Here is a 72,089-nt window from a genome sequence, read left to right on the forward strand (position 1 = left end):
GAAAAGTAGTTTATATACTTGTCAATTAGGGTTGAGAGACTGATTTTTCCGACCTTAGGCCGACATAGGAACATTATTTTTTGAATTGCAAACTTAAAGACCCGATGCCCAACAAGAGACCAGGCCCAAAATAGGGCCAGGGACCAGGGCGCTGGGCGCCATGGTCCTGAAGGACTAGGGCGCTAGGTGCCATGGCCCCACCTCCCGGGACAGCAGGGTGCAAGGAAGGATCAGGCCAAGGTGTAGAAATATGCAGTTTTGATGTTGTAAACAGGTTTCGGGGTCTCCATTCAGGTTCAACGTTGTGCCGCCATCGTGAAGACCCAAATGCAGTCGAAATTGCAAGTGTCGTAATTTTAGGACGCTACAGCCCCCAGTGTGTAGACCTGTATGACATGATGATCTACAAAATGTATGTGGAGACAAATGAATTTTCGACATGACCTATGTGAATTCAATATGCATGATGAAGATGCATTTCTTATTCGAACAAGGTTGACTATGTTTTTTTTCGCATTTGTAATACACCAATTGAAATGGAGGTGCAAAACATTTCATAGATAAGTGGTCAATCGACCTTGAGGTCCCGGGGATCATTCATCTCAACAAACTTAGTGACAAGAATTTACAAATGGAGATGTGGAAAACTTCCCCATTGGTTCTTGAAACTTTGATCTTCATTTGCCCATGTGTGTGTAGATGCGTTAATTCCTGCTCTTGTGTTCACTAAAGATCTTTAGTATCCTATATGACTAGCTACATGATTTTTCTAACTTCAAAAGCATCCTGAATAGAGCCTCGCTACCAGCAAGCCTTGAGAGCTCTGACAAGGTTATAGACTGTAATTTCTCAAATATTGCTCCATTGCTAGTAGGTGTTCATATCCCTGATGGAGTTACTTGCATGTTCCCATAGTCAAGCTTTTTATCGCATTTTGTATACATGATATTTCAGTTATATATCATTGCTCTTTTTGCCTTTAGATGGATATTTGGATTTTTATTTTTATTTTCTTGCCTTGACTTGTAAGTAATGAGACCTACTTGGGTGTGACAATTACAGCGATGCTGAAGTAGAATTTTAGATTTTTCACTAGTCATATGATCAACTAGGTGTCTAGAATGAATTAGAGATCTTATTAATATGTGAGATATAGAAATTGATAGACTTTAGGTTAACAAGTCTCAAATAGTGAAATCACTACCCAACCATAAGTAAAGTGTCATCACAGGGTAATGTTGAGAACGAATGACCTTAGAACCTCAAAGACTTCATGTCCGAATATCTAAGAAAGGAAATGACCCTTGTTTTCCTTAGATGCAAATGAATGATAAACTCGAACAGTTGCCTTGTTTTATTGATGCTTCTATATGAAAATGTGGAAAGTTTAAGAATGTGATGCATCTAAAAAGGAAACTACATGTAATGCTGTGTTTTAAATGATATGATATGCAATGCAGAAAATAAAACCTAAACTAAACAACCCTTAGGTATAGTATCGCTTAAGGTGCATGTTGTTCATAGGGTCAAAGATTGGATCTCCCTCCATGGTAGCCAAATTATAGGGCTCCATTTCCTATGACCCTTATTATAATGAAAGGACCTCACTAGTTAGGTTCGAATTTCCCTGGCCTTTCTCATTCTGCTAGGGTCCTTTTATTCTCTTTAAGTACTAGATCTCCCACTTGAAAAGTTCATGGGCGGACCCGTTTATTATAACTTCGTCTCAGTCTATTTTGATATCCTTGTAAATGGTTAAATGTTGTTTGTCTTTTTTCATCAAGGGTTTCGAGTTCTTGTAACCTTGCTACACTGTAGTCTTCCTCTGATATGATGTTCTGTAAGGAGACTCTTAGAGACGGCATTTCTATTTCAATGGGGAGTATCTCTTATGTCCCATAGACCAAGGAATATGGTGTTGCTCCTGTAGGTGTGCGTACTCCTATTTTGTAGGCCCAAAGAGCGGGATTTAACTAAAGATGTCAATCTTGTCTTGTGTCAGTGACTACTTTGTTAAGAATTTTCAATATTGTTTTATTTGTAGCCTCTACTTGCCCATTACTTTGTGGATACTATGGCATGGAAAATCTTTGTTGTATGTGGAATTTGTCACACAACTCTTTCACTTCCTAGTTTTTTAATGGACGCCCATTATCTATAACAAAGCACATTGGAATTCTGTATCTACATATAATGTAGTTAAGTATGAAGTTTTCTATCTGCTTTCCAGTGGTGTATGTTAAAGGAATCGCCTCAACCCACTTAGTAAAGTATTCATTGGCTGTCAAGATAAAATTGTGCCCATTAGAAGAAGTAGGGTTTATTTTACTCACTAGATCTAATCCCCATTGTGAAAATGGCCACGGTGATGTGATGGGTTGAAGATCTTGTTCTAGTGCATGAATAAGGTCTCCATGCATTTGGCATTGTTTACACTTTTGTACATACTTGTAAGCATCTTTTTCCATTATTGGCTAGTAATACCTTGTTCTCAGCTTTGACAATGGTAGACCACTTTGGTGAGCCCTAGAGATTCCATCATGGACTTCTTTTAAAGCAAGGTGTGCTTCATTCTCATCGAGACATTGGAGAAGAGTTCCATCGAAACCCTTTATATACAAAGTATCAGCTATAATGGTGTATCTAGATGCCTGACGAATAAAGGTCTTCTTTTGATTTCTAGACAGATCCGGTGACATGTATTGGGTGTGTAAATATGTATATATTTCATTGTACCAAGGTGATTCTAGACCCACAATTGCACATACATAGTCTGATAGGGGAGTCTCATATGCAGGTAGCATTAACTGTTCTATGATAAACTCAAACTAAGTTTTGTTAGCAGACATATTTAGAAGAGATCTTATGGTTGCCATTGCATCTGCTGCCTTGTTTTGTATTCTTGGGATTTGTTCGAAGGTAATTTTGCTGAAGTGCTCCTTGTAATCTTCGACCAACTTCTTATAAGGTATGAGTTTTCCATCCTTCGTGTTGTAATCATCATTGACCTGGTTTACAATTAACTGTGAATCACCATAGACCTGTAACTCTTGTATTTTCCATTGTACAGCTATACGAAGCCCTATGAGGAGAGCTTCATATTTAGCCATATTATTGGTGCATGGGAAATTGATCCTAAAGGACTTGGGTATAACATCCCCTTAAGGAGTAATAAAGAGAATGCCTACTCCAGATCCGTGACTTGTATATGACCCATCAAAGTATAACTTCCACATTACTGAGGCAGTTAATATAAACAGATTCATCTGGAAAGTCTACCAGTAATGGATGATTGTCCTATATAGGGGCCTTTGTTAATTGATCTGCTATGATTTGTCCTTTGATGGCTTTTCTGTCTATGTATTCTATATCAAACTCGCTCAAGATCATAACCCACTTAGCCAATCGCCCAGTCAATGTTGCTCTGCTCAATAGATACTTGAGTGGGTCAAAGTGTGCAATGAGTTGTACCTTATGACTCAACATGTAATGTCTGAGCTTTTGTGATGCAAAGATTACTGCTAAGCATGCTCACTCTATGGGGGTATAATTAAGCTCATAGCCGATTAGAGTCCTACTTATATAATAAATGGCTCTCTCTTTTCCATTTTTGTCATGTTGTGCCAATCGAGCTCCTAGAGCTAAGTTCATTGCTGATATGTATAACAATAGAGGTTGTCCTAGAGTAGGAGATATTAACACTAGTGTGTTCAAAAGATAATCTTCCAGAGCTTGGAAAGCTTCCTAGCATTGTTCTGTCCATTTAAAAGTAACTCCTTTCCTGAGTAAATGCTAGAATGGGTGACACTTATCTGCCACTTGTGCTATGAATCTCCTTATGGATTGCAATCTTCCTTGTAACCCTCTGAGCTATTTAAGTGTTGACGAAGGTTGCATATCAATGATTGCCTTGACCTTGGTAGGGTCTATTTCAATTCCTCTGTTTGATACTATAAACCCTAACAGTTTACCTGTTGTTACGCCAAACACACATTTCTTCGGGTTTAATTTGACATTATACTATTCCAACCGATCAAATGTATGTGTAAGTACTACAAGGTGACATTCTCTGGTTTGTGATTTAGCCAATATGTCATCCACGTAATCTTCCATTATGTTATGGATCATGTCATGAAACAACGTTGTCATGGCTCTTTGGTATGTTGCTCTGGCATTTTTAAGACCAAATGGCATCACATTCTAGCAGTACGTTCCCCATGGGCATGTAAAGGCCATCTTATGTTGATCTTCTAGTGCAATTTTAATCTAGTTGTATCTTGAAAAACCATCCATTAAGGATAGCATCTCATTTCCAGCTGTTAGGTCAACTATCATGTCGATATTGGGTAGCGGGAAGTCGTCCTTAGGACAAGCTTTATTTAGATCTTGAAAATCAATACAGATTCTTATGCCTCTCATGGGCTTAGTCACAGGTACTAGGTTGGATATCCAGTTTACGTAGTCACTAGGTCTAATAAAACCTGCATCTAGCAACTTTTGTAGTTCTATTTTAACCAGTAATGTGATACTTGGATGCATTTTTCTCAATTTTTTCTTGTAAGCTTTAACTCCTGGTATCAATGGTAAGTGATGCAACACTAATTCAGAGTCTAAGCCTGGCATGTCTAAATAGGACCAAGCAAATTTGATAGGTCGTTGCTTGAAAAAATGAATGAATCTGTCTTTTTCTTCTTTGCTCAGTGATTTTCCAGATGGATGTTATGTACAACCTCCCCTTCTACTATGTTTACTTCTTTTGTTTCCTCTATAAGTAATGTTGAACTTTCTCTTTCCATAGGAAGATTACCCAAGTCACTTTTGTCATTATGGGTGGTTTGATCCTTATCTTCTGTTGGAGAAGTAATTTCTTCTCCAAAGTATGTCATTCTATTTAGGTCTATAGAAAACCCTACTTTATGATCACCTTGCGAAAATCCCTCTCTAACTCCTAGAAATTTTGAAATTGCTTCGTCATTTTCAAACCAATCCAGCGTTGGTTTTCCTTCTTGCCCCCAATCAATCAAGTGTGAATGTACTAGGGGTAAATCATTACTCCCTTCTTTAGTAGACTCAGATAACATGAAGACTTGATTGTTCGACTAGTTTTGTGTATCTTCATCCTGTATAAGCCTTATTTGATTCCTTAATATTACACTTTCTGGTGGGCTAGAATCATGGAGTGATAAGAATTCATAATCATGAGAGTCTATCTCACTTTCAATATATGTTTCATCATATGAGTTATCATCACTTATTTCTTCTTGTTCCTGTCCCTGATTCCGTTGTAGATTGACTGGTCTTCTTTGCACATTAGTGGCCCTTCTTAAGCCTGGTATAAGCCTTTGCAATATTTCTTCATCTATTTCGTTAGGTTGAGCCTGAGTTGCTTCTCATGGTAGAAGTAGTGACAATAACCACTGGTGGGATTTAGGTGGTGGGGGTAATCTTGCATCTGTTGCCACATTATCTTGTACTGTTGTGTCAATAACTACATCATTTTGTAACTCAGTGGTAGGTTCTTGCAAGAGTTGTCTCATGTCTTCCCCATCTGATTCTGCACTTGGTGATGTAGGTACCTAATTACTCATTTGAGATGAAGATGGAAGCGCCTGTGTGGACAAATTCCTATGTGATATGCAATTTTTTGTTTTGCTTGGTCGATTTAGTATATCAAGAGTACGTCATCTTACTTCGGTAATATGTTGTACATGCTTGTATCCCAATCCTTGATTCCCTGGATTATCATTAGGAACAACAGGTTCTAGTCTTCCTTGTTTATGTAACCCAAGGCCTGTGGTACCATCATATCCATGTGTTTGGAGTATTTTGAATCCATTGCCATACTGATCTGTGTGTATTCTGGATATTGTCATATGATCTTCTTCTCTATATATCCAATGGTTAACATCTTCATTCATGGATTCTTCTTGTAAGTCACCCCATCTAATGAAAGAGCATGAATCTGTGTATTTGACAATTTCCTTTCCTTTGTCTCGCTTTTGCATTGTAGTGTGAGGTTTCCCAAAGGACTTAGGAGAAAGAGACAATTGTTTCCCACTTAAAGTATTTGCAATAGAGTACTCTCCACAACCCATATCCTTTATTTGTAAGCAGGATGTTGTAGGAATATCCTTTTTTGTTTATGTGATCTTTAATGTTTCTAATTGTGTAGTGAGAGGTGTGGCATGATTGATAGGTACCTGATTATCGACACTATCTTTCAGATAATTGCAATGTTGGAACGGAATTGGATCACCCTTTATGGTGATTTTAATACCATTGTATGGGAATTTGACACACTGATGAAATGTGGATGGTACTGCTTGCATGGTGTGAATCAATGGGCGGCCCAATAACATGTTATATCCCAGCTCTCTATCTAAGACTTGAAAAGCGACCTCTGTTGTTACTGGTCCTACTTGTACAAGTAATGTTACAATGCCTTTAGATGGACGTTCTTTGTCATCGTAAGCCTTGATATTTATCCTTTTGGAAGAATCAATGTGAAGTTCAAAATATCCCAGTGCTTTGACCATCTTTAAAGTACAAATGTTGAGACTAGCTCCCCCATCTATGAGTACTCTTTTGATTCTTTTCTTATGGGTGTAAGCTTCTAGATGTAGTGGGTCATTATGAAGCAATTTATCACTAGGAATATCTTGTTCTGTGAATGCAATACGCATGCCTTGTGTCAAATTTCCTACCATAGACTGAAGGCATGTTCATCTATATCTTTGTCCACTACTGAATCTTGAAGTGCTTTGTCCAGTATAGCTCTATGATTGGGTGAAATATGCAATAGTTTGAATAATGATATATGTGTCGGAGTTTTCTTAAGTTGCTCAACTACATTGTAAGTCCCTACTGCTGGTGGTTGATTTTGTGGTATCCCTTGTAAAGTTACCTTTGATCTGTGAGTAACCACTGCACAGTCTCTGTCTCTAGGAGTAATTGTGATTGTAGCAATTGTATCATTTGTATCATAGGTTGTTTTATCAAGATTTATGTTAAATCCCTCTTCATAGTCTTGATGTGTATATTTGACATCCATAATATGTTCTATGAGTTCATCTTCAAACCAACCTGAGTGAGATGATTGATCATGTCCCCAGTCTCTAAGATAAAGATTTGTATCATCATCATACTTTGGTGCTTCAGATATCATGCAAACTTGGTTATCATCTCTATGAGTGTCTTGATATTGGTCCTCTTGATCAGGTGTTTCTTGTGAATCATTGTTTGTTGTATCTTCTGAGCTAATGGCATGAATAGTGTAGTCATATGAGACCTTTGTGTAGTTAGCCGTATTGTCTTGGGTACCTAATGTGGTAGCTTTTCTCTTGTCATGCTTAACAAAAGGATCCTTAAAAATTGTATGATTTGTGTTTGCTGAAGTCTTATCGGTATCAATTGTGATGTCCCCTTGGTCTATCATATCTTGGACCAAGTTTTTCAATTTGTAGCAACTTGCCATTTTGTGACCTTTAGTCCTATGATAATCACAGAAATCATTATCATTCCACCATGTGGGTTTGAAAGGACCTGGTTCATACACTCTTACTTCAAGTAAAGTGATCATGTTTGTCTGTATTAACTTTTTGAGCGTTGACTCAATTGGTTCTCCTAAAGGTGTGTAATTTCTTCTTGGAGCGTTTACCCTGAGGTATCTTGTGTTCATGTTTTGCATAGCATTTACATTTGTTGATGTTGTGTTATTCCCTGTATGTGGATTTGTTGACTGACTCATTCCCAAACATAAAACGGGTTGAGTTATGTTTATCATTCTGGCATCTACAATACCATCATTGGTCACATTTTTGTTTTTCGACCAAAACTTAGATTTGTCATTGTTGTTGGTGTTGCCATACTTAATAAGACTTTGTTCTACTAATTCCTTCTCACATTTGAGAGCCTTTTCTGTGATTTGTTTGAATGTGGTTAGACATTTCATTTGTATCGGATATTTAATCTTAGGAATCAAATTTTCTGTAAACATATGCACTTGCTCTATTTCTGGGATAACTGTCTTGCACCTCCTATAGAGAGCCCTCCATCATTGTATGAAGGATGCAAATGTTTCATTCTCATATTGTTTAGTGGCACATAAGTCCATCAAAGTAACCGGGGTGTCAATGTTGTGCGAGAAGTTTGCAATAAATTGTTCAGCTAATTCTCCCCATGATGTGATGGTTGGTGGTAAATGTGAAAAACACTCTAAAGCCGGACCTCCCAGACTTTTAGGAAATAGTCTCATTAGATAAGTATCTTCTGAGGAAACTTCTATACATGCCATAAAAAAATCTTTGCTATGATCTCTAGGATCACCCTTCCCTCGATATCTATCAAATTTGGGTGTTTCAAAATGTTGTGGGAAAGGTGGCATGTATAATGTGTGATCAAATGGATAAGGACATAGGTCCTGCATTGTGTAGCTCTTTTTATCATTATCAGTTTGCATGGTTGTCATTTGTTGTTGTAAACTCTGTATTTGTTGTGTCAGAATATCTATTTGTGTCAAAGGTATACCTTGTGTTTGTGTATGTCCCACAAAAGGATTTGTGGTTGCATAACTAGGAGGTTGTTGGAAGGTACCAAGATTATAACCTTGTGTGTTGTGCGTTCCACTAGGTACTATGAAATAGGTGATATGTGAACCCATGTTTGGTTGAATTGTACTTGTTGTATTCGCAAGACCTAGATTTGAATTTTGATAACTAGATGTGGATCCCATGGAATAGGAAACTGGAGGTTGGGTTGCACTTGTTTCCTATGTTTGAATAGGTGCTAAGACACTTGATATTATTGGTATGCTCTATGATGGTATACTAGTATTGATCGCTGAGGATGACACACTTGCTTGAAATTTTTTATTTGTGTTGACATTTGTTTGGATAGGTACGTTTTGAGGAAAGCTGGAGGTCATTGCTTTTATTTGTGTCAAGGGTGGTGTTTGACTGTTATCTTGACCTAAAGTTTTTCCTAGTGGTAAAATCTTTGTGACATCATAATCCTCAGGTAGTTTTGCCCCATTTTGTATTAACAGCGAAAGATACTTGTCCCTATCGCTATGTATAAGTGCATCTAGGATCATGAGGACATGTGGGTCTTGTTGTGCAGACTCAATTTCTTCATTTGTCAAATGTTGTTGTAATTCATTTATGGTGGACATTGTTTGTGTACCTAAGTGTTGACCTGCTGACATGTCCATGTTCCAAGTAGGGTTTATAGACTGTGTGTTGTTTGGGTCCATTATTCCTTTCGCTTTCTGGCACCTTGTGATGGGCATCTAAAATTGCTTATATGAGGGTGGTTCTATGCAAGATGATGACCTAACACTAGATAGTAGACGTAAATATGAGGTATGCATGACTATACTAGAGTCTATTGAGGATTTTGATGTGAGACCTTTTTAGCATTTCTATATTTCTCTAATGCAAGTCTTTCCATTTGTTGATGAAGTTGTTCAGCCTCAATCTCTCTATCAATTATACAGGAAATCCTAGACTCAATGTTTATCTTGTGTATGACTCCTATATATTGAGGTGCGCTTCTTCTTAAATCCCAAGCTAAGTTAGCTAGACCATTAATGATTTCTCATTGACCGCCGGTTGGAACTAGATTAGGTTGCTTGAAGGGGAGCAAACCATCACTTGGGAGACCCATGAAGGCACATGCTATGAACCTATAACTGACAATAGACTTAGATGTATATGTGGTCTAGATGAAGACGTATATGATAATGCAGGACTATGCACCTACTATGGATGATAATGAAAAAGACTTAGGATGATAATGAGGACGTAAGTGGGACTATGCAAAAGATGTAGGACGTAATTAGGACTATGCAAAAGACTATGTAAAAGATTGTGTAAAAGACTGCCTAGGGTCACAAGTATGTAAGGACTTTTGAGAATCGGTTTCAAAATGGACTTTGTTTTCTGTAACTTCGTGTGTAGGACAATGTTTTGTAGTTTTCCAAATCTAAGAACAATTGCTAGTAGGTATGTATAGCTGACTGACTCAATTTTCATACAATCTTGGAAAATTTGGAGATACGTTGGATAGGGCCTAAAATAGCCCAAGGGACTGACTCAATGCTGGTCTAGCACAACGATACATAGAAAAGAGTGGAATACAATCTTAGGCTAGATAGTGGACACCATTCAGTGAGGCCCTTATGAAATACCAAGACAATATGAACAAATAGAGACTCTGGCAGCACTGGCTCCACTCCACGGCACACACTTCTCAGGCATGCCAGTCTCTCTTACCCTGAAGATTCGAGGATCTTTTAGCTGAGAGATTCCTATATCATATTGTAAGGTACATGAAGGGTATCTATGGGGCACGATCCGCACTCCCGAAACCACTAAATGTAGGATTTTTGGCAACTAAATTGGTTCTTAGTATTAGGTTTCGAGGGGTCCCGATCCAACAATGGATTCTCAAAGCAAGCCACTTAAGGCTTTAGTTGAGCTTATTGGTGCAAGGAAGGCCCCTACATACATCGAAGTCACTCAACACTCTAGTCGTCTGACCAGTATATTTATATAGCAGCTCGAAAAACTTGCTCGAGAGTACGCTGGGAGAGATGATATCCCCAACGTATCCCAATTTGAAGTACCTTTGTGGGGTGATGAAATACCCAGTCAAAGATACCCCTCACTACGTAGAACAAAAGAAAATTTGGATGTCGTTGTCACCTTCCTTCTTTCTCCCCAAAGCCCGATGGTGGGTAGAAAGTCAGTTAGTGCAATAGTAGGTCCACCCCAGACATAATGAAAAGTTCTTTACCTTAAAAAAATAGAAAATGATTTAATCTAACGCAGCCTGATTCACGTTCGTTTTATAGCCCAAATTTAGGTGTTAGATCTGCATGTGCATGTCAATTTTAAACACCAAATCCAAGTATGAAGGCATACATGTCAATTTTAACTATTTGTTGATTTTTAAGCACCAAAAACCAAGTGTCAGATACACACATGTCAATTTTAGCCCATGTTTATTTTAAACACCAACAACAAAGTGTGAGATTATCCATGCATGTCCTTTTTAACTGTTGTTGATTTTAAGCACTAAAAAATTAAAGTGTGAGATTATCCATGCATGTCCATTTTAATTGTTGTTGATTTTAAGCACTAAAAATTGAAGTGTGAAGTGTGCATGCAAAATTACTAATCTAATCCTCTCTGCAAATCCACCACAGGTTGTAAATAGAAGATTAGTAGTAAAATTAAACCAACAAAAAATAGAAACTCAAAACTTGATAGAGGCGATTGCATAATACTACCTGAGTGATTGTGTGATACTTACAAACCGAATGCGTAAATCTGATAGACTGAATGTGTAAATCTGATAGACCGAATGCGTGACGGTATCTGGTTGATTGCGTAGCACTAATAGGTCTATTGCGTGATAGAATGCAGACAACAAAAAAAGCTAAAAACTAAAAAAAAAATAAGAAAAACTAAACCTGATCAAGAACCTGCGAAACCAATTGTGAAGCCCTAGCCAAATCCCTTATCATCCATTCAATATTGATTAGTTCATATTTAACTAGATAAGAAAGAACTAGGCTATTATATCTGTCTAAGGCCAGTTGTTCTTCCAAATCCTGTATCAATTTTTTTGCCTGGAGAACTTTTTGATATCGTTTGGCTTCTCTCCTTTGTTGTTTCGTCCTTCTTGCATCTGAAATCTTGAACTGAACTTTTCTTGCCATAAACAGTGTTAATCAAATCATGAAATAAAAAGAAATTTGATCCCAGATTAACCAATTTTAAGACAGAATTAAACATAACAGATAACAGACGGAAGAAAAAATTAAACAGCAAAGCTTCCTGCGAATGCGTGATCCAGAAAGGGTGATTGCGTGATCTAGACAGGGCGATTGCGTGACCCTGTCAAAATGAATGCATGACCTTGAAGGGTCGAATGCGTAATTCTGTCTATGTGATTGTGTGATGATGTAAGCTTGATTGTGTGATGAAAATATATTTTCTCAAAATTCGTGCAACCTGCAAAAAAAATGAAAAATCCGCACAATCTGCAAAAATCACACAGAACACAAAAAAGGTTAAATTGTTGTTAGTTCATGTCGGGTTCACCAAAATGTGGGATGCAAAATTCATCTTCTATTAAAAAAGTAATCAATTAGAAACAAGTGAAATCATGAATCCCTATCCTAATCAGAATTTAACAAACAATACAATGAAATAACGCAATTAAAAAATAGGAATTATAAATCATCATATCAAATCAAAAACTCCCTATTCTGTGACTGCGTAGAACTTCCATTGCTCTTCTTCTCTTCATGGTATGATGGCTCTTAGATATTGCGCTGGTAACCTGCAAGTGACACAAAGATTCAAAGTTCATGATTTAGAGAAATTGTGAAGATTGAAAATGAAGATTGAATGCTCAATTTATAGATTTTTGGAGAAGATTGATTGAAAGGTGGAACTCAAGTGAGCTCAAATGAAAATTGATAGTTGAACTGCTGATTGTAGGAGTGAAACAAAATAGATTGAATAGATTAAAGGAGTCAACTGATTGAGAAAATGCTAACTATAGGAAGAAAAAGAATGATTGGAGGAAATAAAGAGGATGACAAAGAAATCTTAATTTAGAAAAAGCTAACTAAAAGATGGAAATAGAGATTGGAGAGATAAATGATTTAATTATTTAATTGATTGAATTAATTAATTGAGCATGTACTTGCACTTTAACTTAGATTATTAATTTAATATTTGCATGAGATATTATTCAAATAATTGAATTTATTAATTCAATTTAGCATTTGAATATATTTAGAACTTGACTTTGATTTTTAATTTGGTTTTTGAAATCATGCACATGTATTTGAATTTGGAAGAAATTAGAAGTATATGAAATTAAATGAAATTAGAATTTGGGGATTTGGAATTGAAGAATTAATTAGCTAATTAAATAATTTAAAGAAACTATTTTATTATTTAGAAATGAAATTTAATTAAATAATAAAGATTATTTAATTTAAAGGATTAAATAATAATTAATTAAATAATAAATATTTAATTAATATTTAGAAGAGGGTTGAATGATTAGATGATTAGAGATAGAATTTGAAAATTAATTTATTTAAATAATAAAGATTATTTAAATTAGAGAATTAACCATAATTAATTAAATAATAAATATTTAATTAATATTTAGAAAATGATTAAAATGATTAAATGATGAAAGAATAAGAAATAGAATAATTAGTAATATTATGAGGAAATATGAAATTAGAAGAATAAGATTAATTAAATTAATTAAATAATAAATATTATTTAATCAATTAGAGGAATGATTAGTACATGATCAATGAGATATTTTTAGGTGTCTATAGGAGGTTTACTGTATTTGACAGAAACAAGACCTGATATTATGAATGAAGTATGTATTGTTTCAAGATTTCAAAGTAATCCTAAAGAAAATCATGAATCAGCAGTAAAAAGGATTTTCCGGTACTTACAAGGCACTACAAATCTTGGTTTATGGTACCCTAGAGATGAAAACTTTGAATTATGTGCATACACAGATGCAAATTGGGTAGGAGATATGGATGACAGAAAAAGTATCACCAACGAAGCATCTTTTCTTGGAAGCAGATTAATTTCTTGGCTGAGTAAGAAACAAAGTTGCAAATCTTTATCAACAACAGAATCAAAATATGTTGCAACAACAACTAACTATACACAGGTATTATGGCTTAAGTAAATGTTGAAGGACATAAAGGTAACATGCAAGGAACCTATAACTATCTATTGTGATAACACTGCAGTAATTGATATATCTAAGAATCCAGTACTACATTTTAAAACTAAACATGTTTCTATCAAATTGAATTTTCTGAAAGAGAATGTTGAAGCAAAAGAAGTAAAACTGGTTTATGTGAATACTAAAGAGTAGATTGCAGATATTTTTACTAAGCCTTTGCCTAAGGAGACTTTTGAATATCCTAGAGATCAGCTTGGGGTCATACCCCCACCGGTAGAGACTTAGACAGTTGATGTTTTTCATCAACCGGCAGAATTAACAGAGAAATCTTTTACTTCGACCTTGATGATGAGAGCTACTTCTCAGGGGGAGTACTTGGCATACTGAATTGGTTGGTATTTTGTATTTGAACCTGACTTTTGTATTGGCTTTGGCATTTGATGTCAAAGGGGGAGAGATTGATATGGAAAAACACAAAGAAAACACATGTTACTCTCAAGGGGAGAGATTGTTATTGATTACTCTTTGTATCTAAATTTTGATTTCTGGTTATAATCTCTTTTGGGAGATTGTTGGTTTTTGGTATTTGGCATTTCTGTTTTGGCACTTTGATGGGTTTTCCATCTTGTGTTGCCATCAATGCCAAAGGGGGAGATTGTTGGTATTTTGGTTATGTTGATATGGTTTTGTCATTGATGTCAACACCTATTAACACTTATCAACTCTGGCACTTTGGAGAATTGGCAATGTTCACTGGCAAGTAAGTGACTTATGTACAGTCACCGATATCTAGTTCACCGGTAGGATATATTGTTCACCCGCACTTGGAATGACATGGAAAACATCTAGTTATGTCGAAGACATCATTTGGACACATTTTCTTGGAGATTTCTTCATTGGTATATTCGTATTTGCATATTTGTTGTTACCGGCAAATAGGTCCAGAATAAGCACTGGCAAGCTTATCTATTCCAGATCAGCACGACATGCTTTGGAGATGATTTTGTTGTTATTGTAAATGCATTAAGCTGACATGTTGAATCAAATATTACATCGGTTATTGATTTACTTGTAATTGTTTTATTGTAATATCTTTTAGAGCCGACCTGCTAAAATTGGTCTTAGGTTATGGTATATATGTAAGATCTTATTTGTAAGATCGGTATGCGATTGGGAAAAGAAATTGTAAGAAGGTATATGCAAGATTAAGCAGAGCTATACACGCAGACATCATCTGAAGGTGAAACAAGGTTTTTGTAAAGGTAATCAGAACTACACCAGTACTGAATCCAGCATATGAAGATGCTATTTTGAGTAGTACATCATTATTTGATTTAATCATCCAATTGTAGTCAGTGTGACTCCTATTTATGTTTGAGTAGTGAGCTCTAGGCGCTTGGCCTTTCTACATGTGTAGACCCCATTTGTATACACATACTATTTGCAGTAGTATCATCTGATTGCGGGTAAGGTTTCCCACCATGGTTTTTCCCCTTATAGGGTTTCCACGTACAAATACTGGTGTTATATGTTGTGGATATTATCATCTTTTTGTTTCATGCATTAATCTTTACCGATACTGCAATTAACTGATAAACTGTCTACCAGCATAAAGTTTGGTTTTCCGGTATTAAGCATTAAGGTTGGTTAAGTTATTTTTGGTTTGAAATTATTAGACAACTGATTCACCCCCCCCTCCCCCCCCTCTTAGTTGTCTTCGGGACCTAACAAGAGCATGATCGAAAAAATATCAACAAGCAATGCGAATTCCTCGACAACAACTCGGATTACTAGAATCATCATCATCTCCCTCCCAGAGCTCAAGAACACCAACATAACTTATGCACAAACTAAAAGATATGCTTGTTAAGTTTCAAATCATGAACCACTCGGACTGAGGACACACATGAACATCCCAAACACTCCAAAATCCACTTAACATAATAAATCAATTCTGAAGTAATACAAACCAGAAATCACAACTTTACAATACAAAACCAATACAAAAACCAGTCATTACACCGGACCTCATAACTTGATCAAATCACCTTTTGTCCAACACTGAAACTCATGCTAAATCAACTGAGGATACTAATCTTTGAATCGTTAAATCTATATCAACATATCTGCAATATAACAACCAAAATAACGCTCTTCAACACCAGAGCACAAAAACATAGGAATATGTTGGCATCAATGACAACAACACATTCCAACAACTCTAATATCCAACATAGGGCCCTATCTAAAAATATCTTTGGTTCCAAATAATGGTGCATACCATGCACCATCAACCTCTAGGATACATACTTATGAATAGGAAGTATATAAAGTGAAAAAAATAATATAATAGATCCAAGACCTCCATCAATGGGCCTAACAAATCAATCTATGCCACTAACAAAAGTACAAAAGAGTTTCATAATCTCCATTGCATGGTACATAACTTTAAGTTTAGTGATAAAATTTGGATGCATCTTTATAAAATACATATGTAGTATAAACCACAAGATTAAGCCATTGTTTTATTGTCTTTATACCATTTTGCATGCAATTAGTAAGAATTCCTTCAATCTCAACATCCTAGAATACTTTGTTCTATATTTCATCTTTGACACAAGTATACTCAAACTATACCTCCCTTCACTTTTGTAGCTTGCCATTGAGACTATTCCTTGTCAAGGAGTAGAAAATAATTCAAGCACAATATGCATATCCTTGGCCTCACACATTTGCACTACCTATACACTCATCTTCTCTTAATGCATACCACATAACCCTAGTATAACTTCCTACATCATTATACTACATAGTGCAACTCCATGCACTGCTTAGAAAAGTTGCATTACCAACATTATTGTATATAATCTATGTATAAATATTTGATGCATGGTTAATTTAATTTTCCAATTTCTTCTACATATCTCTAATATGAATTTACATATTAATCTATGATTTCACAAACATACAATACAAATCTTATAGACTACAAATTATCTTACTTTTTTATCCTCTAATTCACCATGTAGTCAAATCAATTATAAATCTTGAAGCCCTTCCATATGACTACTTCATTATTAAAAAATAAATTAAAAAAATTGTTCAATAAAATGTAATATTTGCAAGAATTCTTTTGAAGAAATTGTGTATGTTTTTGGTGTGAAATATCAACATAATAAAGTCAAATTTGATTGGTAAATATGCTTTACTTTTTTTTAAGTCAAAAACCCTATTATGTTTACATTTTTATAAATTCTAAAAGAGTTATTTTCATGTTGATTGGCGTTTAATTATGCTAAAGGAAGATTCCATTTGTAATATTTTACTATTACTACCATTAAATCATGGATTAACTACTTTGTTAAGCTTTATGTGGAAACTAGGGTTTTTAAAGATCGGATGTATTCTAATTTTTTTATTATATAACATTATATTTAAATAGTATTTGTTTAAGAATTCTTTAATAATCTGTGAATATTTATTTGATTCAAATGATATTATTATCTAAGTATTTCTAAATAATATATCATTTATCTTTTTAACATCATTAACAATTAGATAACAATTTATAAATTGCTGCTAGAAGTCATTTAGTAGAAAATCAAGAGTTTCCATTTAAAATTAACTTAAGAGATTTCAAAATGGATTTCCATAATGAAACCCAATACTTTAACCATTTGATCTTAAGCCCTTGAACATTGTGTGTGTGTGAACATGATCAATGATGCTAGCATGACACACCTTCCAGTATTACATGAAATGTTTTTGACTCAGAGCTATGAACTAGTGATGTCACAAATGAGGGAGGAGGTCTCCATTTAACAATGTTGAGGCTCAAACCTGAGAGCACATTGGGTTAACAAAGACACAAGCCTACGATCACAATCACCAACAAGCATTTAAACCATGGTGGTCACAACATTAAAACCACCACTTAACTGACACATTATGGAAATAACTCCTTTTTATTTTATTTTAATATAATTAATATAATATTTTTTACTATAAATCAATATTTAGAAATACATAGTTTATTATATTTTTTATTTAATAATATTACATAATATAGTATATACATGCATTTCAATGATGTTGATCGTAAGAATATGAATTAACAACATGAACATAATTGACCACAATTGAGATGAATGATCAATCCCTTATCTCTGTTAATCTATTTGAACTTAGATTGACCAAAATTGATTGTATTGAATCGAATCGAATGAACCATCACATAAATCAAGATTCAAAATTTGTAAATCATGATAGTTCATTGTCATTTGAAAATAAGACTTTGTTATTAGAACAATACAAATACAAATCCTTGGAAAAGAGAAAATAAAATTTGAAATCCATTTTCACTAGTGAAGGTACACATGAAAACACAATTAATATAATAATAATAGCATAATAATGTAGCTTTGGAATCATAATCTGATACTGATCTATCCTTAGAAAAGAGGGAAAAAAAATTGAAATCCGTTTACCCTAGTAAAGGTACATATGCAAAAATTATAAATACATAATAATGTAGCTTTGAAATCATAATATGATATTGATCGAGTTGGTGGACTATCTCCATCACCCCAACTCATTCAATTAAAACCTATTTATTCCCATCCTTATTCCCTCATTTGTCATGGAATATGGTGCCACGATGATGATGAAAATAATAATAATATACTTATTATAAACCCTAATAGTCGAAAGCTGCGACCGACGTCGGTGTCGACGTTAACTTTGGTCAACGTTGACGGTAACGAATGAGAAAACGCTTCACAAGCATGGCGACAAATTCTTCCCGTACGGAAAAAGAAATTGAATATGCTTTCCACGTCGACATGATAAAATCAAACATTTAATGCTTCATAAGAAGCCAAATCAAATATTAATAAAATAAAATAAAATATTGATTGTTTATTGAATTGAGCAAGTCTGTAATAAAATCGAGGGTCATGGAGGCGGTGCAATGCTTTTGACGTTTTTTGTTTTACTTGCCTCTTTGTCTTATCGTTGACGGAATGTCAGGCATGAAAATAACAACAAAAATAGCCCATTCTTCTCTCATTTACGTAAAGCTGACAAGGTATGACATCATATATTAAACAAATTAAGATTAAAAAGTATATTTATTTTTTTATAGAAATAATTGGATTGTATAGATATAGACATTTTGGTTGTGGAATAAGTTGATTACAATAATGGTACACCTAAATTAGAAGATAGTTAAGTTGTCACAAGTATGTTTCGTTGTCACAAGTAGAGAGTTCTAATTGATAAAAGTAGCTCAGCTAGAAAGTGGTATGGAATTAGGTATAAAACTACATTGATGAAGTGATAACATAATCTAGACATGATGAGTTGATATCTATAAAAATGTGATGTCTACTAAGTCATAATCAATACATAAATATAAATAAACAAATCAGCTACTACGAGAAAACTATTAGTGAGAGGGGTTCCAAATCATCTAAATTGGAAGTTAGTAGAAGAAAGAACATAAGTACTATCTAATCCACTATCTTATCATATAGTATACATGATTAGTATTGTTTAATTTTATTTTGTTAACGTTGGAAAAGTGGCTTCATATTATCTAACATGCTAGTGAGTAGAAGAAGGAACAAGAATATTATCTAATCCATTGTCTTATCATACAACTTACATAATAAACATACTAAAAGAGGGCTCCTTATCAACTAAATTGAAAATCAGTAAAAGAAACAACAAAAGTATTATCTAAACTATTGTCTTATTGTACAACTCACAATTATTTTTTTTTCTTAACACTAGCAGACACTTCCTATCATCTCAATTAGAAATGGGTAAAAATTATATATTATCTAATCCACTATCTCATCATACAACACTATTAACCTTCTATTGACTTTCTTAAAATAGGTGATACCTAAAATCTCTATAAGTTATTATTAATGAGGAGGAAATATCTAGTCAAAAACCTCAATTTGATGTTTTAACAAAAACTTACATTCTGCATATTCTTTATCTTCAATTCTAATCACACTAACTCTGTAAAGACCACCATAATATCAAATTAACATAATTCACAAATTACACATCAAGAAGCATACTTTAATGCCACGTGTATAAATATATAAGATAAAGACATGAAATTACATTTTGACATATAAAGTTAGAGTACATAGGTTGATAACAAGATATATCATGTGTAAACATATAGCTTTACAATAGACCACATGATCAAATGTAATGAATACATTGTAAACAAAACATGATGACTACCATGACATCTTTCTCCCACAATCACATCAGAGGCAAGAACATTGTCGGAGCGTGTATCCGCCCTACCACGAAGTAGTTACACTTGACCAGAATCTTTCATGTTATCAAAGATACTCGACCCAACATGAGGTAGACTAACAATGCAAATTCAGTAAGAGTAATGGAATAGTGTAATATGTCTTATCTATTTTTAAGATAATTTAACAACATCATGGTTACATAAGAATGCTTATTAAGCATACATAGATTGTAACGTGAGCATTTATGCATGTAATATTATCAATCCATGCACTTGCTAAATTATCAAGGATCTTATTTTCAAACAAACCTCCATTAATTGTAAAATAATTAGAACCGTAATTCAATTTTCTCAACTTTTCAAGAAATATACAAGACTATAATCATAGGTGATACTAAAACACATCTCTGCATACACAAGTTTACAAGAGTATTCAAGAGTATCTATAAGAAAGCATATAAGAGTCTCATAAAAAGCATATAAGGATATCAAAAATGAAGACATAGAATGGTCGATCAAGAAAAGAGCATGTGCTTAATAATGGCTATTTGTGATAATGTCTCATCTTTAACACCCAATAGTTATTTCATTTGAAAGCAATAAAAGACTATCTCTTAACCCCTATAGGAGACACCTCAATATAGTGCCCTTCATGGCATGCTTAATAAGTCATTAAACAGATGCATAAAATATGAAACATGCATAGATGTATATACATGATTCCATCATCTACATACAACCATGTACATGAAGATTACTCACTTACAATCATATTGAAAATACCATTGGAAATAATACAAAAATACAGATTCTAAAGAATAACAATATAGACATCTATCATTATAACCGAGTTAAAGCACTAAATATACCTTGAATGCAATAATTCCACTTTCCTTTCTACAAATAATTTATTTTATGCCTGCAAATATACTGGATTTGTCTTCACAAAGAAAAAGAAGAATATATTTTTCTCATTATTGCTTATATCTTTTACCAACAAAACTAGACTCTAATTACTGATTTCTCTTTCCAAACTATGTTTTATTGTTGTACTTAAAAACAAATATTACATAACCTCAAATGAAAACCAATTCGTTGTTTAAATAGAAAACTTCCAAAGATTAGATTTTATGTTTTTAAGAAATTGTTTTACTGCATCTCCTTTAATTTTTTCAAGAAGACATCTTTTATCCTTAGAAAAACATGTTTCTTTATCTAAACCTATCCTCCCAATAATAATTATCTTAATTACCTATCTAAGCTATCAATATTTGTTGGTATTATATTTCTTTACGGTGGTGGTGGATATAATATAGGTGAGATGAGTGAGTAGGTAGTTGAACAAATATTTGACTTGCGTTGCTGTTTGGTTTTCATATAATGAGAATGTTTGACATTTACTCTACTGTAAATAACAGAAGCATCGAGAATGGAGAGTATCCAAGGATTAAAAGCCTACAGAATGCCAAACATACAAATATATAAAAATGTTAAACCCCCTAGGGCACATAGGTTTGAACTCTTATCAGTACAGAAAAGTATTTACAAAACCATCAAATTAATGAGACCCACGGCAAGAGAAGGTGAAAATAATGCAACGTCCTCAATCCACTTCTGCTGGATTCCATTTCAACTGTATTTTATATATATCTACCTTGATTAAGCTCTATTTGTTTGTATCCATAAAAGTTGAAGTTTTATATTATTGGTATTTATGTCTATCAAATAGACATGTGTATGGTCTTTGTGCATGCATTTATATTATGTAAGATGGATTAAAAAATGAAAAACATATTTTTTTTGAAATAAATGTGAATATAATTATTAAAAGCATTATTGTTTCTGTAGTATAGCTTGTTAATGTACATGCTGATATAATGTAAGTCATAGATTCAAATCATGATGATTTACATAATTTTGTGTTGAAAAATATACTGAATCATCAACAAGTTTGTTGAAAGTCACAAAATTATCCTAGTATTCCTCTAAATGATGAGATAGGCATGCATGTACGAAATGTAAAATGGATTTTTTAAATGGTGAGATGTAAGACATGGAAAATGGGTGTGTGAAATATGATCATAGAATGATGAAAAATCTTTCTCTCAATAAAATGAATTTATCATCAAATATATATGTATGTTCATCATGTATATATTTATATATATGTATATTCGTCAAAAATAAAATAATCATTTACTTTATAATAAATGTGAGTCACTCCATTGAATAGCATTCTTGTCCATATTGGTTGACTTATCAATTCACCTATCACCTCATTCACACATGAAAATGATAAATAGATGCCCTATTTTGAAATAGAAAAATGTTGTCTTTGAATAAACTAGTACACAATAAGAGGGTCTCATGTAGCTACCTAGCTTATTTTGTTTAGCAACTGCTTGAATATTTTAGGAACATTTTGTGGATGAAGTGTTCTCATGCATTTGAAATCGATAAATTGTTAATCGAATAGAAAATGTGTGTACTTAATTTTTTAGCAAGGAAAATGTTGGAGAAAAAAGATCTTGTGTAGTTAAAAATATATATAGGTCTAAAGGGATATTGGGACCACTTATGAACTACTTGATGTATGACCTATATATTTACAACAAATTGAACATCATATAGAGTGGGGCTAATAAAATATTGAAAAAATAAATAAAAAATCCCTGATGTTAGTTTATGAAAATAAAATTATTTCAAAACATATATTTGCATTTATCTAGATTAAATAAAATGATAATATATAAGATTTTTTGTCTAAGATTTTACACACTTTATATGTATTTACCAAAACTAATTTCATAGTTGTTGTTTCAACCTTACAAAGAACAAAAATAAAACTAAAAATAGTATTGTTAAGAGTTTAAAAAAATTTAAAATTCAATATTATGTTTTCTCAAAGCATTTGGTAGAGAAATCCAATAAAATCATTCCATGCATACTTTTTAATTGTTGCATTCTATGATTCATAGGAATGTTCAATGTTCCACATGGATCCTTCACACGTGTACTCTTCTAAATTGCCTATGGATACCACCATCCATCATAGAATAATCACTTGCTTAGTGATTTTACATTCTTTGATGCCAAATTGACAGAAATATTACTCAATGTGTGTTATTCAATCATGCACAAAATAAGTATATACAAATGTTTAATGTTTCACATGGATCCTTCACACATCTACTCTTTTAAATTTCTTATGGATACCAAGTTATCCATCACAAAACTATCACATGCTTAATGATTTTACATTCTTTGATACCAAATTGATAGAAATATTTCTCAATGTGTGTCATTCAATCGTGCACAAAAGAAGTATATATATATATATACACACACACAAATATACATGTATATACATACATATGTGTGTGTGTATATACATATATGTATATGTATGTATGTATGTATGTACACACACACATATATATATACACACACATACATATGTGTGTGTATATGTATATATGCATACATATATATACATATATACACACATATACATACATAAATACATACATAAATACATACATAAACACATACATACATACATACATACATACATACATACATACATACATGCATGCATGCATATACATACATATACATACAAACATATATATACATATACATATGTATATACATATATGTATACACACACACAAGGAGAGTTAGGAGAGTTAGTTTAACCAATCATCAACTGCTCAACATACTTATCCTTACAATGTAATATGCTAACAAGAAATCTATTTAAATTATATTCATCTCAAGTGGATTGTATTGAATTAGGAAGGTGACAAGTGAAAAGATACTTTAAAATAGCCACCAAAAAATTCACACTAACATCTAAACATTTTGTCTCTAAAATGATAAGACACTAAGAAATCACAAAGCTAGCATAAAAGGTGATATAAAATTGGACAAAAAGAGACCATAGAAAGAAATAATTAAGCATCTTGGGAGGGGAAACACCTAATATAAGGGTTAAAATGAACCTATAGAAACAATAAGTAATGGTCATGAAAGAAAGAGAAAAAAAAGCATAAAATTATAAAGATAGGAATTTTTTTATGTTACACAAACTTTATTTTGATGAGAAGAGGAATCAATTGACTTACTTGAGTCCTTGTTTTCACATGTAGATTGTGATTCTACCATAATATCAATTACATCTTGTACTTTAAGACTAAGATTTAACTTACAATTTATTCTATAATAAATCCTTCTTCTATCCATTTTATATTTGGATAATAGATTATATTGGTCATAGGTTCAACACAATAATGTAAATAAACTTCACCAAGAAGATAATTTAAATAATATCTTCACAAAGTATTTGGAAAATACTAATTATTTGAAAAATACTAATTATCTATACGAGTATCATGATCATATCCCTACTTGAGAGTATAATAATTAAAAATAATTTTAATGTGACTTAGAGAGGGATCCAAGTACACCCTCTCCATGGATTTTAAAGGTGACTAAAACTTAATCCTAACATGTATATATGTGTGTGTGTGTGTGTGTGTGTGTGTCTAGTATATATATATACATACATATGTATATATACATATATACATACATATATATATATATACATACATATATATATATATATATATATATATACATATACATATATATATATACATATACATATACATATACATATATATACATATATATATATATATATATATATACATACATACATATATATATATATATACATACATACATATATACATATATACATATATACATGTATATATACATATATGTATATATATACATGTATATATACATATATGTATATATACATGTATATATATACATATATGTATATATACATGTATATATATACATATATGTATATATACATGTATATATGTATATATGTATATATGTATGTATGTATATATATATATATATATACATACATATATATGTATGTATGTATGTATGTATGTATGTACATATATACATATATACATATACCTTTGCTAGGTTGCCATACGAATGAGTTGCAAGGGCACTATAACTTTATCAATTCTTTGAAACTGAAAATAATTGGAAATAATAGACAAATGCCTGAGATGTAGATTTTTAATTCTATTTGTTTCACCTAATTAAAGAGTTTTCTATCAATTCGTTTATAGAATGCTCATTTTATGTGAAATATTGATGGATATGAGAGATATTATTAGAATGAATGCATTGAATGTATTTGATCTATCTCATAACATCAAGTCACACCAAAAGTTTGTGTAGTTGCTCTATGATAGAAGGGTAAAGGGGGCTTGAATTTTGGATTTTAAATTAGAAAGCAACAATTGTGTGACTACATACTTGTTCCATTATGGAATACAAATTAGATCTCAGCATAGTAAATGGCTAAATGGAAGTAGATAAATAATTAAGTGTGTTAATCAAGCTATTAAGATGAATGTATTGAACTTTGTATGTTAATGAATACAGTAAGATTAATATATAGATATATGTGTAAATAGATAAAGAGACAAGGAGAATGAGTCCAACTTCACATTAAAATGAATGCTAATTATCATTACCTCAAAATAATACAGAAATGAAACCTCTCTATTATTGAAATCACATAGAAATATATTATGGATCCATAGTTTACCATATGAGAAGTTTTTAGGTGTAAGACAAATTCATATCACAAATCTATATACATGCTTTGGATTTGACCTAGCAATCTATAAGGTTATGTCTAGCAACTTTGTCTGATGCTCACTGTTATACTTTAGCTCTTCTAAAATTATGGTAAAGTTGAATTAATGAATACCTTTGTTAGGTTGCCATACGAATGAGTTGCAAGGGCACTATAACTTTATCAATTTTTTGAAATTGAAAAATATTGGAAATAATAGACAAAAGCCTAAGATGTAGATTTTTTACTCTATTTGTTTCACCTAATTAAAGAGTTTTTCTATCGATTCCTTTATAGAATGCTCATTTTATTTGAAATATTGATGGATATGAGAGATATTATTAGAATGAATGCGTTGAGTGTATTTGATACTATCTCAAACATCAAGTCACACAAAATTTTTTGTGTAGTTGCTCCATGATAGAAGGGTAAAGGGGGCTTGAATTTTGGATTTTAAATTAGAAAGGAACAATTGTGTGACTACATACTTGTTCCATTATGGAATATAGCTTAGATCTTGACACAATAAATGGCTAAATGGAAGTAGATAAATAATTAAGCGTGTTAATCAAGCTATTAAGATGAATGTATAGAACTTCGTATGTTAATGAATAGAGTAAGATTAATATATAGATATATGTGTAAATAGATAAAGAGACAAGGAGAATGAGTCCAACTTCACATAAAAATCATGCTAATTATCACTATATATAAATATTACCTCAAAATAACACAAAAAACAAACAAACATGAACACATAAATTTTCCTATTATATTAATTTAGTCTTCTCTATTTTTTTCATAATTTAGTTTATCTTACTTTTCTTTTAATTTTCCATTATAAATAATAAGATGCAAGCAAATATTCTAGATAAGCAGTCACAAAGCTTTGAATAAAAATAACCAAGTCAGGATGTTAGATAAACAATCCCAAAGCTCTTATTCAAAATAGGTTGTAATATGTTCAAATCCAGCTTTGCTATTGCTTTGTTGGTTGCCTTATTTCATTATTTTCATGAATGGTTTTGTTCCAATTCTATTTTTTTATGATTATTGTTTCAAATTTATAATAAGTTGAGACCCTTTCCCACTTATTTTAATCAAAAATAATATTCTCAATAATCATGAAGTACTTCACTCTCGAAGACAGGTATAAGGTCCTCTACTACTACCATTTGCCCCTCCTCAATCACTTTTGTAACAATGATTTTCTTTGTCTGTCATTTTATTTACTGCACTCTATAAAGAGCTCTGTTAAAGACACCATGGACCCCAAGCATGGGGATAAGCCTCCCTACCTCCTCCACCAGGGCCTCATTTACAGGTTGTATAAATTCCATGAGTCTCTCTCCCCCCCCCTCCCAAAAATCTTTCTCTCTCTCTCAGCCCCCCATGCCAACTCCCCAGCAGCTCATGGCCCTATCTATGGCTTTCCCTATATTCTTCCAATATCCCCATGAGGGCTTTTCTAAGGCCACTATGCCCCCGCCTTCTTATGCCTCGGCTACTTCCTTATCGACGGTCTCCCCTAGTTTAACTCTATCTGCCTCTCCCAATGCTTCCCCCTCCCTGTCCAAGGGCAAAGGCAAAACCCCCGCTAAACGCAAACTCATTGTCTTTGATGTCAGTTCTTCCTTTGAGGATGCTGAGAATGACAATCCTTCCCTGGATTCCGAGGTTAAAAGGTGATCCTCCAGACTTGCTTCCAAAAGCCGCAAAAAGAAGACCCCAGTGATCGAGAATTTGGACTCTGAGGAAGACCCCATTGGGGACAAGAAGGAGAAGGGCCCTAATACCACTATGGGGGTCCTTGATGGGGATGTTGTGGATGTGAATGTGACTAGGGACCCCATGGTTCCGACCACTGTTGGTGCCGTTGACATGAGTATCTCTGAAATAAAAACCCAGGACCTCATTGATGTTAAGGATACAACCCCTAGGAACACGAACGTTGAGGGTCTTATGGGTGTGGAAATATTTGATAGCAAAGCCCTGAAATCTTGTAATTTGGATCCGAATTTAAAAATGACTGAACAAGTGATGCATTCTATCCCTCTGATGGGTCTGGTTAATGATAGTGATAACTCCCTTGCTGGTGGTGTGTCCAAAGAGACCAAAGAAACTACGGATGACATGGCTGCTGAGAACCCTCAGGAGGTCCCTACTCTCCAACAAATGGAAAAGCCGAGCATGGATGTGTTGGACATCACGTGGAGAATTGAAAACCTCGGCCTTGTGCTTGATCTGCAGACTATCAAGGAGGATGCCAACCGACTCAAGAACAAGATGGAGGCTTGGGAAGCCCAAATGGCAGACCTTAACAAATTCCATGTGCAGGTTTTACATAACTCTGCGCTCACCCTCTCTCTGTTGAGGGAACGCTATGCAAACACTGAGGAGGACAAGCAGGAGGCTAGGGACCTCTACAAGTTCCTGTCAAATGAATGGAACAATGCTATGGATGTCACTGGAGTGCACAAGGCACCCCTGTAGTTTGTTTTTTGTTTTTTGCTGTTGTTTCTAATTTCTAAAGACTTGGTTCCTTTTTGTTGATAATTGTTGTTAATTGTTGTTATAATATTGTTTCCGCGCTATAATTTTTAATAGTTTTGCTATATAAAGAACCAGTGCCCTTGTTCTCACTGCTTTATTAATCAAAAACATCAACATATATTACCACATAACTTAAAAAACAATAATACTATAACAAGTATCTCTCCTCCACACAAATATAATTTGTTAAATACTAAAATCAAATTTCTTAAAAAGTTAGACCTACATGTATTTACAATACAAAATTGTAATTGCTAGTTCAAAACTTAAAATGCCCATCTATCAATTTAGTCACCTCGTTTTCTTAAAGATTTAAGTTTTGTCGATTTAAGGAAAAGAGATACCCAAAATATATTTTAGTATAGTGCTAAGCCCACAATCAGAGCTCATGCCTCCCTCGATAAACTTGTAGTCAGACAATACCACTCATTCTCTTTCTTATACCAAGCGATGTGATATCTATCCAATAACTTGGATAGTTTCCCATTGCTGCAACTGCATAGTTAGTGCGTGCATGTTACCGATCACAAAACATATATTGTTTAACATATAAATATCTTATCTATTAGTCAGCCAATACGTTGTGATCAGCATACCCACTATATAACCTCTTTCTACCTCATCATTACAAATATAAAGTTTCTCTTCTTTAACAATGAGCTCATTAGATTTCCTTATTCCAGCATTTCATAACCATTTTAGAATTATTCTTTTGTTATGTACATGGTAATACACCTTCAATAACTAAGAAAAGGGGAAGTGATATACACAGAAGTTTTTAATTCTTCTTTTTGATTCAACCACTTTATCTATATATAAAATCAGACTATGAAAAGGAAAATATGTTTTGAAAAGATTCAATGATTTTTTTCCAATATTCTCTTTTGAAATCTTTTAACAGTTTATTACCATATCATATTAATAGATTTATTATGAGCAATCTTATATATATGATATATGAATATTAAAAAATAAATATGTACAAAACATTAAAATTTGAAAAAATAAAAATAACCTCTCCTTTAACTATTAAACATAGAACACTCATCCAACATTATTCACCATCTCCATAACCATCCTAAATGTTGGTTTGTTTCTTTGGTGACCAAGAATTATATGTCTTGTCTACAAAAGATTTCTTTCAGAGCATTCTCTGCGAGATGACAGAGTCATGAACAAATGATTGGAGAGCTGTCGATCCAAAATGGGCCATATCCATAATTGTCTTCGCTATGCTCAGAGAATAAAGCCATTGGTTTTAGTACAGTTCAGTAGATCATTCCAGTACATTGAGACTTCATCGGCTTCCATGTGCAAATTCATATTACTCTGAGCATTTATAGTATTCATACACCCTGACTCATAGTTTACATCAGGAGAGCTTCCACAACTTATAGGAGGAAAAAGTGGTAAATTAACAATCTCAGACAAATCTGCATCCAACACCATTGGACATTCTAATTTAACATGATCTTCAATCCATGTTGTATATTCATGTGCGGTAGCAGCTGCTGTCTGATATGAAATCTGGGCTTCTACTCCCACAGTAGAATCTTGTGTTTGGGAGGCACTGCTATTACTATTACTAATGCAGTTGGATGCTTCCATTTGGGAGGTGCTGCTCATATTCATGTTGTTTGACATGCCAATAAGGGTAGCCTCAAGCCTATCTATGAGCATTCTAACAGAAGTATCTTTATCAAACTGAGACATTTGATCATCAAAGGCTTGCTGAAGATTGAGCTGAAATGTAGCTGATTGTGAAATTGGGCGGGTATCAGAAATTGTGTATGCTCGTGAACAATTGGCTTGTTCAAACAGCTGGGAGACTATTTCAGGGTCGAAATCAACATATGGGCAATTCATTTTTATGTTTGTATGCTCATCTACTTGTGCTGTAGTTTGTGTTTCATACCCATATGGCTCTATGTTGGTCTCTGATAGAACATACCTTCTAAGGTCATTCACTTCCTTTTGTCTTGCTTCTGCTGCTGCTGCTAAATGACGTTTGTGTTGATCCTTGCGTTTTCCAAGCAGTTTCTTTTTGAGTTTTGTGTTCCAGTAGTTCTTTATATCATTATCAGTTCTTCCTGGCAACTGAGCTGCAATGACAGACCATCTACATGAAAGAAAAAGTCTTAGATCTTTTATAATTGCTGTACTACACCACAAATTCAATGAATAATATTGGACTATTTCCAATTTGGTAAGAGTATATCTACCCCATACCTGCTTCCAATACTATTGTAGAGGCTACAAATTATGTCATCTTCTTCTTCAGAGAATTCTCCATGCTTTATATTGGGTCTCAAGTAATTAAGCCATCTAAGTCTGCAGCTCTTTCCACACCTTTTCAAGCCTGAGCCAATGAACATAGACATCACTACAACGAACCCTCCAAAAGTTTTTTACTTTAAGGGAAAAAATGACAGAAACAGAAAATAAAAGATTATATTCTCTCCAATCTAGACCTAGCATAATGGTGAAAAAACACAGGCACACACAACACCATTGAACAGTAGATCTTGAAATTTTATCTAGACCAAGAAATAGAAATCCTAATATAACAGAGATACTGACTAAGCAAAATAAATCAGCAGAAGACCAAACATTGTGATAAACACAAGATTTTCAGTAAAACAACTAAGATCTACTTGACATGATATGAAAACTTAGATCTGATACAAAACGCTTACAAAACCTAAATCCCTAAATCATATATTAGAAAATCCATCATACAATCCTTAAAAACCTGAATTTCCACCTAGCATACTGATGATAATCATGAATTTCACAGTTCATAAAGTGCACAAGATAAACAAAACGATTGAAACCTTAACAGCATCTAAAACCCTAAATAAAAAACAGGTTTTCTCTGTGCACTTTTGAACTAAACTTCTACAAACTTGTAATCCCTGGGAAACAATCTCAGAAAGCAACAAAACTACATGCTGCCTAGTTTGATTTCTTGCATAAACTGCACTACCTACCAACTTTCTGGGGCAGAGCAATCCAATTGCCTCCAGTGCCATTCTGGTCTATATAGGCCTTGAGTTTAGAGTCTTCTTCAGGAGACCATGGCCCTTTCTTCACAGTAGCTTTATCACAGCATGGTGCTCTGCCCATTCTTACAGCAATATCTCACAACTGATCAGTCTGAACAATAAGCTGATAGGAGATCTTACGAGGGTATAAAATGGGCTTCTCTTAAAACCACAAAAAATCTTGGAAAAGACACACCCTGCCCTATTGCAATGATTGTTGTACCATCCTCTCATTACCCACTTCTGTCTATTAGTAGTCTTGTCGACTGACTCTACAATACTGTTCAAGTAGGACCTGGTCCAAATCTTAAACAAATTAGAAAAGAGATTGCATAATCTGAATGGTCCACAAGGCCTCAAATTTCCATAGCTGGAGCAACTTCTAGAAGAATCCAATGAAACGTCTATAATGTGTATGCTCCTCATCTCTCACAGTGTTTATAAGAGACTTGGTTTCTTAAGATCCAGAGACCAAAGTCCCGGTAAAAACTCAATATGATTATGTTTCCATTGAAGTCTTGGAAGATTGAAATGCACACAGTCAACGGTATGAACAATTAAAAAATTGTTGATTAGGAAGAGAATTTGACTTCAGATCTGCATATTACATATATTAAACGAGTAGGAGAAAGAAATAGAGTCTTATTCTCATAGCCTTCTGAATAATTCAAAGCATGGGGAAGAACAAAACGTGGGGTACAGGTGAATGTTGTTCTAGGGCTACAGATTAAATCTTAAAACGACTTTTTCTCCCTTGTACTCTTTTAGGGTAAGTTACCGTAGTGAAGAAATGGCTGAATCCTCCTGTAAACCACAATGTTTATAATATTAAAAAACTGAGCTTTGTGTCAACGAATATTCTTGCGGCTTGTCCTCACACAACTGTCATATCACAACCCTTACACAATTTTTTACGCACAGATTGTTGACACGTTCTGTCCAGTGTGACATCAATTCCAGAAAAATTCAAATTGGTACAGATCAAGCTCCCTCTAGCCTATGCTCTATAACCCCTATGCTGTATAAATTTTAGTAAATTGTTTTTTTTTTAAACTGTTAGCTTTTTTAATAAAAAAATTAAGTTAAAGGTGTATTTTTAAACAATAATTTATTTTTTCAATAATTATTGGTAGGAGCAATCCAGCAACCTAGAGTTTTAACTTAAGATACAAATAGCCCTTTCTTATAACTGCCTCAGGCTGCAAACCTAGTCCAATCAAGCCAATAGCCAAGTAAACCCAGTTAGGGAGAGTTGAACCTTGGACCTGAAGAACCCAAAGCCTTAACACAACTTTATCAATTGTTTGAGCTAGGGTATAATTTATTTTTATTAATATATTAATAAATGTACATTTATTCAAGTCAATTAGAACAACTTATAGTAACAATTTGTGTTGGTTATTTAACTCAACACTAATGCAATAGTGACCATTACTTTTCAAGAAGGGATAATAGTCAAAATACAACCTTAGATGTAGTCTCATTTAAGGGGCATCATTAGATAGGCAATATCATAGCACCATGTCGTTCCAAGTCTATTTACTATGAATGTGTATGAGTTTGACCTAAAATAGCTTACATGATGTTACATCGCTCCTAAGGGGCATCATTAGATAGGCAATATCATAGCACCATGTCGTTCCAAGTCTATTTACTATGAATGTGTATGACTTTGACCTAAAATATCTTACATGATGTTACATCACTCCTAAGGGCCATCATTAGATAGGCAATATCATAGCACCGTGTCGTTCCAAGTCTATTTACTATGAATGTGTATGAGTTTGACCTAAAATAGCTTACATGATGTTACATCACTCCTAAGGGGCATCATTAGATAGGCAATATCATAGCACCATGTCGTTCCAAGTCTATTTACTATGAATGTGTATGAGTTTGACCTAGAATATCTTACATGATGTTACATCACTCCTAAGGGCCATCATTAGATAGGCAATATCATAGCACCATGTCGTTCCAAGTCTATTTACTGTGAATGTGTATGAGTTTGACCTAAAATAGCTTATATGATGTTACATCACTCCTATTCACGTGGAAAAAGCTAATGGAGTGAGGGAATGTTTGAAGGATTGCTCTCTTTGCAAGAAAGGTGAGTCTTGTGAGTGTCAATGATATAGTGCGAGTGATGTCAACTGACCATTGACTTCATGAGGAAGGAGTGTCTTCATGTAAGATAACAATGTTGAGGTATGAAGTTCTCATTGGAATTTCTGGGCATTTCCTAGTAAACCTTTGAAGAAGTAGAACTTATAATAATTTTACTCTGAATGGGTGTATTTTTGGCATGAATTAATTCTAGATTCTATTAATTGTTAGCAAGAAAAGTGTTTATAAAATGGATTTAAATCTCAACTGATTCTTGAAGTAGATCTATTTCTCATGTTCCTCTCTTCTTGTTTTTTTATTGAAACTATTAAAATATAATAGTGTGTTCATGAATGCATTTTGGGTTGAAAGATTATTGGTTTGGTTGAGTGATTGTAAACTCATTTAAAAGACACTTTACCTAATTCTTTATGACCCCAAGATGCATGAGTCAATGATGGAGAGAGAGTGAAGATGTATGTCTTTTTGTTTGTGTTTGTTTTGTTGATTGTCTTGGATAACACTTTAGTAATTCTTTATGACCCCAAGATGCATGAGTCAATGATGGAGAGAGAATGAATATGTATTTCTTTTTCTTTGTGTTTTATGATTGTGTTTGTTTTGTTGATTTTCTTGGATGTGTTAGCAAATACCTTTGATTTCTAGGTGTTTTCCTAAGTGAAAATTTATAGTTTAAGTTCTTTAATCTAAATGCAAGAAATAAATAATTATTTAATATTATTACAATTATTCCAAATGGAAATGTGATTTAATTAACCAATATAATTAAATGGTTCTAAATGCAAATTATTTCAAGTTATTGTTGGTTTTGGTTGATTTGATGTGTGGATTGCCTTTAGCTTATTAGCGACGGATTTTAATCTTGTTGCCTTCTCTTGTTATCGAAGGATTTTTTAAATAATTTGAAGTTACTATGCTAAATTGAAACAAAGTCTACAATATAATTTAAGCTATCTAATGTAAAAAAAATAAATACATTCCATTTAAAGCTATTTCCAATCCTTAATTTAGTGATAGAATCTTATTGATTTTGGCAAGATTGGAACTAATTAATATATTTGCAATTCTAATCTAACACTTTTCAAAGAAATTGAAACTAAAATTTCAAAATAATTAAAAAATTAACACCTCACACCTAGAAGTTAGTAGACATAATGCTTGGTGACGATGTGGCATATTAGTCTTCACAGACTCAATTTGTGTACTCCTATCTAACTTTGGGTGTTCTAATTGTTGGAATAATAATAAAAGTAAGGAACTAAGCTTAAAGAAAAAATGATAGAGTGATGTACTACAACAATGGAAGCTTTGAGTCTTCAATTTAAGAAGAAACCATCAAGGCTTCTCGAGAGTATGTATGCTACTAGAAACTTAGATAAATTGGCCTATATTCCTTTGAATTGACTAGCTATCCTGTTAGGTCCCGGAGACAACTAAGAGGGGGGGTGAATCAGTTGTCTAATAAATTCAAACCAAAAACAACTTAATGATTAATACCGCTAAACCAGTTAAGTATGCCGGTAGACAGTGTTAACCCTTATTTGCTATACTGGTAAATATTAATGCATGAAACATAAACACAAAGTCATCCACAACGCAAGACACCAATATTTGTACGTGGAAACCCTGTAAGGGGAAAAACCATAGTGGGAAACCTTACCCACAATCAGATGATACTACTGCAGATAGTAAGTGTACATAAATGGGGTCTGCACATGCAGAAAGGCCAACAGCCTAGAGCTCACTGCTCAATCACAAAAAGGGAGTCACACTGACTACAGTTGGATGGTTAAATCTAATAAGAATGTACTGCACAAGATAACATCTTCATATGCTGGATTCAGTACCGGTGTAATGCTGATATGCTTTCACAAAAACCTAGCTTCACCTTCAAATGATATCTTCGTGTATAGCTCTGCTTAATCTCACATATACCTTCACACACCTCTTTTTTGCATTCCACATCCGATCTTACAAATAAGATCTTACATTTATACCATAACCTAAGACCAATTTTAGTAGGTCAGCTCTACAAGATATTACAATAAAAATATTTTACAAACAATATAATATCTGATGCAATAACCGATTAAACATGTCAGATTAATACATTTACAACAATAATTAATCATCTCCATAGTGTGTCATGTTGATCTGGAAAAGATAAACCTGTCGGTGTAACCCTAGGTAACCCTGGACCTATTTGTCAGTAAAAGCAAATATGCAAATATGAATATACCAATGAAAATAACTCTAGGACAAGATGTCCAAACGATGTCTTCGACATCACCAAGTGTCTTCCACATAATTCTGAGTGCCAGTGGTCATTATATCCTATCGATGAACCATATACCAGTAACTGTGCAATAGTTACTTGCTTGCCGGTGAATGCTGTTGGATCTCCAAAGTGCTAGTGTTTTAGTAGGTGTTGACATCAATGACAAAACCATACCAAAATACCAACAATCTCCCCCTTTGGTATTGATAGCAACACAAGATGGAAAAACCATCAAAGTGCCAAAATAGAAATGCCAAAAACCAACAATCTCCAAAAAGATCATAACCAGAATACAAAGAGTAATAGTCTCTCTCAAACAACAATCTCTCCCCCTAGGAGCAACATGTGTTATCCAAAGTTCTTTAAAAGATAATGTGTTTTTCCATAGATATCTCTCTCCCTTTGACATCAAATGTCAAAGTTATAATAAAACCAAGGTCATATACAAAATATCAATCAATTCAATATACCAACTACTCCCCCTGAGAAGTAGCTTCCTCATCAAAGACCAGAGTAAAAGATTTGTCTGTTAATTCTACCAATTGATGACAATCATCAACTGTCTAAGTCTCTACCAGTGGTGGTATGACTCCGAGCTGATCTATGAGATATTCAAAAGTCTCTTTAGGCAAAGGTTTTGTGAAAATATCTGCAAGTTGTTCTTTAGTATTCACATAAACCAGTTTTATCTCCTTTTCTTCAACTTTTTCCCTTAGAAAATTCAGTTTGATAGAAACATGTTTTGTTTTAGAATGTAATACCAGATTCTTAGATATATCAATTGCTGCTATGTTATCACAATATATAGTAATAGGTTCCTTGCATTTTACCTTTATGTCTTTCAACATTTGCTTAAGCCATAGTACCTGTGTACAATTAGTTGCTACTGCAACAGATTCTGATTCTGCTATTGATAAAGATGTACAACTCTGTTTCTTACTCAACCAAGAAATTGTTCTGTTTCCAAGAAAGAATGCTCCGCCGGTGGTGCTTTTTATATCATCCACATCTCCTGCCCAATTTGCATCTGTGTATGCACATAGATCAAAATTTTCATCTCTAGGATACCATAATCCAAGATTTGCAGTGCCTTGTGAGTACCAGAAAATCCTTTTTACTGTTGATTCATGATTTTCTCTAGGATTACTTTGAAATCTAGAAACAATACATACTGCATTCATAATATCAGGTCTGGTTTGTGTCAAATACAGTAAACCTCCTATCACAGATTTGTATCTAGTTGGATTAAAAGGTGTAGATTCATCCCTTTGAGATAATTTGTCATTTGTAGTCATAGGTGTGCTTATCGGTTTAGAGTTCTCCATCCCAAATTTCTTTAGCAATTCTTTCAAGTATTTGGATTGACTCAAAAATATACCTTTGACAGTCTGTGAAATCTGCAATCCTAAAAAGAATTTTATTTCTCCAATCATAGACATTTCAAATTCTTGCTGCATTTTAATAGAAAATTCTTTACATAATCCATCTTCTCCTCCAAAGATTATATCATCAACAAATACTTCTATAATCAAGATGTCATCATTAGTTATTTTGTAATATAAATTGTTGTCTGCATTTCCTTTAGTAAAACCAATCTTCAAAAGGTATTTATCCAATCTTGCATACCAAGCTCTTGGAGCTTGTTTTAGTCCATACAGAGCTTTTCTTAACCTACAAACCATATCATTGTCATTTGTCAAACAAAATCCATCAGGTTGTTCAATATAGACTTCCTCTTCAAGATCTCCATTCAAGAATGCACATTTAATATCCATTTGATAAACTTTGTAGTTCTTGTGAGCTACAAAAGCCAAGAATAATTTGACTGCCTCAATTCTAGCTACCGGTGCAAAGGTTTCATTGTAATCAACTTCTTCCTTTTGAGAATATCCCTTACATGCTAGTCTTGCTTTATTTCTGACAACCTTACCATCTTCATTAAGTTTGTTTCTAAATACCCATTTGGTTCCAATTACATATTTATCTTTAGGCCGAGGAACTAATGTCCAAGTGTTATTTTTCTCAATTTGTTCTAATTCTTCTTCCATAGCTTTAATCCAAAATTTATCTTCACATGCCTCATTAACAGATGATGGTTCAATTTGAGAAATAAGACATACCTCTTCATTTGCCAATCTTCCTCTTGTCATAACTCCTTTAAATTTGTTTCCAATTATCTGATCTTCAGAATGATTCAATCTTACATACCAGGGTGTCTTAGTTTGCTATTGTTCTTCAATTACTATGGAATCCTCTGATAGTACCAGGGTAATTGGATCTTCATTTGTCACAATTTCTGTTACCGGTTCAAAGTCTATATACCTTGAAGTTCCTCTGAATTGTTCATCAATCTTTACATTTGTACTCTCAACAATTTTCTGCAATCTCTTGTTAAAACATCTATATGCCTTGCTCTTAGATGAATAACCAAGAAATATTCACTTCTAGGATCAAATTTGCCAATATACTCATCTCTTCTGATATAACATTTACTTCCAAAAGTTCTGAAATACTTAAGAGTAGGAGTATTACCAAACCATAGTTCATGAGGGGTCTTACCAATTTCACCTTTGATGTGGACTTTGTTGAATGTATAGACCATTGTGCTAACTGCTTCTCTCCAATACACATGTGGTAGATTTTCTTCTGATAACATACTTCTTGTTGCATCCAAGATAGTTCTATTTTTCCTTTCAACAACTCCATTCTGCTGTGGTGTCCGAGGTGCTGATAGTTGTCTTCTGATTCTATTCACTTCACAGAATGTATTAAAGTCCTTAGATGTGAATTCTCCTCCTTGATCTGATCTTAAACATTTGATTTTCTTACCGGTTTCATTTTCAACCATTTCTTTGAATAGTTTGAACTTTCCAAGTGCTTATGATTTTTTCTGAAAAAAGTAACCTAACACATTCTAGAATAATCATCAATAATTAGCATGAAATATCTATCACCTTGTAAGCTTTTAGTTCTAGCTGGACCACATAAATTAGTGTGAATCAAATCAAGAGCATTATTGGATTTTTCTAGAATACTTTTGAAACTAGCTCTAACTTGTTTTCCAAATTGACATTCCTTACATATTGTATTCTGAGGTTTCACAATTTTAGATAGATCTCTAACTGCCTTAGAAGTACTGATCTTTACCATGCAATCAAAGTTTACATGACAGAGTCTCTTATGCCATAACCAACTTTCATCTATATGTGCAATCAAGCATGCGTTTTCACTATTATTCAAATGAAAGATATTACCTCTAGTCTAATTACCAGTTGCAATTTCTAAACTAGTTCTATTCATGATTTTGCATTTTCCATTCTTAAATTGTAACTGAAATCCTTTCTCAACCAATTGACCAACACTTAAAAGATTATGCTTTAATCCTTCAAAATAGTAGACATTGTCAGTATTATGCTTACCATCAAGAGATATTGTACCCTTACCTTTGATTGAATAGGCTATGTCATCTCCAAATCTTACTAAACCTCCATTGTATTCTTGAAAGTTCAAGAATTTACCTTTCTCTCCTGTCATATGATGTGAGCATCCTGAGTCAATGATCCATTCATCCTTTACTTCAACTTTAGTTGCTAGGGCTTGTTCTACAGGTTGAACAGTAGGTGTCGGATGATCTTTTGTTATAGCAACAAAAACCCATCCATTGTCTATCCAATCCTCATCAAAATCATTAGTCACACCTTCATCAGCAATGTAACAAGATTTGTCTGTGTTCTTCTTAAATCTGTATCTCTGATATTCAAGATTAGGCTTGTATGTTCTTCTAGCTTCTTCTCTTAGTCTAGCATGTCTATTAGGGCATCTCGAAGCCATATGACCAATCTTATTGTAGTTAAAACATTTAAAGGGTGCTTTACCTTCATACTTACGTCCAACTGGACCTTTAGGCATTTTCCTTGCAAATAGTGCTTCAAGTTCTTCAAGCTCTTCATTCTCCTTCCTAGTTTCTTCAAGTTCTCTTGCATAAAAGGCTTTCCAATCTGATTTGTCAAATGATGGAGCAGATGATGTTGATGCTTTAAAGGCCAAATTTGTCTTTATAGTAGTAACAGGACCAAACTCCTCAATTTCAAAAGCTGAAATTTTTCCAATCAATGTATCCCTAGTTACTGATGTATTAGGCATTGTTCTCAACTCATTTATAGCAGTAACCTTCATTTTATATGCCGGTGGAAATCCTCTTAAAAATTTTGAAACAATTTCATCCTTACTTAAGGTTCCTCCACAACATTTAATACCCAAAACAATTTCATTTACTCTTTCCATAAAAGCATAAATCCTTTCATCTTCTTCCATTTTCAGATGTTCATACCTGAGTCAGAAGCTCTCAAGTTTTGCAATTTTGACTGTGGAATCTCCTTCATTCAGTGTTTCCAAATGATCCCAAATAGCTTTAGCAGTAGACCTGTCTAATAGTCCCATGATTTGTTGATCTGATAATGTGCTCAAAAGTGCTTCTCTTGCTTTGCAAACATTCTCCCCATCTTTACCTAAGGTAATTGGACTAGGCTGACCAGCTACAACATCAGTATAACCTTTCCTTGTAACTTCCCAGATGTCTTTACCAATGCAATTCAGATGTGTCTCCATCCCGATCTTCCATATGCTATAGTTGGTTCCATCAAGTTTAGGACTGTCCTCCTGAAATAATTAGTAGACATTGGATCTCCTCAAGTTGTTAAACTTATGCAAAAAGAGGACTAAGCTCTGATACCAATTGTTAGGTCCCGGAGACAATTGAGAGGGGGGAATGAATTAGTTGTCTAATAAATTCAAACCAAAAACAACTTAATGCTTAATACGGGTAAACTAGTTAAGTATGTCGGTAGATAGTGTTAATAGTTATTTGCTATACCGGTAAAGATTAATGCATGAAACATAAACACAAATTCATCCACAACACATGACACCAATATTTGTACGTGGAAACCCTGTAAGGGGAAAAACCATGGTGGGAAACCTTACCCACAATTAGATGATACGACTGCAGATAGTAAGTGTACATAAATGGGGTCTGCACATGCAGAAAGGCCAATAGCCTAGAGCTCATTGCTCAATCACAAAAAGGGAGTCACACTGACTATAGTTGGATGGTTAAATCTAATAAGAATGTACTGCACAAGATAGCATCTTCATATGCTGGATTCAGTACCGGTGTAATGCTGATATGCTTTCACAAAAACCTAGCTTCACCTTCAAATGATATCTTCGTGTATAGCTCTGGTTAATCTCGCATATACCTTCGCACACTTCTTTTTCGCATTCCACATCTGATCTTACAAATAAGATCTTACATTTATACCACAACCTAAGACCAATTTTAGTAGGTCGGCTCTACAAGATATTACAATAAAAACATTTTACAAGCAATATAATATCTGATGCAATAACTGATTAAACCTGTCGGCTTAATGCATTTACAACAATAATTAATCATCTCCATAGCATGCCATGCTGATCTGGAAAAGATAAACCTGCTAGTGTAACCCTAGGCAACCTTGGACCTATTTGCTGGTAAAAGCAAATATGCAAATATGAATATACCGATGAACATAACTCCAGGACAAGATGTCCAAATGATGTCTTCGACATCACCAAGTGTCTTCCACATAATTCTGAGTGCCGGTGGTCATTATATCCTACCGGTGAACCATATACCAATAACTGTGCAATAGTTACTTGCTTGCTAGTGAATGCTGTTGGATCTCCAAAGTGCTAGTGTTTTAGTAGGTGTTGACATCAATGACAAAACCATACCAAAATACCAACATATCCTACTCAAATAGCTACATGAAGAGTGGCAACATATTCCAAATCTCATGGATGGATTGAACTAAAGACCAAAGTCTATTTGGGAATAAAAATAATGTATTTTAAACAAGTTAGAAATCATAATTAAAATCGTGATTAGGAGGACTCTAAAATCAAAATCATGATTTAGGAGTACTTAAGAGAAATAGTGGATAGGTTAAGAAAGGACTCAACTAATCTTGTATTCAAAATTCAAAATGGTGGGGAAATAATTAGAATTGAGAGTTCTCACGTATCAATCTACAACACCAAGGACACCCATTTTTCTAGGGTGGGTTTCTTATTTTGCTAGTGTAGGTCCCTTGGGTAACCCTAAGAATGCTTAAGTGATCTCAATATTTGAAGGGTCAAAAAGAAGTTTTAAGTGAAGGCATGGGTATCCATATAATGGAAAATGTTAGGGAGGCCAAGAAAAATAGATAGATATATCATTAATATGATATTTATTATAAATCTACTATCACATGTTTTGTCATTTAGATTTGTAGTGGGGATAAATGTTGTCAACAAAAATGCATACTTCATACTTTTATGTTCATGGTTGACACCACTTTGCATGGCTATTATTAAGACACAAGTCTAGGACTCTCTTTTTCTCTTTTGTCATACTCAATAACCTCAAATCTTGAACCTCTCACTTTGTCTTGTTATATTCTCCAATTTGAAACATCACTAGTATGGTTCCCATGACTTTTTTATCTTCTTAGAGTATATCAAACCTACAAATCTACCACCTAGTAACATCATAGATGCAATCTAGCCCTCCATTTTTAAAATTCATCAAGTTTAACAATCTTGGGATACAATTCTTATTATTCATCTGCGGTTGCATAATAAAAAATATTGTCTTAGATCATTATCCTTAAGAAAGTAATCACTTTTTGTAATTAGAAATTTGATCAAACATTATAAAAGTTGATATGTAGCCCAATCTCGACTTATATTATCACATTTTGCTCATCATCCAACAATATTTTTAGTGGAGGTATCTTCATCTACAATGCCATTTTAGCTATCCAATATGGGAGCACAAATCTTAGACTGAAATAACACCACAACATTCTCAAATGTATGCGTACTCAAAAGTAAGTAAAGTTTTATAATCACACCTAAATGACACAATCACATGAGTTGGATAGAAATGCACCTACAAGCCTTCCTAACATCTAAAAACCTGATTATTCAATTGTCACATAGATCTTTGTCTTACCACAGTGTTTACTATTAAAATCAAGACAAGTTGAAATCTATCCCCCCTTGATTCTCATTTTTTTGGCATTCTCATTTACCCAGGCCTGCTATAAAGCATTCACTAAAGTAAATGAATGGCCCACACAAGGCCTCCAAATTCCCTTTGATGAATCAAAATTGCAATCCCGGAACCGTTTTTCTATGCCACGCTAATAAATAATCTCAGTGCTGTGAATTTTATTATTTGAACAACATCAAAAGTAGAATCATAGTTTGACTCGTTACCTCAATTACAGAGAAGCAAAGAATATTTCATAGCCCACTGTCAAATCAATCAACATTATAAACTTTTATACCATTTTTCATGCACAGACTTTTGAGACGTATTAACTTTGGGATATCAATCCAAAACTTTCAAACAATAATTACGACGCCGTCAATCCAAAATGAATATAATTTTCTAGCAGACTTGGACAAAATGATTAAATATTGATGATGGGATTCATGATATCCAACGTACTTTCGCAAGGCAAATCAAACTTTACGCAAAATTCCACTCCACTCATTATGAATTGTCAAACCATATAAAAGCTAGAGAAAGTATGCTGTTTTATTTTAAAATGTATTGTTGATTCAGTCAGTCTGTGAAAAGGACACGAGCTCTGTCTCCACGTTTGAAGGCAAAGTATCCAATGTAATTTGCAGGGCAGTTTTAAAATTTGACGTAAGTGCAGAATTTCTTGGAAGAATAATCTTTACGCGCTTTGTTAAATTATCTTTCTTTTGGGGACGTGAAAGCCATTTTTCTTTCTTTTCTCTTCCTTTTCCTTGATTGTTAATTATTTTAACTTTGGATGTGAAGTTATGATAAAGATGGTGATATTAATGTTTGTGAATGTTGAGAAGTATTGTATTTTAGTAATTGAAAAGAGAATAAACAATAGAAGGATGTATTAAATATAGGGTAAAAAAAAAATGGTAAATTTAAATATTTTTATAGTATGATTGATATTAAAAGTAGTAAAATGAGGGTGCTGTCTTTTTTACAATTATAGTCATAAGGCATCAAGATCTAAACATCAGCATTTCTACAGCAAAAATACCAAAAATAGTAGAAAGAAAGCAGCTAAAAACCACTAGCCTGAAGGAAAACTAGTCCATAAGCGAAACATCAGCTAACTAAAACTAAATTGTACAGGGGAATTAAACCCTATGAAACTACACATGACCAAATTTTTTAACTCCATAGCCCACCTATTTCAACACATTATTCCAATCTTCATTCAGGAACTTGAAGAGCTCCTTGTGGATACCTTCCTCTTCAGCCACGTCGCCCAAAACCGTATCCTACATAAGACAAAGGGAGGTCACAAAACTATGCATCACCCAGACACTAAACTTGGAAATGTTGGTCATATTTTTCTCAAGGTCAGTAACCCTAGCCTTCAGGACTCATAGTTCAATGTCCATCTCCTTCAGCTCCTTGTCAGTAGCTTGTCAACCTATGCAACTTTCACCAGCAATAAGCACCTTGACTTCCTCCTTTTTTTATTTTGACATCACTAGTCAGGTTCGAATGCTCGACCCACATACCATCAGAAGCATGGGTGAAGTTATTATTAATCGATTTCTCAAGGTTAATATCCACATCACCCCCCCATCCACCATAATCTCCTCTTCCTCCTCCTCATTCCCCTTCTCCTCTTCCTCCTTCTCTTCCAAGTCATTGTCAACAAGTTTCAATTTCTTACCTTTTCCAAAACTACGGGAGGCGAGCTTGTTAGACCTTTGTCTACCCTCATTTTTGTTATTGCCCTCTCATATCTCCTCTTCCTCCTTACTAAACTCTTAAAGAATGATAATTATTTTGCGGTGGGTGGTACTTTTGCCCTTCCTCTTGCTAGCCAAGGGCTTTTGGTCCTTTGACACACACAACTCGGTAGTAACCACCGAGACCGAGGGGGTTTTAGGAGAAGCAGTAGTTACAACCTTAGGCTGGCAAAGACGCTATTTTCTACAAGATCCAGAAGTGCCAATTATGGGAGTATAAGGTGGAGGGCTTGAAACTGGGGTTTCAAGCACCATAATGTTCCTAGGAGAACATAAGGCCAAATGGAAGGAATAGAGCCTATAGATTAGGCCCTAGTGCAAATGAATAGGTCTTTTGTCTTAGTCCTTAGAAAGATCAACAACCTAGATATAATAGAATGCTCCAAAAAGTGTAATAGATAAAACGGGAAAGAGATAAGGTCATGGTTTCTAAAGTGATTCAACAACAACATATGATAGAAATAATAGGGTATGTGCACCAAGATGGGGGACCAAAAAGGGGTCTTAAAGTGCCACTTTTTTTTGAAATCAGCAAAGTTTGAACTTCAATGAGGAATTGAAGATAGGTACACTCAAAATTTGAAGATATAACAAGAACAAAAGTTGAAGTGCTCTGAATATACTTTCTAAACTACAAATTTATTTTAAAAATGGTGGAGATTAAGGGTTTCTAAAAGGGGCACCACATTTATTGGTCCTTTTTTTTCAGAAAAAAATATAACATAGCACGAAATGTGGTACCCCTAAAATGCCAACTTTTTAAAAAAAAATTGCAGATCACTCTAGTGAGAAAGTAGTTAAGACTTTGAAGTTTATGTTGGACTCTTCGGCTAATTTTTTTATCAATATTTGAATTTTTACGAATTTTCGAAGTGGACACATCCTGAAAAATAGAAATTTGAGTGTTCTCCCCCAAAACATTTTTGAAAACTAATAAAAAATAAGATTTTTTTTTAAAATTGTGTAGAATGGAGTCTAGTTTCTAAAAAAATTATTTATTTCAAAATTTTATAAACGAGTTAAATTCTATGGTCGAAATGCAACATGTTGGTTTTTGACAAAAAAACAGACACACTAACAAAAGAAATTATGGATCAAGACCTTAACATTATCAAAATTTGAAAAAAATTATATGGTTGGAAAGCTAAGAGAGAGCTTGACGATTGTATGGTGGTTTTTTTTTTGCTTTGAAACACGTGCAAACTTGCTGGAGAACACGAACAAAAAAGTTCAAAAATTTTCAATATTTTCTTTAAAAGATGTCTCAAGCCTAAGATGGGTGTCCAAGCTTTAGGGTTGGATCCCCAAGGCAAATCCAACCCTTTGGCTTGGTGTTTTCCAGGGAAATAAGTTTGGTGCATGCCCAATATGGAGAGTGCTGATAGTCTTCAAAATGAATTTACAAAAATTTTGATGTCCCTATCAAATTTTAGTCATTTTGAATTAATGATACTCTCTGTTCTTACCCTCAAGGTTTAGGGTTTTGGGTTTATGTTTCTAGGTAAGTCTTTTGTTAAAACCCAAAGCCTAACATGTTTCTTTATTACCTTTTTTCACTTAGACGTGAGGGTCTTTTTCATCATCGAGGGGACTTGGTCTTTTTTCCTAGGCGTTATTTCTTATGGTCGAGCCCCCCTTTAAAATTTAGCAAGTTTTTATTTTCCCTAAGTCTGACTAAATTTTTTTGGCTAATGTCTCTATGATTAATGATCGAACAATGAAAGGTTCCATAATTTTGCATGTGCATCAAATAGACAATGATGTTTTAACTCAAGCAAGAAGATGCACGAAGGATAATAGTTAATGTAAGCGGTTGTTGCAATTGGCTAGTAAAGAGCAAACAGATCTGATGGCCTTCGCAGTCTCGCGAAGGAAGATGTAGGGAAGTTAAGGACCGTGGCCTCACGAGATGATGTCGTGTATCCCAAGTAGATTGAGAAGGTGAAAAGGTGGGGCCGCTAACAGAATTGAGCTAGAAGATGACTGGATGATGCACGATCAGACTTTTGTGGACCCTTTTCACCACAGGGGAAGGTCAATATCATATTGATTGATGATGATCACGTGATGTGCCATGTTGGACAAGATCTACGACAAAGATAGAACATGTTTCAAAATAGAGGTGATTAAGATTGTTTGTCATCACTCGTGCAGGAAAATAAAGGCAGAAAGAAATGAGGTTGTCGGTATAAGATGAACCAAGACAAGTCGATACACGTGAATGTCAACTATTTTTTAGAAGACCCGTTCTAAAGGTTGTTATGTGGGTCAAAGTAAATTAGCAAGCAATGCTGATAATTTAAGGGAGTTGTTTCAGTAAGTTCTATCACCATGACAATGAGTGATTGAGATTCTTCAGAGGCATAAAGGGATAAGGATGATTTATGAGTTGGCAATGAAGTGATCAGGGACTTGTCAACAAGATCATAGGTTGCATACTGTCAGGGATTCTCAAAGAAGGGTAATAATCAAGAAACTATCTCTGAGAAAACTTCAAAAGGATAAGGAATTCATATCCAAAAAGGAAATTTTGAAATAGAAATTGTGCAGTCAGGAAAATAATGTGATTAGAATAAAATTGTATACATATGATTAGCTTTGTCAGAGGGCAACAAATTGATAGTTTGAATCTGACAATGTCCTAGATTTGAAGGATATGATGTTTTAGGTCCATTTGCGAGAAGGATGAGTAGAAAGCATTGAAGTGATGATTTTTCATGCATGAGAACTGCCAAGTAAGATAATTTTGATTATAAATACAACTCAGTGGTGTTCTTAGTTTATAAAAAGAACATAAATCTTATTATCTTCTAGGAAGGTTTTGAGAGGATGAGAATGATTTTTGAGAAATATCATGCAAGGGGTTACAGTGAGCTCTATGATACCAGATGAGATTTCTATTTGAGTGAGTATGCTTATAGTTAACTTGGAGCCTTTAAAGTTGGGAGGATAGTTAATGGAGGCTTGAAATCCATTTTTCATTAGAACAAGCCCTGCATGACACATCCTCTACATCTCCTCTGCCACTGGTTGGCAGAGGGTTCTAGGAAGGGCCTCTCAGAGGAACAGGAGAAGAACAGGGTTGGGGAGGAGGCAGCAGCCAGTCATGTTTGAGACGACATGGAAGTTGCAACACCTTCCCTTTATTTTATGTTCCTCTAGGAGTCCCTTTTCTCAATTTCTCTGATCCTTGGCCTGAAGCTTGGAGCTCCTCCTCTATTTTAGGGGCAACTTTACTTCTTGCTAGGATCTAAACCCTCTTCTGGAAGGGAAATGCTCTGTAGAGAATCAAGGTGCATCTCACGGTCCATCTGGGATCATCGAGGGTGATAGTGGCATGACTCAAAAGGTTTTATTTCTACCAAAATGCAGTTAGGAGTTTTGGCTCTACCTCATCATGAAGTGCTGGTATGGACAATTTTTCGTAGATTGTGAAAAATCACAAGTGATCTTGTAGGCTTGTGGCAGGTGTGTCCTCCAGCCTGAAGCTTGTTTTCTCCCTTGTGTTTATAAAAGGGAATTCGAGTCCATGAGACAAGGTTGAGAAATTTGGTCACAAGTCTTGGGTCCAAATCCTTGGTCATGTACGTTGAATCTAGGTGAAATGAGCAGGTTGTAAAAGTCAATTACAAAGGGTCTTGTGTCATATTTTTTATGAAGTTATTGAAGGAGTTATATGTAAGATGATTTGTAACAGAAAATAGTTTTTAAATGAATAAAAACATATTTCAAATCCATTTCTCCAGTGTGTAACTCTGTTATATTTTGAATGAGTAGAATCAAGGGTTTTCTCATTCATTCCATTGTTATGGTGTATGTATTTTTTGTCTTTTGTTTTGACCTAAGGGGTTAACTAAATGCTTAAACAAAACTGTAGACTGACAGGGCTTATACATGGATTCAGATAAGTATTTTGGGTTGGGATATATAGATGAGAGATATTGTAAGGCAGTGTTATCTTGGATCTATAGCTATTAGACAAAAGATCTATTATATTTTCATCTTATGTATAGAGATTTCATTCGCCCAATGGATAAGACACTGATCATGGCTTGTAGATGTATCCAATTAAAGTTTTGTACTCATAACTCATCGACAACTCTATGTAAACTACGAATATCATGACATCTTTTCATTTTTATGTATGTTGCTGCTTGTCAAAAATATCTCATGCTCCAAAGCAGGTCGAGGATCACTGAGAGCCAACCACTCTGTAGAATTCTCCCTCTTTGTTGAGCCTTCCTAAGAATGAGATCTTCTACTTTGTTTTAATGTCATTTGCAAAGTGTGGTGCAGAGATTTGCAGGTGCATTAAGGGATCACCCTCTTGGGTTTTGCAGAGCCCGAAGTGTAGAAGGATTAGCATAAAATCCTTGTCATATGTTGGTCCAAGTCCCTAAGTATTCTAAATGGTTGGAGTTGGCTTCTCCATGCACGATTTGATGGCTCAACTTGGTTTCTTCCTCTGTTGCAGTGTAAACCCCATTCTAGGGAACCAACAAAATGTCGACTCTACTAGGACAGTTGTCTAGAATCTCTGGTTAGAACAGATCGAATAATCATATTGGTTGAGATTACCCCATCTGAGCTACCAACACAAATGGCAACTCTATTGGGGATATGCACAAGTCATGAGCTTGTAATGTTCCCAACTCCTTGTTAGTTGAGTCAATTGTCATGAATGTTGTTTGAGAATATTTTATCATTCACCTTTCAATGTAAGTTATGTCAATATTTTTCCATATAACATGATTATTCGATAATATCTCACAAGTTGTGAGTGGCGACTCTTAGATCTCTGCACCAATGTGTATTATTTAAGAAAGAATTAAAGAACCACAAAACTTGCTGAAGAGATGTAGCAGATTTGAGCTCTTATGATGAAGTACCGTGACAAGTTGAGGGAATAAATCCACATGACGAAAGAGGAGGAGTTGTAGTGCTAGTTTGTGAACAAATCTGACCTAAGGACCTAGAGAGGATGTGAAGATAGTTTCAAATCTATCACTACAACAAGCTTGAAAGGTCATTTCCAGCCACTACACTGTCTTTGGGTATTTTTTTATTTTCATGAGTCAAATGTATTTCCATGAAAGTTAGTTGTAGAAAATGTTTCCCTATTAAGTGATTTAAGCACTAAGAAAGGGATGGTAGTGATGTTTTTACATACTTCTGAGATATAATTTTTCAGATTTTGTATTAAGTTGAATGAAGTATGTTTTGAGGTATGCATTGTAATATTTTAAGATTGTGATGTATTGTTTGCCTATACATCCCCATGAAATATCAAATGGAAACATGCAAAGTATGCAACCTTTGCCGAATCACAACAAAATGTTCTTTGTTGAAAGATATAGAATTATTTAGAATGATGGGTGTGAAGAGCTAGTTCGACTATTAAAAGTGATGTACTAGACAACCTTCCTAGCTTGGTTTCATGTAGACAGATTAGGACACATCCAAATAGATTGTTTAGACATTTTTTTTATAATAAGAAATTTGGGTTTCCATGTCAATTAATGGTACAACTAATTAAAATGACTAAAATGCAAAAAGTGATGAAGACATTAGGATTTTATGTCAAACCCAAGAAGAAGGAGGAGTCTTTAAAACAAGTTGTATCGATTGCTGCTAGCGCCTTTGATACAATTGGAAAGAAAATTCATTCTAAAGATAAAAATGTGGCACGAAGGGCAACACCAATAACTTTAGTAAGCCAAACAACTTCTAATAAAAGAATGATGAGTAACATAAGTGGATATCTTAATATTCATCACAAAACTTTGTCAAGAGCTGTAAAAAGAAGAGTTAATTTTGAAATTGATCTGGCAAAAAATTGTGGACTTTTAGTGGTAGACTACCAAGGTTTGATATGAAACTTACCGGTGGAGTCAAAAATTTGATCGAAAAATTCTAGCACGATAATATGAGAGTATCACCTAATTTGTTAGAGATGTTCTTAAATTAAGTGTTGGGTCAAAAATTCATGATCCACATCCAAAACACCTATTGGACATGACTCAAACTGAATTGTATAAAAAAAATTTGGATGATAACGTGTTGACTATTAACATCTATCAAAGGTCTTTTGGAAAGTGTAAACCTTGGTATGTTCAAATTAACAAGGAAAGAGTCACATGTTGTTGCAAAACTCATGTTCAATTTCGCTACCATTATGATGTATTTCAATATATATATATGTGTTACCATGCATAGTAATGGAATGTTCCAAGAATGTGGTATAAATATACCACCTGAAACTATAAAGGAGTTTATTTCAAGTTTGTTTTGCAACCCACTAAATGAACAAAATTTTTATTTTCAATGCATGTGTTTTTGGTGTATGTGATATATGTGGCAATCTTGCATTGTTGGATGAATGTTTGCATGAAAATCTTTCAAATGATTTTGGACAACAATTAGTTGATGTTACAAGATTTAAAACTATTGAGTATCCACTGAAGGATGGCAACACCTACTGAGACACAATATGAAGATGTTAGAAGAAATGAAGACCTCGATCATGCATTTGCATCAGAAGATTATGATCGTGTTTCAGACCTCATACAACCTGGTAATTTAATTTAATTTATTGTTTATAACTTTAAATTATATATTTTTATGTATTGTCATATAATTTATGATTTCATATTTGAATTATAAATTCTAACAAGTTTTATTTCTACATGTACTTAAATTTGTTTTCTAGGACATGTGTATGTTGTTGTTGCACTTGAGGATAATGATGAGCAGGTTGAGTATTGGCTAGCTAGATGTGTAGAACCTAAGAAAAAGTTGAAATCTGATCAAGTAGATGATGACAGTTTTCAGTATCCAGTTGGGTCTATTGTGGTAGTTGGTACATGGCTATGGAAATACTTAACAAGAAGGAATGGCTTACTAACTTATGAAGACTACCAATCAGAAAAGAAGATTATACACTATTCTCGTTTGGTGGTGGCAACAAACATCAAATTAGAAAGATGCAAAGGTAGACCTGCTAATAAGGTATTGTGGACACTTTCAGTAGAAGAGCATGAGGCAATCATAGTCACATTGCAGAAGAGAGAGGATGCAGATGGTACATTAGGTTGAATCAATTTTATATGCATGTAAGTTTGTGTTACTTGTGTGAACTCTTTTATATTTAATCATGATAATTGTTTTTCTTTGTCCCTTTAACATTGTATTTGTGTACATTTGATACAATTTTGGTTTCATAAACAACATTGTATTAGTTATCTTCTTCTTAATGTTATTTTGTGCACACTATAATTGTGTTACAATTGAATTCTAATTTTTTATGATATATTTATTTTATCGTAATCTCTTTATAGATTAATTGTAAGTTAACTTAAGAGGAAAGTCAACTAGTAAACCACTACTATCCGCACTAATAAACCATCAATACACTAGTAAAGTAGTGTGGTCAACTTAAGAGGAAAGTCAATACTATGTTTGTAGCTTCCTTTACTTATTTCAATGTAATTATTCCATATAGTAGGGCTTCCTTTACTTATTTCAAATCATTGAATAATGTTCTTCAAACCTTCCTAATAATTTGGTTAGCCTTAGTTTTATCAATCTATTGGATTCCTCTATGAGATTCATTTATAATTAATAATCCTTTTATAATTTTCATATCAAATTTATATGCATGTAAGTTTGTGTTACTTGTGTGAACTCTTTTAAATATTTAATCATGATAATTATTTTTCTTTGTCCCTTTAACATTGTATTTGTCTACATTTGATACAATTTTGGTTTCATAAACAACATAATAACAAAACAATGTATCACACATATAATCACTAGAGTGCGCCAAATCACATAACACAACCTGATATCATAATAGCAAGGAAATGACATAATAAAAAGTCCTATATATAATCACATAGAAACAAGTCCTATATATAATCACATAATAACAAGTGTCATCATAAAAAGTCCACAATGCAATAACATGACATGATCTAAAATATACAATCTAAGAACTCACATTCATCTCATTTGCAGTCCTCTTCAGTCCACATGAAGGTGGCTGAGATGAATCATCCTGTTGCACGTGGTCCTGAGATGCACCATCTTGTGTCTGTGCAATAGCAGTGTCTCCACCCTCCTGTGCAGTATCAGTGACTTCACCCTCCTGTGCAGTATCAGTGTCTGCACCCTCCTGTACATTATTAAAAGATTTTATATGAGAATAAGATTTAACACGAGAAGAATTTACTTGCATAATTCACTTATAAAGTAATTAAATACTACAAAAATTAAAATAAATTACCATATGACTGTGCTCTACAATGCCCTCACTGGTATGTGGAGGTCCACTATCATGAACAAGAAAAGTGGTTGTAGTCAAGTCCTGCAAAAAAAAATAGTGTACATCAATTTTGATAATCCAGATAAAAATCAGATACACAGTATAAACAAATTAGAAATTATTTTTCTAATCATCACCTCAAATGATAATGTCAATGGTTGCATCCAGCTCAATCCTATAGTCATACAAATACTGGTAGTGGTATTGACCTGAACAACATATATAAAACATGAATCTAACTTGTATATATACATAAATTATAAAGTATATATATATAGACTACAAGATTATCACAGAAAAGCATACATGTGATGTAGGCAAAGTAATTGATGGTCGAAGGTGTACATGTGATGTGCCATCAAACAATCTAGAAGCCTACAATTGCAAAAAATAACAAACATGAATCAAAGTTGTACATAAATTAGTAAGCATGTAAACACTTCAAATTAATGGATGAAAAACATACTAGTGGTATATGAGGTTGAGCCTCAGTGGTCCACGGGTCACGTGAAGAACTACCCACCTCAGTGCTACATGAAGCACCCTACAAAATTAAAAAATTATATCATATACATCATTACATTAAAAAAAATATTTTTTATTTTAAATGTACATATCAATACAATGTATCTAGATGAAAGTGCATACTGTAAATGGGGTACCAACATCTCTAGGTATTGAGGTAACATGCTGTCGGTTCCTCAATGATGTGGTATGATCCATCCTCTGTTCAGAAAAAAAATGACTCATGTTATGGTTCATATGTGTATATATAAGGAATTTAATATTGCACTGTAAATTATACAAATAAATTTGTACCTCTATAGGCTGATCATCCTCTGCCCACAAGAGATCAACATATGAAGAGATGACATCAGCATGTGCAGCCTCCTTGACATCATCATAACCACCATGGGCAACATTAGCATGTCCAGCCTCCTCGGCATCATCATAACCACCATGGGTAGCATCAACATCATCAAAATCACCATCTCCTATAGGGGTAGCCTCACTCTATGGACCCCTACATACATCCCCACAACTCGTGCAAACATGTGCTAAGATGGGGGAAGCCCTCACCTCCTGCAACTGCTATACCAAATTGCCCGACAGGGCACTCAATGAACCTAGAGCAGAATCCACTGCTTGATGATGGGTAGGTGCTGGAACAACTGGTGATGGAAGAGGAACCAATGGATCATCGTGCACACGGTTTCTAACCCTGTTGCTTAATTTTGCTCCTGGCCTATCCTGGGGCATGCCTCTCCCAACCCCCTGAAATGATCTAATATCAAAGTAATTGGGCTTTTTGCCCAATTCAAATTCGGCCCATAATTTCTTCAAAAAATACATCGAGACCTCATGATTGGAGTGTGGTGCACCATCCACCACTACTCCCAAAAGTGGCTAGCAATGCCCAGGTGCCTACACCATCGAATAGAGATCTGTGGCTTCTTCGGATCTATCTCTTCACCCGTCTTAGGGTTCACAAAATATTTTTTCAAAATCCATTTTTATTAATTTAAATTCTTTAACTTGTTTGTATGTGAGGCCATCAGTGTAAAATGCATGCAATCCCTCACGCCAACTACGATAGCTATCTAGCTCGCTATCTAATGCCTGCATAGACTATACAATGCCTTGCATACTATCTGCAAGGCGTAACAACTGAGGAGGTGGATGAGGTTCACACCTAATAGTATGAATATCTCTAATCAAAGCATCAATATTCATCCTAATTGTCTGTCTCAACTGATCGGGTGGAGGTGGAGGTGGAGGTAGAGGTGGAGGTGGAGGTGGTACTAGACCTAATAGCTCATCTATCTCAAACTCATCCATCATGTGAAAATAATCTGCATATATATACAAACATGAAAATTTACAAATACAATTACAAACATGAAAATTTACAATTACAAACTATTTAATTTACATTTCACCTTCCAAAAAAAATTATAATTAAATACAATTTAGCAACTTAAATATAAAAAAGGGAAACTCACATAGATCTATAATATTATTAATAGGTGGGTAATAATAAGCATCATTTAAGAAATATTATCCACTTAAATCAAAGTATAAGAAAAATTCTACAAAATAAAACATCATAATGCCCATGCAACTCAAACAATACTTTTTAACATCTAAAGATGAATTAGGATAAGTTCCATCAAAATCATAAAAAATAATCATAAGTTAAAGTCATTTAAGTTATATCTATGAACTTGTCAATACATGTACTACTTTGTTGTGTTCTTTTCTAGAATCATTGGATGATTTAGTGATCGCAACTAGTAGTACTACACTAAGTTGAAGCTTGAATAAATAGTAGGTTCTCTATTCTTGGAGGAGTTAAAACAAAACAAAAAACTGTATTGATCTATATTTGATTCTTATTTTTATTAAATCTGCCACTACTGTGATTTATTGTCCTCTTAACTTAAATCAAGCTATGTAAATTTAAAGCCTCGTAACTTTTGATAGAGAGCACATTTTTTCATGCTTCATGTGGCATTGAAAAGGTGGTTCATAAATCTTCATAGATCACACAATTATTTTCTAGAATATTCCCTCGTATTTTATATTTTATTTTTTGTGATTTCACATTCTAGTCATTTACTTGGACATCTTGGCACTTGAAAATGACTGTCTTACATGAGATGAATTTGTTTGATATGTTTTATATGTATTGATTTTATTGATCTTTTAAGTTTTTATTTGAGGAGGTATCATAGGTTTCTCTATTCATCCTTTTGTGGTAAAATTAGAAAGGGATAACTATGATTCTTATGTAAAATGGTATCTTGATAAGTTTTAGGTGGTGTAATCATTTTCCTTTTATGTATGGAGTCATACCTAAACTAGAAACACTAGAAATTATATAATCTTGGTGTAACATCATTGACCATGTAGGAGTGATTTGATCTAGTATCAAGATCATGATTCCATGTGTATTGCATTGGATATTGATTTCCCCCACACACTTTGGAATAGACTTTAGGAGATCCATAGAGACCCACATATCTCTCCATTCCTAGAGGATCCTATTGTAGATTGTTTCATTCCCTTTGTAGATGAACATCACATACCCTTCGATGGTGATACTTAAGAGGAAATTTATTATATCATATTAAATAATTTATTTACTTAAGATCAACTTTTATTTACATATTAAATAATTTTCAAAATATATTTTAATTATGCACATCAATTATATCAATTAGAATAAACATTTGGTAATTTGAAATACAAGCAATTATCATAAAAAATTTAGAATCAATTCATTCTAAATGTAAAATGATACATACACATATAAATATATAATCAATTTTTTAATTTAATATATACTTGGCAAAATAAATTTATATAGAAGTGTAAATTTTTAAGTAATTTAGTGGGGTTTATAATGAAACCTATCCAAGAAAATTTGTCATATATTAGAATAAGATATTTTATCTTACCATATAAATTAAGGATCGTGACTCACAAGATTGCTATATATCTATGTGTTGTAAACAAAATATGTAAAATACATACTAATAAAAAACATGTTTCTTTATAAAAGAAAAGATATAGTCAAATTTCTCCTAGGACTTGTTCGTTTTTTTCTATTTAGGGTTTAGTGTTCATTTTTTTCTATTTAGGGTTTAGTGTTCATTTTTTCTATTTAGGGTTTAGTGTTTGTTTTTTTGTTCAGGGTTTATTGTCTGTTTTTTGTGTTTAATTTTTATTGTTTGTTTACGTTTTTTATTTTTGTTTTTTTCCTAAAGTTTAAATGCTATTCATGTTTTTTGCTTTTTTCCTACGGTTTTTACTATTCACGTTTTTTCCAATACTTGAAAACTAAAAACTATTTTAAACATGAAATAAAATAAAATAAAAGATGATTTTCAAACTTTAAAACATAAAAATTAAAAAATAACAATACATTAACATTTTTTTTATGAAAAACAATAAAAATAAATAAAATAGAACATAAAAAATTAAACTAAATACTTGGAAGGAGGTAAAAATGGTCTAGGGGGTTAGCTGGGGTGAAAAAAATGAGTACCCGTGCTCCTGAGAAATGCCTACCCATTTTCCAAACAGTGAAAATGATTAAAAATAGTTAAAAAAATAAAATAAATACATTTAAAAAATGGGTGCCCATTTTTTCAAATCGGACGCCCGATTTGAAAGAAACGGGTGCATGTTTAGCTTCCAGCACCCGTTTCTTTATGGCTCCGGCACCCATTTCTAGTGGGCTCATTTTCCAACCCGTGAACTTCCGTAGGATTGGGACCCAACTTTGTGCATTTACCCAAGTAATGATACACTACCTGTCTCATTACAAATAACTCTCCATGCAATGAACCAAATTGTTCCTAAATTTTCTAATTATGAAAACATCTGTGAACTAGTAAGTGGGGTTGGAGAAGATAAAACTCAAATGGGTAAGAGTAGTCATGATGAATTTATTGAAACCTATGAGGGTCATAACACTGAGTTCTTGTGTTGTGAGGATTATAATGATGAGACTTGTTTTAGATCATATCGTAGTTCTGAGGATGAATAGGAACTTGAGATAGGCAACAGTTTTAGGGAGGCTTCTAATGCACTGTTTGATGAGGATATAGATATGGATCAACCTGTTATTTTTGTTAACCATTTTGAGAGAGGTTTTCATCTGATCTCAAATCCTTTGTATGAGTTGATGATTGAGAATCTAGGAATATTGAATGTTGATCAAGGTGTGATTGTTGATTTGATGTTGTTTCACAAAGATTAGTTCTCTTCCATGACTGGTTATGATAGTAATGTTGAAGGCATTTCAGACATCTGTGAGCATGGTTTATATGATAAGGAAAGAGCTATCCAAGTTGATCAAGGAATCCTAGTTGTCTCTACTATTAGTAATGTGCAAGAATACAAGTTAGAGTTTTTAATAACATGCCAGTTGAGTTACTACCAGATTAGAGGAGGCGTGGATGATGTCAAAAGCAAGGTTAGCTTGCAGTTTATAGATATTTATGTATGTGGTCATTTTAGATGTAATAATATTTTCAAGTTATTGATCACATATGTAGACGGAAATCAGACTTTTGATAAGGGTAAATATTGGTGTTTCAGTTTTGATGGTCTTGGGCCATCAATCAAAGTTTGATTTTTCAAACTACAATATAGGATGCAGGGAGAAGAGGTAGACTCTACTACCCAATATATATGTATATATGTAAAAGTTTATTCATACTTGTACTGATGATATAGAAATTGAGATACAGTAAAGGTTTGATCTTAATGTGGAAGTGCCAAGTTGGAAGACAAATGAAGGCATGAAAAGTTTGGTATCATTTGGTTAGATCCATATATGACTCAAAACAAGTGGGAAGAAGATTTGAATTCAAACTTTCTCCAAGTAATGATAGATGAAGTCCTTGAACTTCCTGTTCATGGATAGTTCTCAGAATTTTACTTCTTTTGAAGTATTTCTTTTCCATGAGCAGTAGATTAGGCTTTGTACATATTAGATTAGATTTCTTTCCTATTTGTGTTGCCTTGTCTAGGTAGTTTCCTTTTGGTCTGCTCCACCTGATATTCTGGATCCTCGTATCATCCCTGAGTGATGATCATCCCCAACCAGAGCCACTGATAGTCCTTAAAATGACTTTGAAAAAATTCTGATGTCCCTATCAAATTTTGGTCATTTTGAATTAATGATACTCTTTGTTCTTAACCTCAAGGTTTAGGCTTTTGGGTTTATGTGTTTCCGGGTAAATATTTTGTTAAAACACAAAGCCTGACATGTTTCTTCATTACCTTTTTTCACTTAAACATGCGGGTCTTTTTCATCGTCGAGGGGACTTGGTATTTTTTCCTAGGCGTTATTTCCTATGGTCAGCGCCCCCTTTATATTTTAGCGAGTTTTTATTTTCCATAAGTCTGAATAATTTTTTTGGCTAATGTCTCCTTGATTAACGATCAAACAACTAAAGGTTCCATAATTTTGCACGTGCATCAAATGGATGGCGATGTTTTAACTCAAGCGGGAAGATGCACGAAGGATAGCAGTAAATGTAAGTGATTGTTGCAGCTGGTTGGTAAAGAGAAAACATATCTGATGGCATTCGCAGTCCCACGAAGGAAGATGCAGGGAAGTTAAGGACCACAACATCATGAGATGATCTCACGTGTCCCAGGTAAACCGAGAAGGTGAGAAGGCCGGGCCACTAACAGATTTGAGATGGAAGATGATTGGACAATGCACAAGTAGAGTTTTGTGGACCCTTTTTGCCACAAGGGAAGGTCAATATCATATTGACTAATGATGATTGTGTGATGTGCCATGCTAGACAAGATCTACGATAGAGATAGAACATGTTTCAAAATAGAGGTGATTAAGATTGTTTATCATCACTCGCGTGGGAAAATAAAGGCAAGAGGAAATTATCTTGTCGGTATAAGATGAACCAAGAAATGGTGAGAAACGTGGATGTCGACTGGTTTTCAGAAGACCCATTCTAAAGGTTGTTTTGTGGGTCGAAATAAATTGGCAAGCAATGTTGACAATTTTAGGGAGGCGTTTTAGCAAGTTTGATCACCATGACAATGAGAGATTGATATTTCCAAAGTCATAAAGGGATAATGATGATTTTTGAGTTGGCAATGAAGTGATCAGGGACCTGTCAACAAGATCATAGGTTGCGTACAGTCAAGGATTCTCACAAATTGGTAATAATCAAGAAACTATCTCCGAGAAAACTTCAAAAGGATAAGGACTCCATATCCAAAAAAGAAATTTTGAAATAGAAATTGTGCAGTCAAGAAAATAATGTGATCAAAATAAAATTGTTCACATAAGATTAGCTTTGTCAGAGGGCAACAGATTGACAGTTTGAATCTGACAATGCCCTAGATTTGAAGGATATGATGTTTTACATCCATTTGCTGGAAGGATGAGTAGAAAGCATTGAAGTGATGATTTTTCATGCACGAGAACTGTCAAGTAAGATAATTTTGATTATAAATACAACTAAGTGGTGTTCTTAGTTTGTAGAAAGAACATAAATCTTATTATCTTCTACGAAGGTTTTGAGAGGATGAGAATGATTTTTGAGAAATATCGCGAAAGGAGTTACAGTGAGCTTTGTGATATTGGATGAAATTTATTCTTGAGTGAGTATGCTTATAGCCAGTGGAGCCTTGAAAGCTGGGAGGATAGTCAGTGGAGGCTTGAAATCCATTTTTCATCAGAACAAGCCCTGCATGACACATCCTCTGCCACTGAGGGTTCCAAGAAGGGCCTCTTGGAGGAACATAAGCAGAACAGGGTTGGGGAGGAGGTAGTAGCTAGTCATCTTTGAGATGACATGGAAGTTGCAATGCATTCCCTTTATTTTATGTTCCTCTGGGAGTCCCTTTTTCCACTTTCTCTAATCCTAGGTATGAAGGCTGGAGCTCCTCCACTAGTTTGGGGGCGGCTTTACTTCTTGCTGGGATCTAAACTCTCTTCTGGAAAGGAAATTCTTTGTAGAGCATCAAGACACATCTCACGGTTCATCTGGGATCATCGAGGGTGATAGTGTCATGAGTCAAAATGTTTTTTTCTACCAAAATGCAATTAGAAATTTTGGCTCTACCTCATCATGAAGTGCTAGTATGGACAGTTTTTTGGATATTGTGAAAAATCACAAGTGATCTTGTAGGCTTGTGATAGGTGCCTCGTCTGGCCCGAAGCTTGTTTGGTCCCTTGTGTCTATAAAAGGGAATTCAAGGCCATGAGACGAGGTCAATAAATTTGGTCACAAGTATTGGGTCCAAATCCTTGGTCATGTATGTTGAGTCTAGGTGAAATGAGTAGGCTATAAAATTCATTTACAGAGAAAATAAAATTTTTCTTGTGTCATATTTTTTGTGAGGTCCTTGAAGGAGTTATATGTAAGATGATTTGTAACAAAAAATAGATTTTATATGAATGAAAACATATTTCAAATCCATTTCTCCATCTTGTAACTCTGTTATTTTTTAAATGAGTAGAATTAAGGGTTTTCTCATTCATTGCATTGTTATAGTGTATGTATTTTTTGTCTTTTGCTTTGACCTAAGGGGTTAACTAAATGCTTAAATAGAATTACAGACTGATGGGGATTATACATGGATTCAGATAAGTATTTTGGGTTGGGATATACAGATGAGAGATATTGTAAGGCAATATTATCTTGGATCTTTAGCTATTAGACAAAAGTTTTGTTATATTTTCGTCTTATGTATAGCAATTTCAGTTGCCCAATGGATAAGACACCGGTCATGGCTTGTAGATGTCTCCAATGATAGTTTTTTACTCATAGCTCATCGACAACTCTCTGTAAACTTTGAATATCAGATCATCATTTCATTTTTGTGTATGTTGCTACTTGTCAAAAATATATCATGCTCTAAAGAAGTTCGAGGATCACTGAGAGCCAGCCACTCTATAGCATTCTCCCTCTTTGTTGAGCCTTCCTAAGAATGAGATATTCTACTTTGTTTTAATGTAATTTACAAAGTGTGGTGCGGATATTTGCAAGTGCATTAAGGGATCACCCTCCCGCCTTTTGCAGAGCCCGAAGTGTAGAAGGATTAGCAGAAAATCCTTGTCATATGTTGGTACATGTCCCTAAAAAATTCTAAATGGTTGGAGTTTGTTTCTCCATGCACAATTCGAGGGCCTTGACATAGTTTCTTCCTTTGCTGCGATGTAAACCTCATTCTGGGGAGTGAACACATGTCAAATAAAAAAAAACCATTTGGCATGTGGCTTATTTGGCATGCGGCGCATGCCAAATTTATTCCATAGAAAATTTTCATCTTTGAAATCATAAAGTGTTCTCTCTGTCTAAATATATACATAAAATATCATCTAAGTATAAGAAAGGAAAAAGACAAATAGAAATATGACTTATACTTTAAGTTATATTTTATGTATACATTTGCAGGATGTTTGAGAGTTGTTTCAGATCTCTACGATTTATAATGAAAATTCTAGTTTTTAGAATATTCATATAACTTTTATACTTAGTCAAATTTCAATAATCAACATGCTTGTATCAAAATTTTCTCTCTAGTCTCTTCCATGCATTCCCTCTCTTTCTCCTCCTCAACCTCTACATCTCTCTCTCTCTCTCTTAGGTCTTTCCCTCTCTTTCTCTCCCTCTAGTATCTCCCTCAACCTTCACCTTCCTCCATCTCTCTCTTTCTCACTCTCTCCCTCTCCCTCTCTTCACCTCTCTCTGGTCTCTTACTATATTTCCATCCCTTCCTCTCACTTGAAGGTTCTCTCTCTCTCTCTCAAGTATCACTCCATCTCTCACTCTCTAACCATCCCTCCCTCTACCTCTCAAGTATCTCTAGGTATATCACCTACTACCTATCTCTCTTTCTCTCAGACCTTCCCTCCATCCACCTCTCAAATTTGTCTATATCTCCCCCTCTCCCTCACTCTTTCTCATATTCTTTCTCTCTCACATTCCACTCCCTCTCTTCACATGCTTCCCCTTAACTCTCTCACTCTCTATCACACACATACACCTTCTTCCTCCCTCCCTATCTATCCCTCCTTGCCCCTCTCTCTATCTCACACACTCACACACACACATCATCTCCCTCCCTCCCCTTCTTCTCCCTCTCTTCCTCCCCCTCCCTTCATCTTAATCTCTATCTCCCTCTCCCTTATTACCTCTCTCTCTCTCTCTCTCTCTCTCTCTCTCTCTCTCCTACAAACACACACACACACACACACACACACACACCTTCCTCCCTCCCCTCCTACATCTCCCTCTCTATCTCTATTCTTCCTCTACCTCCCTCCCTCCATTTCTTCTCTCTCTCTTTTACACACACACACATTCTTCCTCCCTCCCCTATCTATCCCTCCTTACCACTCTCTTTCACAAACACACCCCCCCACACACATGATCTCCCTCCCTCCCCTTCTTTATCTCTCTCTCTCTTCCTCCCTCTCTCTTTATCTTCCTCTATATATCCCCATCACTCCTTACCCTCCCCCTCTCTCTCTGTCTCTCTCCCTCACACACATACACCTTCTCCATCCCTCCCCTCTTTCTACCTCCCTATATTTCCATTATTCCTCTCTCTCCCTCTCTCACACACACACTTCATCCCTCCCCTCCTATATCTCCCTCTCTATCTCTATTATTCATCTCTCTCCATTCCTCCCTTTATTCTTGATCTCTCTCTCTTTATCACACACATACACACCTTCTTCCTCCATCCCCCCTCTCTCTCTATCTCTCTCTCTCTCTCTCACACACACACACACCTTATTCCTCCCTCCCATATCTATCCCTCCTTATCACTCTCTCTCTCACAAGTACACCCACACACACACATCATCTCCCTCCCTCCCTGATGCAGGAGCACCAGTCTAGTTCTTACCGGTTGAGTAGTTAGCAGTGAAATTGCTTGAGATCATGGCATTTCTTCTTGTTTGAGTGTTTAGCATTGTAGTTTTGGGTTTATTCCCTTGAGTTCGTGGTCTTTGTTGGCTTTTGGATTTAATCCCGTTGAGTTATTGATTCTAGTATTGGCCCGGTTGATATGTTCTTATGGATTATTCTGGTAGTGTGTTGAGAAAAGTTGGATTGGGTTGTGGTTGATCTTCGTGACTTGAAGATTGTGGATTTATTTTTCTTGTTCCATGTCCGATATTCCCAGAGGACCACACATCATTTTAAGTATTTTGGAAGTTGTTCTTAGTGATTTGAGTCGACATGTTACCATTACACATTTCATGAACCGGTTGGTCTTTGGGCCGACTTGATTAAGTTGTTATTATTTGTGGATGGTATAAATGGAGATTTGCGAATAATTTGAGAGGACAGAAGTTGGAAGATCAAAGATAGAGTTTAGAGATCGAGTGAAGATGTAGATCCAGTGAGATTTTGATCCGGTGGACTAAGGCCGGAAGGCTGAGGTCTGGATTAGGGTAGAACCGACAGACTGTTTTCGAAGGCCGATCTAATATGTGGATAATCTATGGATCTTGTAATTGTGTTGTAAGCATTATTTGTATCTTGGACTGAGATCCAACATGTGGCATGTGTAATTCTCTAGGCTATAATAAGAATTATTCCTATTGTTTATCAGTTATGTGCTTTGTTACATTACTGATTGTTCTTTCTGTTATTTCTAGCATCTTGTTACTAGTTACTGATATATTTTGCATGGCTTATGTGTTAGGCTAGAAGGTTGGGTTGTCCTTCATTGGATCTCCCTATCTTGACTACACCAAGTGGTATCAGAGCTGGTTTGTGAACCTATTGTTGGACAGAGTTGTGATTGTGCACCGGTTGGTTGGAGAGGAAGTTGAGGCAACTTGTGGACTTGTTCAGATCATCGAACGTGAGGCAGAGAAAGGTTTGCAGGTAGACCGTCAATCCTAGAGCTTGAGCTTGAGGTAGTTAGTGGGTGGAGACTTGAACATATCATTGATTAAGGAAGGTTGCAGTTTGGACCGGTAGATTATCATGAAGAGGCAACAAGAAGCTGTGGTCAGATTGTCGAACCCCCTGAGGTAGTTGCAAGTACCTACTGGTAGATCGCTGAATTAGATCAAGTGATGGGACTCACTTTTCAATTAACCTCGAGAGTCTGATGCAAGAGCATTGGTCTAGTTCTTATCGGTTGAGAAGTTAGTAGTGGAATTGATTAAGATTGTGGCATTTCTTCTTGTTTGAGTCTTTAGCATTCTGGTTTTGGATTTATTCCCTTGTGTTTGTGGTCTTTGTCATGTCCAAGTTTCATGGATTTTGGATTTAATCCCGATGAGTTATTGATTCCGGTATTGGCCCAGTTGATATGTTCTTACTGGTTATTCTGGCAGTGTGTTGAGTGAAGTTGGATCGGGTTGCAGTTGATCTCTGTGACTTGTGGATCATGGATTTATGTTTCTTGTTCCGTGCCTGATGTTCCTAGAGGACCGCACATCATTTTATGCATTTTGAAAGTTTTTCTTAGTGATTTGAGCTAACATGTTACCGTTACACGTTTCATGAACCGGTTGGTCTTTGGGCTGGCTTGATTAAGTTGTTATTATTTATGGGCAGTATAAATGGAGGTTTGTGAATCATTTGAGAGGAAAGAAGTTGGAAGATCGAAGGCAAAGTTTAGAGATCAAGTGAAGATGTAGATCCGACGAGATTCTGATCTAGTGGGCTGAGGCTGGAAGGTTAAGGTCCGGATTAGGGTAAAATCAATAGACTATTTCTAGAGGCTGATCTGATATGTGGATGATCTGCAGATCTTATAATTGTGTTGTAAGCATTATTTGTATCCTGGATTGTGATCCAACATGTGGCATGTGTAATTCTCCAGATTGTAATAAGAATTGTTCCTATGGGTAAGTGCACCAAGATGGTGAACAAAAAGGGGGGTATAACTGGCCACTTTTTTTTTGAAAATAGGTAAACCTAAACTTCAAAGAGATATTTGAAGGTCATGAACTAAAAAATAGGAGTTGAGAAAAGAATAAGAATTGTAGCTCTCTGAATCTAGTTTCTAAACTACTAAAGTTTTATTTAAATTGGATAAGATTAAGAGGGTCAAACCTCTCAAGCATGAAAAAAATGTTCCTAATTTTTTCTAGAAAAACATAGCATAGCTGTTTTCATGCACTACACAAAATATATAGTTAGATTTAGTATTTTGCAAAATCCTTTGGTAGGATGATAGGTAAGAGTGAGATATAGAAGTTGTGTTTTGTTTTGTAATTTTCCATTGATTATTTTTTTATGAGTTTTTGAAGTGACCACATCTTGAAAATTTAGTACCTATCTGTGCAATGGGCATAACGTACATCAAAATAATCGAAAATGCAAACTTATTTTTTATAAGTGTATAGAATCTAGTATAGAAAAATAATATGTAGTTTATTTTGAATTTGGTCAAGTATATCAAAATTTATTACAAAATGGTAGACATATGTCTGTGAGGACTGTCAAGGCACTAGTAAAGAAAATTAAAGTTTACTATGCTATTGTTGTCCAAAAATAGAAACAATTATATGGTCATAAAACTGAGAAGATGTGTGAGATTAAGGTGGTAATTTTAGAGATACCCACTTGATGATTTGTAAACCTAATGACAATGAAGTTGAGAAATCATGTTGGAAGATGAAAAAACATGTAAAGGGACAAAAATGGGGGGAAAATGGGCTTGCAAGCCTTAGGGCCATTTTCCAACTATCTTACCAAGCCAAAACTTGCATGGGTTTTGAAAAACAAAAAGTACTATTCACAGTTCTACATAATCCACACGAGTTTTGAAAAACAAAAATTACTATTCATGATTCTACATAACCCATACGGGTTATGAAGATATAATAATGTATGTTTGTAAACTTAGCATTTACTACACATACGTATAGACATACATATATAATATGGGTTTATGTATGTATATATGCATATCTATAGTTATATATACATATATTTATATAGTTATATGTATATAAATTTGTGTACATGCATGTCTCTTTTCTTTTCCTCTCTCTCTCGTCTTTTCTTCCCCCATCACCATCTCTATCTATTCTAAGTCCTAATTATCCTCCCTGAGTTGTATCTCATCTCTCTCCCCCTCACACTTCTCTCTCTAGGGAGTCTCTCACCCTTTTATCCTTCTCTCTCTCTCTCTCTCTCTCTCTCTCTCTCTCTCTCTCTCTCTCTCTCTCTCTCTCTCTCTCTCGTGTTATCTTATCCTATTCTCCCCCTCTCCCCCTTCTTTGTCTTTCTCTACCCCTCCCTCTCCCTATCCCTCTCCCCTCGCTCCCTCCCCCTCTTGTTATCTTATACTATTCTCTCTCTCTCTCTCTCTCTCTCTCTCTCTCTCTCTCTCTCTCTCTCTCTCTCTCTCTCTCTCTCTCTCTCTCTCTCTCTCTCTCTCTCCACTTCCTATTTGGTTCCTAGTTCTACTTATGCAAAACTAAGGCCAAAACTTCTAGTTCTGCATAACTCACGGGTTTCTAAAAAATATAATGTTCCTCAGAACCAGTATGGGTTTTGAAGAACTTTTGATTTTTTATTATAAAATTTAATGTTTCTCAAAACCCGGTTTTGAGGAACTTGTTTTTTTTTAATTGTTTTTGGCTAGGCTTGGTGTTACCGAGCCTAGCACATTTCTAGTTATGTGTTATGTTATGAAACTAGTTGTTCTTTCTGCTATTTATGGCATCTTGTTACCGGTTATCAGTATGTTTTGCGTGGTTTATGTATTAGGCTGCAAGGTTGGGTTGTCCTTCATTGGATCTCCTGCCTTGACTACACCACTCCCCTTCTTCCTCTCACTTCATCTTTACCTCTATCTCCCCATCCCTCCTTACCTTTCTATCTTTATCTCTATCTCCCACACACACACACACCTTCTTCCCTCCGTACCACTGTCTCTCTCACATACACACCCATACACACACGCCTTCTTCTCCCCCCTCTTAATTTATTAATTCTTCCTCTCTCTCACACATCATCTCCCTCCCTCCCCTTATTCCTCTACCTCTCTTCCTCACCCTCCCTTCATCTTTATATCTCTCTCCCCATCCCTCCTTACCTATCTATCTCCCACACACACACACACTCATCTCCACCCCTCTTTATTTCTCTATTCTTCCTCTCCCTCCCTCCCCCTTCTTCCTCTCCCTCTATTCCTCTCCCTCCCTTCATCTTTATCTCTATCTTCCATCTCTCCTTACCTCTTTATCTCCCACACAAACACACACACCTTCTTCCTCCCTCCCCTATCTATCCCTTTGTACCACTGTCTCTCTCACATGCACCCCCCACACACACACACCTTCTTCTTTCCCCCCTCTTTATTTCTCCATTCTTCCTCTCTTTCTCTCTCTCACACACACATCATCTCCCTCATTACCCTTCTTCCTATCCCTCTCTTCCTCCACTTCCCTTCATCCTTGTCTCTATCTCCCCATCCCTCCTTACCTCTCTATCTCCCCCACCCCCCCACACACACACCCTCTTCTTCCCCCCCCCCAATTTATTTCTCCATTCTTCCTCACTCTCCCACACACACACATCATCTCCCTCCCTCCCCTTCTTACTCTCCCTATCTTCCTCTCCCTCGCTTCATATTTATTTCTATCTCTCCATCCCTCCTTACCTCTCTATCTCCCCCCCACACACACACCTTCTTCCTCTCTCCCCTGTCTATCCCTCTATACCATTTTCCCTCTCCCTCTCTTCCCCACCCTCCTTTCATCTTTATCTCTATCTCCCCATCCCTCCTTATCTATCTTTATCTCTATCTTCCACACACACAAACCCTCTTCTTCCCACCCCACCTCTTTATTTATCCATTCTCCCTCTATCTCTCTCTCAAACACACATCATCTCCCTCCCTCCCCCTCTTCATCTTGTTGCCCACCATGCAAATTTAATCCATAGTCATACTTTTATGCCATGAATTTCACACCATCACGGGATTCCTTTATCTATTATAGTTCTTGAAAACCCCAATCGACCGATAAGCCTTTAGGAATCAAGTCTTGTGTACGTCCAAAATTGGCCCCCACCCCATATTATTGGGATATTGGTATGTGAACAGAGTAAACTTATAATCTTTGGTGTTAGTAAGTCTTGTCCCACCCGATATCCCTATCTCCAATAGTTATGTGTCAGTGGGTCCCTACAAATGATATATCGTCTAATCGCACTTTAGGAATTTTTCTACACACACTTTCTTTGTTCAACAACTCTCAAAGTACATGTGTTGTCCTTGATTTCAGTGGCCGAAATCATGAGGCAACCCTATGAAACTGGTTGATTTTGTACCTCACATCCTCTGAGAAAGGTTAATCGACTTCTTTGGTTAGTCAACTTTTTATTTTTCTCATTTGTTTTTGTCATTTTTTAAGTTCTTAGATTTTGCAATTTTACCTGCAAGTCAAACTTTAAAGTTCGACCTGTAGGTTCTTTTTGGTTTTAACTGCACATCGGACTTTAAAGTTTGATGTGAAGTGATTTGTTGTCTTGAAACTGTAGGTCAGACTTTAAATTCTGACCTGTAGTTCATTTGTTTCTTGCACATCAAATTTTAAAGTCTGATGTGCAGTCTTGTCGAGTTGAAAATGCATGTTGGACTTTAAAGTTGACCTGCAAGGGTTTCTTTATGCACGTTAGACTTTAAAGTCTGACATGCATGGCCTGCATTGTAATTAATTTTGTCATTAATAACTCTCTTTAAGGGTTATTTAATTGAGTTTATGTCTTTTCTAATTTATTTGTTGATCGATTGCTTCCTTGTGCATGCTCTCTAGCTCCCCTTTCGCGTTTTCACTCGTGATCATGGCTCCGTGTGTTTCCTTTCCACCGATCTGCATTTGTGAGGTTAGGTTTTTTTTCTAGGTTTCATTATTTTTCTTCTTTGTTGCATTGTGCTTGTGCGTGTCGGTGGTTTAGGGTTTGTGTTTTTGGGTCTGTTTTTAGTTTTTTTTCTTTTCTATTCTAGGTGCTCTTTCTCCTGTTTTATTAGGTTTGGGACAAAAACATCATCTTCATGGATCACATAGATACCAACATCTATGTTCTCCATGCATGAATGTAGATCATCCTCACGATTTTTAGTAGCCCACTGATCTAGAATCAGATCTGGAATACCATCTAGTGGGGTATTGTTGGCATGATTGGCATAACTGATGTAGATGAGGTGATGCAATTAAAGACTGATGATTGAACCGATAGAAAATATAACACTATTTGTGATGAAGAGATTGAAATTTTGTGATTAGATGACTTGATCAGTTATTTGTATTATCGTTGATGGAAACTAATGATTAATGATATTATCTGATGTTTGGTTTGTCATCTAAGTGATTTAGTCTACCAGAGATAGGGTTTACTGACAATATACAAAAGATTGTGAAATAGGACTTTAACTGGTATATGCAGAGATGTTTTACTAGAAGCAGATGATTCATGATTTGCGGTTTGGAATGTAAGCTTTTATATTGGAAATGAGTATCTGACTGGAACCGCATCTTGTGATGACTATCAGAAGAAATGTTTCTAATTTCTAATGAAGTTTTTCCATGGTTTAAGAAGGGTTTTAGAACCGGTGAAGAAATCATAAAACCGGTAATGTTTTTTGGTATGGTGGTGATCGACATCAAGTTCACGTGTTGATGATAACATGGCACAAACTATGTGAAATGTTTGAAAGATGTTTTGGCATGTTTGGAGAGAAAATTTCTTGTGAATGAACAAAGTGCTTAGCGAAGTGAGATAAGGGTTTGGCATTGTACCAGATCGAATTGTCACAACGAATTATGATCATTCAGCAATTGATATTGATTGTAATGATCCATATGATGATTTGTAATGAGTTGTATAGATCGGTGATGATCTATGATGTAATTTAGGGTTTAGTTGTCGACCTAGTGGAAAGCATTATTTATGTTGCCTTAGTTGATGTTTATTGTGTCAGTGATCTTAGAGAAGAGTGTGAAGTCGTACCAAAGAAGAGTGAGATCTTCTTAAGAGTTGCAGATAGTGAAGTATAACTAGATCTCATTTAGAAAGATGAGAAGTGCAAGTAACATATCACTTTTTCACTGTTGTTCTCTAACAATTACAACAGATTAAATCCCTTAATTGGGTAGGTCCTGACAAGCCTTAATCTTGTAAATCCCCTAACAAGGTAGCTCTCAAAAAGAGTGGTAAATCCTCTCATGAGGCTGATCCTAATAGGTCATTAAGCTCCTAACTGGGCTGCACATCCAAATCCCTTAATTGGGTGACTCCTAACAGGGTGTATTGTAAGCTCATAAAAGGGCTAAGATCCTAATAGGGCATACTACAAATTAGTACAAATCTTTGTGGGTACTAGCTCCCACTGTGGTTTTTCCCTATTTGGGTTTCTATGTTAAAAAATATGGTGTTCATGTGTGGAATTATTTTCATGTGATGTTATTGATTATCTTTAATTTATTCATTATTTCTTAATACACCGGTTATAGAAGTTTATCAGAGATTTATCAATGGTTACCTGTACTGTTTAATGAATTGGCATATGTGGTAAATAAATTTGGATTTATTCTAAGTTATATATGGGATTAAAGTTTCAAATTGGTCTTAATATTGATTCACCCCCCCTCTCAGTATTAACCGGATCCTCATAGAATTAACAAGTATTTGGATCAAGGACAGTAAGTTATTCTTCTAGAATTTTCTCATGATAAGTGAGATTGGTATTGATGGGGTTAAGATTATAGGACTCAATATGATCCATGGCTTTTGGCTCTAATTTTATGGCAACTTTAGTCCCATATCTTGTTCTAAAGAAAAAATGTGGCTAGTAAAATGAAAGGTAACCCCCCAATTGTTGGATACTAGAGTTGTTGGGATATGTTTTTGATATTAAAAGTAGTCAAAACAAGGGGACTGACCCAGGTATAGAACAAGAAATAGGGGCAAGCGAACTGTCAATAGAGCAGCAGCAAAATTACAGCCCCCTCAACTTTCCTCTATCAAAAACAATAATCATTCTATGCATGTACATTAGATATATAAAAGTCTTCATAAAAATTTTAAACATTTGCCACATAGGGAAATAGGTAGATAAGCTCAAAAATAAACAAAAAATAAATCTATAAGCCAAGAGGCTACTAGAGTTGAACAAAAAACTAGAGGTCCGAGACATAGGCACAGACTAATTCTTTTTCCCATGGCTCCTCTTGGGGAGGAGCTTCCTAGCCCATTCCTTGGTGAGGAATTTGAAGAGGGCCTTGTAGTCATCATCCTCCTTGCCTTTTCATTTAATATTACTTTCTTGTAGAAGACACAAAGTGGTCATCGAGAAATGCATAACATTCAAAGAAAACCTGGAGACTTCCTGCAGCTTGTTTTCCATGGCCTCCATTCTGCTGGTGATTCCATGCAAATTATCAAACAAACCCTCCACTTTCTTACCCAACTTTGCAAGGTTTCTATCCTCTTCCTCCTTTATGCTGCTCACTTCCTCCACCACCATCATCTTATCGAACCTAAGGGTCGGGGAGGGAGAGTTTGTCAAGGATTTGGAGCTAACCTCCAGACTCATGAAATTTGTTGGGCTCTCAAAAGCATGGGTGGAGCTAACAGAGTGAGGGGTCGAGATAGACTGAAACAAGGCCACATTCTTAGAGGGGATGGAATTCCTAGTTTCATGGGATGAGGAGGGGTCTC

At 34.7% G+C, this 72,089-nt stretch overlaps 1 protein-coding gene across 1 annotated transcript; it reads right to left on the reverse strand.

Annotated features, from left to right (window-relative positions):
• Positions 1-29,266: 29,266 nt before the first annotated feature.
• Positions 29,267-31,780, reverse strand: LOC131062744 (transcription factor RAX3). The gene is made up of 3 exons (XM_057996466.2): positions 31,256-31,780; positions 30,495-30,624; positions 29,267-30,384 (listed from the first exon to the last, which is right to left on the reverse strand). The coding sequence occupies exons 1-3, from the start codon at positions 31,389-31,391 to the stop codon at positions 29,502-29,504; spliced, it is 1,149 nt and encodes a 382-aa protein (XP_057852449.1). The 5' UTR covers positions 31,392-31,780; the 3' UTR covers positions 29,267-29,501.
• Between the last annotated feature and the right edge of the window lie 40,309 nt (positions 31,781-72,089).

Source organism: Cryptomeria japonica, chromosome 9 (genome assembly GCF_030272615.1).
Source record: "Cryptomeria japonica chromosome 9, Sugi_1.0, whole genome shotgun sequence".
NCBI classification, from domain to species: domain Eukaryota; kingdom Viridiplantae; phylum Streptophyta; class Pinopsida; order Cupressales; family Cupressaceae; genus Cryptomeria; species Cryptomeria japonica.

What these genes read in the sequence shown, in the direction of transcription:
- LOC131062744 (XM_057996466.2), bottom strand. Translation starts at nt 31,391, where the DNA reads ATGGGCAGAGCACCATGCTGTGATAAAGCTACTGTGAAGAAAGGGCCA. An exon ending in TGCTCTGCCCCAGAAAGTTG is followed by an intron (nt 30,625 to 31,255) that starts GTAGGTAGTGCA and finishes TCATTGGCTCAG; the next exon opens with GCTTGAAAAGGTGTGGAAAG. An exon ending in TACAATAGTATTGGAAGCAG is followed by an intron (nt 30,385 to 30,494) that starts GTATGGGGTAGA and finishes TCTTTCATGTAG; the next exon opens with ATGGTCTGTCATTGCAGCTC.